Genomic DNA, 71,909 nt, shown 5'->3' with positions numbered 1-71,909 from the left:
CTTTTAAGTCCATGCCACATAGAGTTATTGGAAACATTAACGGCGTCAAGCTTTACCCCTCAGTCCCCGACTAGGCTAGAATCCTTCCCCCATTGGTCATTGGTAAGAACTCCTCGTGTGTTTACTACATGGCTCCCCCGGGTCTTTCGTTGCTCCACCATGAACCTCAATCCCATTTTCGGTCCAGGGGGCCACACTGCCCTGGGTCACTTTGCTGCAGCGAGCCAAGCTAGCCACCTGGCTGGAGGACAAGACGCGATCCCAGACACCCACCTGGGACAGCTCTCCGACCAGGGCCTGGGTTGAATCAAAACCTCCGGCCAAAGAATCCTAAAGAGAAAAGAAAACAGGAATCTTCAAATGGATTTCGGAGATAAAGCTTGAAAGGAGGTGATTGAGGAGAAAAAAAAACACTTTTATAAACAGACAGGCTTCGATTGTGTTGCCTTTGACAAAACTGAAGAATTTTTGAAGACGGAGACTTGATATAAAGCGGACATAATGAATGCAATTCTACAGAACAAAAAAAACCCATGGGGGTAGTTTATTTTGGCTCTGGATGAGGGTTCCTGGGGCTAAAAACCCTTGCTTTGACCATTGTGCATATATTTATCAACACAAGATAGAACAACACTTTAACATAATATACCAATTCAGCGTTTTATCTAGCTGAATTACTCATCGCCTACCATCTGACACTGATAGAGCCAACTCTTCATGGCTTTAGGTTTAGGCAGTGATTATTTAGTTAAGGAAAATGGCTCTTTAAAAAACAACATCCCCATTTCCCCCTGTTTTCAACCAAAGTTCAGTTCTCACTGGATTGAGTTGGAGTTGGAGTGGAGAGACAATTTCCACAGTCAGCTGTGTGTTAGCTGTACTCATAATGAAATATGCCTCTTTGATGCATTTTATTTACAATTCAGGCAAATTCATTGGTGGAAAAGACCAAGAGTTACAGTGTGTTAGGATACATTTTCCTGCAACACTATTGTCAGCAGTTGCCTGAAGGGCAAACTAAATTGGAATTCCGTTTTCAGGAACAGCCTTATGTTCCTCTAATCAGGTAAAACTTATTTAATTCTGTCTGTTGTGCCTTTACCTGCTCCTGTCCCAGTATGAGCACTCCTCCAGGTCTGATGTTATGTCCAGCAGCCAATGCATGACCTTGGCCCCTCAGCTTTCCCCCCTGGTACGCCTGCCAGGCTCCTCCCTTCTGGCTCCAGCTCACACAGATGTGCTGCCAGCTGCCTCTGGAGAGGTTCAGAGGCAACTGCGCCACCTAGGAATGGGAGCGTGAGAGGGCTTTTAGATTAACGTTGGAGGTAAAACATGTCTTCAGGCTGCATTTCTCTGACATCCCCTTTCTTCAAAAAAATTGCTCTTATGCACTAATTCCCAAGTACCAAAGTCACTGTGCTACCCACAAGGACACAGAACTTTTCCTCCAGACATGAATTACCATAATGAAGTCACTGAATTATACCTTAATCTACAGCACTGCACTACACCACATTGCAATGCTGTCAAGATGGTGCATTAGTTTGTCATTTCATCCCCCTGAATGACACCATTTAGCTTGTCTGCTAAATTGGCTTCTCAATTGATGTGTTCCGGTTCTTTGTATGCTAATGCTGCTCTGTATCTGCTGTAATAGACATTCCATAGCCCAATAAAGAATATAATGCCTTTGATATATAGTACAACAGTAGAATTTTAAGAAGGGATCAGACCTTGCAGAAAGATGAAGTGAAACTCTTGTAGAGTGATGCTACTGTCCATACTTAATTACCAAAAAATCAGACATTTAATCTAGTTACTTTAATCCTCACATACTATGTTCGTCCAGGAACTGTCAAGTTCCTTACAGTGAAGTTCATTCGGTCATCTTGTATTTATTCTGGAGAAATTATTGAGGGCAATTATTTACAATGATGTCCGGGAGGGCAGTTAAAACGAATAAATGACAAAAACCACAAGCAGATCACAGCAGACCGTCTGCACCCCCTCTGGTTGGAGTATGAACTCTTGACTTCAGGGCGCAGGTACAGAATGCCCAGGATGAGGACCAAAAGAGGCATTACATCCCTTGAACCACGCAGCATTCAGCTGCTTTATAAACTCTGATTATTCAGGGTGAACTTGGCACTCTGCACTTTATTTATCTTGCCACTAAAATCCCTCATTTAATCATGTGATGCTTTCATGTGTTTCATGAAGGTTTCATTCATAAGACAGCAGAGCAGACAACTACTGTTAGAAACATTTACACTTGTAAGTTTTTTAAATTGACCCATGGTAACTTTTATATTCAGTTTTGTAATGTGTTCCAGGTAAGCAGCACAAAGGTAACAGATGTTTTTCCCAATCTCAGTGGTTACTCGCAGCCCGCAGCATTAACCAGTCACTTGATCGAGTGTTAGACTGATACTGATAATCTGCCCAGATTTATAGAGAAGTGATGCATGCTGGTAGATTATCATTAAGTGCTTTATAAATAAATATCAGCCAATGTCTGTCACGCTGTTAATGAGGGCCAAGCAACTTTATCGAAAAGGATGCAGTGATAGGTGGAATATTTGTCACCAGTGATAAATCTGAAGGCGGAATGATAAACTGGGTCTGATGATTTTATATTGGAGTGGTGTTGTAGTACTCGAAATCAATCTCGGTCTCAAGACAGTTCTCGAGAGTTCTCTTGTCTTGGAATTGAAAGCATTTTTACTCTGTCTTGTCTCGGTCTCAGACTGGGTGGACTCTGGATTTTAAACCGAGAGCACCACCACTGATAGGCTATTTTTCCATGTCATTGCTGTGATAAGAAGGAAAATGTAAACAAAAAGGACTGATCCAGCCAGATACCAAGAGCTTTAAACTGGGGGACCCTTTCAATATTGTGACTTTCTAGAGTTGTTAAATATGTAAGTCATTTTCTGTGTTATTACTGGCTCTTTTAAAGAGCATGTATTTAGTTCAGCCATGACCCAGATCTCTGAAAACCCATTACACTCAGTAGCGTTTTGATTAATTCACTGATACAGGTGATCCTCAGCTTTTAACTTGAGTCTCCCAAAATAGTATGGGAGGCAGAGCCTTGAATTATCAGGCCCCTCTTCTTTGGGTTCATCTACCAGTTTAGAAACAATCCACTCCACTTGTAGGCACAGGCTTGAAATGTTTCTTTTTTTCCATCAAGCTTATAGTTAAGGCTTCATCATTCCTGACTAACTATTGGGTCTCTGTAGGTCTGCTCTAAATGTTTAGATGTCTTGAGATTACTTTTGTTGTGGTCTTGGGCTTTATACTTCACTGCCCTGCAGATTGACTGATTTGGTACCTTGTCGTTGATGAGCAGCTCAGCGGCCATGTGCAGGCCCTGCAGCAGCACGAGCTCGTTGGGTTGTTCAGGAACAGCGTAGGACAGAGGCGTACCGAATCCTCCCTCTGCGGGCCGCAGCCACAGGCACACGGTGAAGGCCCGGAGCTTGGGGACGGAGTGTTTCACCACAGCGTACATGTAGTTTGTCCTAGTGGGGAAGGACAGCCTGTATCCCTGTGGGAAGGAATGGCCTGAGGTACCTGACAGAGCAGACAGAGAACATTGAATAAGAAACAAAAAATGAGGATGAATCAGTCAAGTTATGCACAGTGATCAGGCTTTTTCTCATACAATGTTTCTCCACTGACTTCACTTGAAAACATCAGATCTTTTTTTCAAAGCAGTGCATTTATTTCATAGTCCTTCTGATCTTTCTTTTACATAAGCTCAATATAATTAATTCATCATAAAGACACCCCTTGGCTAGATTTGGTAAATAGTAATACAAAATGAAACATGAAGATTATTTTTCATCATTAGCGACTCATTTCTCAGGGTTGCATTTTAAGTCCTAGTTATTATATCTTCATTTAAACATCGAAGTCAACACACATATACATACAACCATTTTCTTATTCTTTCTTTTTCCACCCACCTTCCTCCAGCCCTGAAACACGATGTTTTAGTTTATTGATGCCCTGGTCAATTTCCTGTCTGTGGTTCTCTGTTTCCAGCCGCAGGGCTTTTCTCTCTTTATCCAGCAGCTCCACCTTCCTCTCCAGCTCCCCCTCCAAGGCGTCCATCCTCCAGGATCTGCCAGCTCCACCTCTGTGCCCTGGATCAGGGCCGCCCGACATCCCGTCTTCCCCCGGCACCCCTGAGGTGTTGCTGTCCGTCTGGTTGTGAGGAAAAGGGCCGATGTCTGACTGTTAGTTTATTAACAAAGTTAGTTTTTTTCCAAAGTCAAACGGAACACTTTTACTATGATGCTGAACTATATACACAGCTCACATCATTTCAGCTCGAACATTTTCAATGTAATGATATGATCCAGAATTTTGGAGCAATTCTCAACACATGTTGCCGACATCAGACATCAATTGTTGATCAGTTCAACATTGTAAAAGTTTATTTCTTGTCAATAACTGTGAGGCAATGAAACAGTCCTATGAACCCCAAATTAAACTTCAGATAGTTGTTTATCTCAACATCTAAACCCTATCAAGTTGTATTTTGTTTTAACTTTTTTGTACAAATGACTAAAATGTGATGCAACATATTAAGCACTAATATTTAGACGTGCTGGTAGAATGTGTCAGTCTTTTGAAAGAGCTTGGCTATCCCTTTATGCTAAGCTAAGTGTTGTATTGCTAACTTAAGAGATGAATACTGTATCTGACAGTGGTACCAATCTTCTTTTCTATTTTGTCAGCATGGAAGAGCATACTGCAAATTATATTGCATTAAGTGTCAAACTATTTAAAACCTAGGGATCATTTTACATCATTTCAAAGCCTAACTCATTAGCGACCACATAGAGAACAAGCAAGCTTTGTCTTGAGACCAAGACCGATTTCGAGTTGATTTCGAGTTGATTTCGAGTAGTACTGTAAGCCACACATCAAGAGAACACACAGAACAATCACACATTAGAAGCTTGTTTGAAAGTTGGGCCTTGAGTTAGGATTTGAATGTAGATGGTTCAGTGGAGTGTTGAATATGTGTGGGGAGTGAGTTGCAGAGAGAGGGGGCAGCTATGGAGAAGGCTCTGATACTTGTAGAAGTATCTCTGTAAGAGTAGAGTAGCTCGACTCACAGCAAGTTGTTTACTTTATAGGATTTATTTTGACATTTAAATTCAAAGACGAAAAAAACAAAAGTCTGAAACCAAATGTCACACATTATGTTTCAGGAATCAACAGATCTTAATTAAGCCGAGCCGAGCCGAGTCATTCCTAAGGGGATTTCTTTTCAATTAAGTACAGCACAACAAATAATTGCTATTCAGAAAGAGGCTGCCAAGAGAACAGACTATTTCAGTCAACACCAAATTACTCCAGGCCCTGCTGCATAATGGTTCTCTGAAATAAACACCAAGTCCTCAGGGGAAACAACGTGGGAAATACAGACTCTGCTGAATTAAAAGAAAATCTGCAGGGTCCATTGTCCATCGAGCATCGTGTTGTAGAAATATGTAATCACCACGAGGGAATCAATACGGAAAATACACAAAGAGTGCTCTGAAAAATACATAAAGACCATACAGTGAACAGTGTGCTTACCTGTATTGCACAAAATGAAACTAAGGCTGGAGAGAATACTTTTCGATAATGATCACTGCTGTATAAACACCATCAGACATAGTTGGATAGGATTCAGTATGGTGGAAGAAGCCCTGGTTTAAAAAAAGGTAAGGTTACATAACTGTATATTTAAAGATTGTAAAAGAGTTCAGGTATGGATTTTGGTCCCACAAGGGATACACAGTGGCTGGAAATTTTGACTTCGAAAGAGTCTTATAAGGAATATAGTTCAACTGTTGTTAACCATCACTCTGCATTATCATGCATGTTTTGTACATCTTTAGGAAGTTCTATAATGTCACTGTCTTCAAGCACAAACGTACGTCCTGCATGCTGTTTGTTAAGAAGTTGATGTTGTTTGAAACTGAGTAAAAGTATACTGTAGGTCGGCACTTTTCTATATAGACTTCACATTACTGTATGCTGCATCCGATCTGAGCTGAAATATGTTTGACAGTTCTGTTGCTGAGCCTTGAGTGAAGGAAGGTATTTACAGTACAGATTTCAAATTCAGCTAAATATCAATATCATCCAAGTGAATACAGGATTAGTGCGCCGGTAGCCTAGTGGTTAGTGCGCGTGCCCCATGTACAGAGGCTCTATAGTCCTCATAGTGGACGGCCTAGGTATGAATCCAAACTACTCCTTTCCTGCACATCATTCACCTCTCTCTCTCTCTCTCCCCGATTTCTTACTCTATCCACTATCCTGTCTCTAAATAAAGGCACAAAAGTGAGTGCAGTATTTCCAACAGGAAGCCAATAGTAGTGGATACACCTTAAGAAATCTCACATTCACTCCAAGTGGTAGTAATAATGTGATTGCTGAACAAACCAAACCCAACACATGTTATCTTTTATCTGCTTTTCTATCGATCATGGTCAGTAAAAACTAAACCGTTAAAACTGTACCAATCTGGAAGGAAAGGTGGCCATGTCAAGATAAAACAACAAATGTGGTTACGAAAAAAGACATCAGACAGTAGCTAGCATTAGCATTCAGACACTATATAATCTTACTGTTAGAGTTTTCAAATATGTTCTCTAACCTGAAGTAGGGCCTGATGTCCCGCTGGATATTTAACACCCACTGTCTTTCAGTTGCCAATAAAGTGAGACACTACATGTAACTTTTGAGCTTCCCACCCTGAGCCTGACGTCAGAGGTAGACTGAATGGCCGCTGTGTGGATATTTTGAGTGGTAGTAAATGAACTACATTGTCTGCACATTTTAAACCATTACAACCCAAGATTAGCTATCATGTAAGTTAAACGCTAAGGATGCTTGTTTCCTGTCATTTAGTAGGAAACTTCTACTTGTTTGAACTGTAAGAGGGGTTAGCAATATCTAATTGTTTGAAAGATTCATTTAGTGAGTTGTATTAAGTTGCTGGAATAAATGCAAGATTATGCAAAATCAATACAGACCACAATCTAGAAGGAAACTGGGATAAGAAATCTAACACAGTTATTTAACCTGAGTAGTATTCCCAAATGAGCGCTCGTGTTGTGTTTTCACCAGAACACAGGATGTGACGTAATCACCAGCCTTTGCCTCTGAAGTAGGCCAAGCACCTGCCTGGCTGGTAAAGCGTGACTGGGATGGTAAAAGAAACAGTGGGGGCGAGAAAGAACACATTGGCTCCTATGTTATGTTTGGCATTGAAGCACGTATCACACTCGAGACTTGTGAAATTCATTCATATCTTAAAGGTAAAGGGAGAGTGTGTTCCTGAAAAGTGAAACAGAAATTACATGTTTTTTTGCAATATGGAGGGGTTTGTTTTCCATTTGGGTGTGGGGACATCAACAACCAAACGAGTTATTCACATAGAAAACGACCTATAAAGACGTGTCCTACATATAATACCAGAAGTGAAGAGTACTATGGAGCATGTTGAGTCTGTGCTTTTCAACAAATATAGGCAACTCATGAATTATTGATGGTATTTCTTCAGCCAAGAATGAGGTTGTACATCATCGGATTCTGGTCAGATAAGGGCACGTTTCATGTTTCTGCAATTCTCCTCCCCCTTATTCTCCCTCCCCCAACTCATTATTTTCTTCATCCCCCATCTCCGCTCTCCCTCCTGTTTCTCTCTGCTTCCCCTGCCTCTCTCTTTTTAAAAAAAAATTCTGTCTTCATTTTCATTTTCAATCTCGGTCTGTTTTCTTGGCAGGAAAAATTTGCAACATCGCCAAAGCAATAAACTCATTTTGGATTTACAAAAAAAATAGTGCTAGATGACATGTTATGATAATGTAAAATCATTAAATGTGGAAGTAATCATCCATTACCATCAACATCTCTATCTTGATTTTGATTATATAGTAGGTATGTAGAGAAAGAAAGTCTCCTAAATTTCCTCTTCATAGATTTAGATTTATAGAGTTTATAGCTTTGATAGATTTCTCTTTGAGGTGAAAAGTATTTATTTTTGTACATACAGTAGCTTCACTTGATGTTGCTGTTTAAATAAAAGAGCCTCTGACTCTCGATATCTAATATCACCCACAATACCTTTTTGGATTACTCCCTTGTTCTCATTCAAAATTTAAACCCTTTGCTTTTAGAAACCACTCATGTCTGCCCAGGAATACTAAAAGAGACTAAGAAGAGACGCTTATAGCAATGGATTTCCACTCTGATAATCACCTTTTGCTGCAAAGTGAAGCTAGAGTTGGTTACTGCTAAAAGTAGCTGGAGTTTGAGGTATTACAGCTGAATGTACTTTTTACAGAAGAATATAGCCAGAGTTTTTTTTCAGACAAAATGTAGCTGGGGTCAAAGGTTTTATAGGAAATGATAGCTACTATAATGATAGATTTAAATGAAGCTACAGATTGATGTGTAACAGTTTAACATAGCCAGGTTCGAAGGTTTAGAACTAGTGTTAGAGTATTTAAAACAAAATGCAGTGAGAGTAAGAGGTTTAACAAAAATGTGGCTAGAGTCAGAGGGATTACAGCAAAATGTAGCTAGAGTTGGATGTATTAAAGCTAAATGATGCTGGAGTTGGATGTATTAAAGCTAAATATGTTGGAGTTGGACGTATTAAAGCTAAATGGAATTAGGCCATGACATTTTTTAAAGAAAATGTAAAAATTTAGAGATGGATATGTTACTACAAAATGTGTTTAGAGTTAAAAGTCTACCAGCAAAATGTATCCAGTTGGAAGTATAATTGCAAAAGTTTCCGTAGTTTTAAGGTTTTGTTGTACTGTAATGTACGAGAGTTTGAGGTATTACAGTGGGATGATGCATAGCTGAAGGCTTTACAGAGATGGTGTGGAAGTGTTGGAGCACGAACAAAATAAGTTTGGATTTATAATATAACCGTTACAAATAACTAAACTTTGGAGGTATTGCAGCATTTTGATGCTATAATTTAATATATGACAGAAAAATGTGGCTTGCAAGATACAACTAGAAATAGCTTTCTTTGCAATTCTTTATTCTTTTCAATGTGGCACATTTCCATGTGTAAGCACCATAGTGTTTATATAATATAAATATATACAGGAGAGTATATCTGGATATTCTTATTTGTAGTACAAGTAGATTAAATTAGTAACAATACAAAGGCTGTGTGTGTGTGTGTGCACTTTGGGCCTCCTCTGCATCCTCTGTGGATTTCCTCAACTTGCGTATTTGAGAGTTTCCTGCAGAGGATCAAACATGTGAAGCAGTGATTTTCTCCACTCTTAACCTACCTCCAGCTTCTCTATGCGGTCCTTGAGCTGTGTGATAGCCTGCTCCAGTTCATCCACAGCCCTGACGGTGAGCAGGTGGGCACTGTCGGGCGTCGAAACCGGACTGTCCCGAACCATGATCCGATCCAGGTGGGTCTCCTCTGGCGTACTTTTTCCCCACAACAGCCCCGCTGCGCTCCCGCGTCTGTCCGCGCTGCTGCTGCTACTGCCGTCCAGTCTCTTCTCGCACTCGGACAGTTTCACTGTCAGCTCTCTGATGGTCCGCTTGTCCGTTAATATCTGGTCATTTTGCTGTAAGACGATCTGCCGTAGCTCCTCCGCTTTGGTGCGAAGGTCTTCCCCCGCGTAATGCGCAGGGTCGTCCGCTTGTTGCTGAAAGTTTTTCAGGTTGCACTCACCGGCGGGGATCGGCGTGCAGATAAGTCGACTCACTTTTGGGTCGTGCCCCGTGAGTTCAGTGACCCCGTCCAGCCCGCCGAGCCCGATGTTAAAAGTCGGTGCTTCTGAATCCGGTGTTTCTGAACCGTGGAGAGCGCCCAGAGATCCGACCCGGGCCACAGAGCCCCCCGCAGCGGGGGTCTGCGCGTCCGTATACAGAGAGTGGTTGTCGGTTGCTGGTTGCTGTTGAGACGGCGCAGCCCTGGAGGATCCGGTGTGGACGGCTGCGATGATGCAGATAACCGCTCCGATGAAGGCCACCATCCCGGCGGCCAAGATAATAACAATGAACTTCAGGGTTGCGGCGGAGAGGATCGATTATTAGAAAAATCTAATAATAACACTCCGATTGCTTGAAACTAAAAGCGCAAAAAGATATCAAATTAAAAAAAAAAAAAAAATGCTATGTAGGCTTATGAAAGAGAAAGAAAAACCACACTTTTTCCCTCTTCCACAGTAACTAGCGATGAGAAAATGAGAGTTCCGCAACATAACTGAGTGATCATGGAGTCAAATCATGAGGAGAAGAAAGCAGCCTGTGTAACACCTCCTCCTCCTCCTGTGCAGCGCGCATGTCCTCGGGATTCAGGCGAAATCCAGCCTGTTAGGGCTGTTGCAGAATGAGGGGGTGAGAGACGAAGAAAAAGAGGAGGCGGAGGAGAGAGAGAGAGAGACACTCTTTCATGTAGCCTGAACACTTTTTAACCTTTTGTCTTCTTCCTGAAGCCTAAAAATAGTTTGCAAAGATATGTTTAGATGGTGATGTCTGATTTTGTAGCTCATCTCTCACTCAGATGAGAGATTTTTGCAGATTTGCAAAAATGCTGCAGAAGGAGTATAAATTATTGTCTTTTTAGTGACTTTTTTCTTTTTTTATTCTGCCAGCAATAAGCTATTTTTCTAAATAGGATCTCTGCCGCATGCATATGTAGCCAGAGAATTAGTTTCTTCCTCCCGTTGGCTGTAATATTTTCTTGCTCAGCAACATATTACTGTACAGGCTTGCTATAATGTGATGTGTACGGCCATAAGTCAGCCTCAAGGCTCCCTGTGGAAGAGCTTTACAGCCGCTGGGATGACAGACTGATTGTTCAATAGGGGGGCTGTGAGAGTGTGTTTCATTAAACCAGGCCTGCCAGTGGAAATGCATGTTAATCTCACAGCATTGCACATAACAATCTGAAAAACAAATTCATGAGTAAGCACTAGAGAGACTGACAGAGAGAAAACGAGACGCAGACAGGCGTCAGAAATACCTTCCCTGTGCGAGGGTGGAGTGAAATTAGTGTGCAAGGTGCGTTCTCACACGAGTATTTAGAGGGATTTAGGCTAAGACTTCTCAAAGTCACAGCCGCTGAATGCTCTAGTGTAGTATAATGTGTGAGGGAGTTAGTCTGGAGACTACTGTCTCAATTCCTAATATGAAATGTATCTTTTAATAAATGCTGTTCTGCATGCTGAGAAGAAGGATCACACTCCTCCTAATCATGATTTATAAGATTGTGACTTTTTGATGAACTTCCCCTTTATATTTCCCTTTTTTGCTGTTATGAGACTCAACTCAAGCTGAGGGGAGAATGAGTCCCCCTGTCCCAAAGTAACATTGGTTACAGAAATCCTCCCCGATAAGTCAAATACAGCAGGTTACAGCATGTGAAACATTTGGAAAAACTTAAACTCAATTTACAGATTCTGCTTCAAAATGTCGAGGTGTGGGTCCTGATTTTGTTCCTGGAAATTGTTGTAGATTTTGTTTGTAATTTTCAGTCATCGTCCACTAAGGTTTAGCAGTCTTAAATCATGGCCTGAAGTTCTTTGTCGTTAACCGCTGGCTACATGGGAAGTCGCTTGTCACTGACGTATAATGTCAATAGTTGCACATTCTGAGATTTGAGAAAACGGCACATTGGTTGGTCTGTTTGTCACAGTCGTCATTTTTTACAGTTGTCTGCAGAAGACTGTGAATACTAATGTATTTCTTTGTTTATTCATTTCATTAACGTGTCTGAGGACCATGATAACACAGCTTGGAAGAAAAAAAAACAGAATATACAACATTAACAGAAACAACAGCACACAGCATGGCTAGATTACAACAAATAACTTAAATACAGGAAGGACGAGCTTCAACATGGCACAGAGTTTTGGGGACAGGTTTGGCTCATTTGTTAGAGTGTGCCCTGTGTACAGAGGCAAGTAAACCAGAGGCCTTGACCTTTTCACAGTGTGCTGCAGTGACATTGGTGCTTTAAAGTTATCCTAAGTTGACAATTTTTCATTTAGTTGATGCACTTTTTCCCCCCCCCACAGGATTTGATCTTTAATCTATGCCGGGGATTTGTCCAGAGCTGCTTAGTTCCTAGAAACATCTAATAACAAGGTTTCTGCTGCACACAAAAAAATGTTCCTTATATATCTATGTGAGAAGTAAAAAAAAAAGAAGTATTACGACAGGGTACTCCAGGCTCCTCCCACAGTCCAAAGACGTGCTCGTTAGGTCTGTTGGTGACTCTAAATTGCCCGTTTGTTTCTATATGTCAGCCCTGTGACTGACTGGCTAACACAGTTCACCCCACCTCTCGCCCAATGATAGCTGGGATCAGCTCCAGCCCCCCTGTGACCCCTAACAGGGAAAAGATAATGGATGAATGTATGATCTTATTGTACTTTAATGATTTTCTCTGTGCTGCTTGTAGAAGTGTTGAATAAAAGCAGAATCACACTCAAGGTTGTGCTGTTTTAATGAATACTGGAGCAGCTGTGTGATTAGAGAGAGGAGAGAAAGAAAGACTGAGTTTGTGTGTGTGTGCATGTTAGTAGGCTGTTTAACAGTCACATCATGTCTCTGGTTAGTTTATGGTGCCATCTAGTGTAAAATTCTCTCTTTCTCTCTCCCTCTCTTTCTCCGACTCGCCCGCTCACTCCCTCTGTCAGGATCAGTTATCTATCAAACTGTGAACCATTAACCCAGGATCCAAAGGTTTCCTGTTTCACTTCTCTACTTCTTCTAAGGATCCTCCTCACACATACTGTAAGCTCTTTATAGATGAAAATACAAACTTTACTGTTACTACACCATCCTACAGACCTTCACAAAAGTACTTCATCACTGTCCATGTGGCATTTACACCTCTCCTTGTGGGAAGTTCACTAACTCTGTAATGTCAAAGAAAGAAAAAACTACACTTTTACTACATAACTGCATTCGAGCTTGTCAACAGCACTTTTCTACATTTAAAGTGATTAAAATATAAGGATTATGGGATGTTTAGCTTATATGATCACTTACATATGCAGTAAACCATCAAAAATCAGATGTATTAGTGATAGAAACGTGTTTGGGATTAAGTACATCACAAAATATGCTTGAATTAAAGGTGCAGTTTGTAACATTATCATGTGTGATCAAGTCAATGCAACTTTATTTCACTCACTTGAGGCTTTAGAGTGAATAATTATTTATTAAACAGTTTAGGAAAAGATAAATGTGCAAGTGCAATGTCTTTGGCGATTCGACTCCATCACGATGACTTCATGTAGGCCTACTGGGGGGGGTGGGAGGCCAACAGCAGGGTAGGATACTCCCACTGATGGAATCTAGACAGTTGTGGTGGTTTTGATAGTGGAATTATGTAGGATGTGATGAGGAGCGGACTTTAGAGGGGCTGCTCATGAACAGTGTCGAGATGGGGCGGAGGGGACTGGGGCGGAGGAGGGTCACAGCAGTCAAACTGAAACTACAATCTGATGGCGTGACAGCAGCAGGATGATTGGTTGGTAGAGGTCGTGGCAGAATCCGGTTGGTTTATTACCTAAGGGGAAAACGCCACCCAATCAGCTAATCAGCAAAGCAGGAAGACGGAGGCAGTGACAAAGTTGAATGAAGAATAATGAATCAATGTGTGAGAGAATATAAACTTTTGTTGAGCTCCATCCACAAATCTATGCATGACAATCTGTGTAGCAACCAAGATGCAACAATCCATCCAAGACAAATTCCCCTCAGAGCACAGATGGTTTCATTCCACTAGTAGAAGTTTTTTCTGTGCATCCAAAGCCTGATACCTTCTTCTTGTGGGCCAAAGTCTAAAACCCACTAATGAGCAGGTCACACTGCTGTTGTACAGGATGATACAGTACGCTCCTTAAGATAAGACAAATACTGTATTGTTACGCCCCGCCATAAAGCGACCTTATGGGGCTAACAACAAACCACACATTGACCCATTAAAAGACAGTTAACACCTTAACAAAAGTCAAAACAAAGGGATTTATTACAATTACTTACACTTAATGATAACAAAGATCAAATTAGAAAATAATTTAACAAAACACAGCAGACAATCCTCAACTGAGAGGCACAGCAGTCCCAACTCCAAATCCCAACTCCAAATCCCAACTCCAAATCCCAACTCCAAATGCCTCCTCCTAAATGCCTCTCTTTCGGCAGCCAGCACTGGCCTTTTAAGCTCTGAGGCCAGGTGTACCTCGTTGTGTAATTAGTGGCTTCACCTGGGCTGGAGACAACAGGAAGTGGAGAAGGAACACACAGCACATGGAAACATACAGCCGTAACAGTGTGTTCAGATGAATGTATCTTTGCATTTTGTTATCTTTCACCACAATCCTGCTGCCAAGACGTCACACACAAGTCCTCTAAATATGTATCGATCCGCACCTGAAAATAGACCCAAATAAAAACCATCTGAACTCTTAATTGTAGAATGAAAAAAAAAAAAAAAACATATTGGTAAATTAAAAAAAGTGAAAGTATACTCGACCCGTTTACAAAGACACACACACATATACTATAGAGAGACATTCTTATACTGTACACACTCTGTATGTAACATTCATCTACTCATTTCATACATGAAGGAATGAAAAATAATTTCTTTATTAAAACACCATGTAGCAAATAACACACACTCAAACACACACGCCCAGACAGTCAGGGTTTACAGCATATGTTGGTGTGTTTTATGGTTCAGCCATGTTTAATTATTTACTTCAGTCTATCTCAGGCCACAGCGGTGTCGATTACCAACACCCTCCTCTCCTCAGCTACACGTCCAGCTCAGTACGATTAAAACTCTCTCTTTCTCTTTTCTCAAACTCTCAGAGGCTTTGCTGCATTTTCCTGGATGATTTAAAAACTCGCCGACACACACTCAAGGCCTCGCTGACCTTTACACTGATATGGATATAAACATGTCGGAGATGAATAGTGGCCACCTGCACCGCCTCACCCTGGGGATTTACTCGGTGAGTAATGGGAGACTTTGTGTGGCTCGAATTAGACGACAAACAAACAAACAAACAAATAAACCTGTTTAGTTGTACTAGGGCTCAACGTCAACTCAAGGTGGAGGTCTTGGAGAGTTGTTGTTCCTGTGTTGTGATTTCCTTTTGAGAGACTGTTTAAGAAATAGAGACATGGAGATATTTCTGTTTTTTAAACCAAGTTAAACTTTTAAACTGTGATATAAGCCAAGAAAACATGACTTGAATTCACGACAAGTTGGTTTAGTATTCCAAAAGTATTGGCTTTGCTTTCTACCGCCGATTTGAGTCTTAGGCTGCCTGTGCTCTGGTACTCGGAGGCAGAATTGGCGCTCATGAATACATATTGAATCAAAGATAGATTTTTATTGATCCTCCTTTAATGTGGGTCTGAGAAGTTTTTTCTCTGAGTTCAAAAACTCGACTTAAATAGTGGCTTATACGTTTGTGTCTGTGTGTTTTTTTGTTGTTGTCCCAAACAGAACTTGATGGACGACTTCAACCCGAGCCTACAGAGACTGGTGTCACTGGGAAACAGCTACGTCCAAGCTTTTCAGGGTAAGGACCAAAAAAAACCAAAAAAAACAGATGGATAAACAATCTGCTGGTGAGAGTCTCTTCCTTTTAAGTCAGTCGTTTGTGAAATTCACATGCTTCCTTTATACGTTTCTACAAAGGAAACAAGCTGTAAAGGCGGTACACAGAAGGACAGAGCTGTCATGTGTGTTTTATTTCACTAGAACTGATTCCAAAGTCCACCTGCTTTTGGGAATATCCTGGTGATTAGCCATGGTTATGAGCCTGTAAATGAAGCCTACAGAGGGTGTTACGGGTACATTGTCAACAGACGCTGGGGTTATAAACGTAGACCTGCTTGTACTTCTTTTAAATGTATTTTTTTACGCTCCACACTCACTGTTCTTCCTTTAATTTATAAAAGAAGAAATAGTGTCAGAGCCAGGATCAAACTTTGAATTTGATTTTGAAGGTGTAATAAGTTTCTCTGTAGTGTATGTCCTAATGAGCCTCATCATTATTATCTCCAGTCCCTGTACTATTCATTAAATGTGAGAGGATGATTAAAACGCTGGAATGCAAATGAAGTCCACGAGCACAGTGATGGTTTTACATTTTCTGTTACATTTTATAGATTTTTGTTTTTACATTTCATCAAGATCTGATTCATACTGTAGGGACACTGCTGCAGTAAAAGCCCTGCAGACATAAACCACAGAAGACTGTCTTGGAGTTTATGGAAGCAGAAAAAATTCATATAGCTGGCTTGCTGTACAGACTTCCCTTTAATATTAAAGCATTATTACATACGATTCAATGAAGGAAATCCTTTTGTCTCCCAGCCTCAGAGAGTGTGTGTTTGATTTGTTTTCATCAGATAGAACCCCAAACGTCAGATAAACAAGGTGTGCTCTTCATTCGACTCCCATTTGTTCTACTGAAACTTTGAGAAGCCAGAAGGAAACATGAGACAACACTAGCTAAAGATTTAACGGGGGCTAAGCAGTCATTTGACCCCATTTGACGTAAAGGCTAGCAGCTCACCTTCAAATGAAGACAACAGCTGAAGTGATTATTACAAAGGGGAATTTTAATATCTCGAAGTTGCAACAATCAGACAGAGAAGAGGGGACAAGATGGAGAAGTAAAACAATACAACATAAAAATGCAGTATTATAATTGTAGTATCTTAAATGGAAACCTTGCGAAACCAGAATGAAACATGAGATAACATCAAGCTGAATTAAAGAGGGCATAACAGAGATTGACCCCATCTGACTAATAGGCTGATTTCCCTAAAAAGCAGACAGCATTAGGGGAGATCGAGGGCAAATATAGAAAGGAGAACGTGTAACATCTCAAGTTGCACCAATCAGCAACAAGACAGAACCTTGAACTCTGTATGGCTCTGCAGTGAGTTCTCTCTGCCTGCTAGCTGACAGACTGTATAATGCAAACCTTACACAAAGTGATTTCTCAAGAGACTGAGCTTTCACAGACTATTTACTCATGTTGGAATAAAATCTGACAAGTTCTGCTTGAGTTGAGACGCGCTCCTCTCATCATCATCATCGTTTGGTCTTAACAGCAGAAAAAAGGAGCTCACTCAAACAGACGAATCTAGGTCTTGTCTCTGACGTTTCAACAAATTCAACATGTGTAATAGTGACTGTTGATATTAAATTAACTGAACATTATTCGTGAATCATCGTGGTGCTTGGTACTTTTTTGCTAGGTATTAGATGTGTTTTGCTACTACATGCTGTAATAATGTCCCCTGCACTTGATAAAACTGTAAATTTAGATTTTCAGTGTCTCAGTCAATATTGTAACTCTAACATTGCTTGTATAAAAATTTGCCAACTGAAGAAAAGTGCAAGCTACTTTCCAAAATAAAGGTGTCCATTGGTCAAAGAGGTTTCTGGAGAAATATCATCTTAACAAAAATCGTTACAATTTCCTCGGTCTCTCCTAACGTAAAACGGGCGAACACATTTATTTTTAGCTTTCAGCTACGAATAGCCTGCTCGCTTGCTAAAAATCTAATTTCGATTAGCAGGTTTAGCTTGAGCTAAGGCTGGTCGTGGCTAACGCAATTAGTTAATTAGCTAACTGCGGTTAGTAAAGCTTTAGCAGGACTAGTTCAGCTTTCTGTTTTAGCATTAACCCTATTCACGTGTGTCAATATCTTTGTTTAAAAGAGGTCAAAATGCTCCAGCAACACTTGTAGTACGAAGATCAACCTTATTAACAAATCACACTGACACGTTTCGGCTTCATCATCTAATTTGTTAATAAAGTTGATCTTTGTACTACAAGAGTTGCTGGACCATTTTGACCTCTTCTAAGCCTTTCACTCTTCATGCACCTTGGTAGTTGGTGAAGTGCCAGAAAATCATCTGCTTCGTCAATATCTTTGTTTAACAAATGAATTTCAATGACAAGGCTAGTTGTTGCTATCCAACCCTCACCTGTGGTCACGAGCTCTGGGAAGTGACTGAAAGAATGAGACTTGGATACAAGCGGCAAAAAACGAGTTTCCTCCAAAGGGTTGCTAGGCTCAGCCTTATAAAGGGAGCTCAGAGTAGAGGTGCCTCTCCTTCACATTAAAGGAGCCAGTAGAGGTGGTTCAGGCAGGAGGCTATCACGTCCAACTGGAAAGGGACGCCGGTATAGAGCCAGTGCCGTGGAATCCCACAGGAGGAGCTGGAAAATGTGCTGGGAGAGACATCTGGGTCAACTCCAAGTCCTGGCCTGGATAAGCGAAAGACAGTTGATGGATTGATGGATTGTACAAGTGGACCTTTATAAATAAATGATGTAGAGAGCAATGGGTTTTGTACATGTACATTTCTTTAAATGAATTCAAAATATTTTCACATCAGTTCACCGCTCTGTTTCCTTTTCACTTTACATTTTGAATGACTCATCTTGTGTTTTTGTTTGTGTTTTTCAGCTCTTACTGTTACAAGCGAGGCCTACTTCAGTGCTCTTTCAAAGATCGGAGAGACGGCTTTCCACAGCATGTCCTCGCGCTCTCTCGGTATGTGTGAACACTCTCTTGTCCACACCTGACTTCTGCTATCTCCTGATCCCTTCTTGGAAAAACAACAATAGGTTATTTTCTGCGACAACAATTCAAGATGTGAGGCTTTTTTGTCATTGCTTTGTTTGTGGATATTTAATTGAACTGAGCGTTCTCAGCGTATCAAAGAGAGCTGAAGTTTACACCCAGACATCACGCTTCTCTCATTTCTGTGCCAGAATAAGTGCTCACTGGAAGTGTGAGACGGTATCTGTGAACTTGGTTTTCCAGTACAGCTACAGTGTTTGTTTAAGTTTGTTTTCTGTGAGTTCAAGCAAAATGAGCAGCAGAGTCGGTATCAGATGCCAGCAGGAATCATGAATAATAGAGAAGGACAGGCAGCAAGCCATGCACCTCTGAACAACTCTGTGGGGGAGTCATTTTAGTGTAGTGGTCGGGGGTTGAAGCTCTTGTCCATACTGGATCACTTCACTTTCTTCAGTAGGTAAAAAAATCCCAGCATGCTTTATTACAAGATCAACATTTATACAATATGATGTTATGGTGAGGTAAACCCTGATTTTTAGACTGCTTTGTAAGCAGTGTTGACCTTTAATCAAGTCTGCTTTATAATTGAAGGCACACAACAGGTGGATGCAGTTATGTAAGTGTCCATCTTCTATTTGGTAAATGATGACTCATCATAAACCTACGAGCTTACACAATCATCGACACTAAATGAAAGTGTTACGAAATAACCGAGCGCAGAAACAATTACCCCAGATACATTCAATTAGCTGTAAAGTGTGTTTAAATCACCCTGAGTCTGGACGACATGATGCATCAGCAGTAAGAGATTACCATGAGGTCCCTACAGCAAGAGGAGCACAGTAATGGTTTTACATAAACATTCTGGTGGAGTCGAACAGCTGCAATGCCTGAGACTGAAGCGCCTGATTTCGATTGGAGGACATCCGTACATAGCGCACAACTCAACCGCCACTTCATGACGGTTTTAAAACATTTTTGGAGGTTTGATGAGTGTCCATTACTTACGCTTTCTTGTCCAGCCCTCTTTCTCTCCACTACTCTACAAACACAGGACAGGAACATTACTGCCATCATTTTTATTTTTATTTTATTGCTTCTAGGTTGCTTAAAGGTTGTGAATTTCAAAAAAGAAAAGGCATCAGTTTGAATTATTCTTACCCAATTTAGTTTCCTAAATGATTCAAAGTCCTTGGCCATGCACCTTGTCCACAGACATTGCACTGCATAGTAGCAAGAGGGGATGGAGTTATGGAGCAAAAGCTTCACTTATAATCATAGTAGAGAGAGAGAACACAGCATATATACGCTATATTGATATAAGACACTGGTCAGATGTAACATGTGAAGCTGTTGTCTTTCAGGTGAAGTCTTGATCCAGATCTCGGAGAACCAGAGAAAAATCAGCTTGGAGCTGGAGGGAGTCGTACGTTTACACTAACAATACAATAATCTGTCCATCACAGCTTTTTTTCCAACACCAAATTCTTGATCGCTCCTTTTTTTCCCCTCACATGTGTTTATTATGAACTTTTTTTTGTGTTTAAAGTTCCGCTGGTTCAGTGTGGAGGTTCTTCAAGAGATGGACATGAACATCAGACTGGACAAGGATTACATATCAGTACGTGTGCAAAGCTTATCGAGCTCTGCTGTGTGGTATCCAACAGATACATGTATTTTTAAGATTATATTAGATCTCCTTTCATACTTTTGAAGACCTTTTTTTTTTTTATCCAAACGCTTACTTGAAATTTTTAATTCAGCATTAGCTAGTTTCACTAAGTGCTATGCCTCTAAACTTCATTATCATGATCGCGCCATTTATTAGAGAGATAATGGCACAATCTTCATTATAGCTGCACTGATTTCACGTAGATGTTGTGTGCATGTCTGTGATGCAGGGCAGCAGGAAACACTATGAGATGGAAGTCCACAACCAGACCACAGCTCTGGAGAGACAGATGAAGAGAGGAGCCAAGTCGGTTCGTGTTGTTTCTCTATATCTGGACCCTGGAGCAACATTCCTCCCTGTGATATATGAACCAGACCCTGCACTGTGTATAAATGTGTTTGTGTCTTATGTGTGCTTCCTCAGGATTATGGTGAGCATGTGCACTTCCTCAGAGAGAGCTACAGCGAGGCTCTGAAGGAGGAGGAGAGACGACACCGCTTCCTGGCTGAGAAACACTGTGGCCTGATACAATCCATCGCACAACTCATGAATAAGGTATGAAAACGTACCTTGAATCGGGTTTTTGTAGTCAATATTTAATGGTTTGTTTTGGCTTATTCACTGCGGTTGCCAAATGGCTCAGGTGAGTCACAAGAAAGACGTTACCAGGAAGATAATTCACACTGACTGTGGTGTCATTTCATTGGTCTGTTGGGAAATATCCCTCCCTTGTAGAGAGGTTCAATCACAGAAGAGCAGCTTTTGATGTTTGGATGCAGACTTCTGTCACACTATCAGGATGTCTGTGTGAACTCTGGACTCCCTGCTTACTTCTTATCACATCTTTCGTCTGACCCAAATAACCAACCAGCTTCTGCTCATGAACTCAAACCCAGTTCAATCAGGAGAGACAAGTAAATGATTGAAAGATGAAAGGTTTATTTTTACATATGTGACATAGAATGATTGTAAGAGAATCTTTGACACTTGAACTCTCCAGGGAGACAGGGTGATTGAAGATGTCTGCCCTGAGCAGCAACAAGATCTATCCCCCCCCCCCAGAGTCCAGACACTGGTGGTGGGAGGTGTTAGCGGATGATGTCGTCTGGGTTGATGCGGTGAAGAAGTTGATTGAACTGTGAAGACTAGAGTTGATGAGGAGATGGTTAATGATGTCATCTGAGGCAAACTGCGAAGGCTGGGGTCGACTGGACGATGGCTGATGACGTCATCTGAGGCTGATGGGATGAAGGATGTGATGAAACTGCGAAGGCTCGGTGGCGATGGGGAGGTGGAGGGTCGCTCGTAACGATGGCATGAATGAACTAGTGGAAGAGAAAGCCATTTTTTAAGAGACAGCAGCAATGTGATAGGCTAACAATGAGGGAGTGGAGCAGTGCTATTGGATAGATGTGACCAGGTGATGATTACGAGAAGTTATGAGTGAGGAGTGATTTGACATGGTATGATAATAAACAATAAAACGAGTGTGCAAAATATCAAGACAAAGTCTTCCTGTCTGAACTTTTGCTAGAGCTACATTTTTCACATTGAGGTTGTAATAAAGTCCTCTGAGTCTGAACCATCGTGTCAGGACTAACCCTAACCCTAACAATACATGTGAAAGGGAGGCTTAATCACAGCCTCTGACATCGACGTTTGTCCTGACCATAACTTGACCTTTTTTAATCTTATGAAACTATAAGAAATATAAGTTAAATAACGTTTTGTTTATGTCTCAAAATCATTGTCTGGTTGAATACTTGAGTTTGATTGGCTGCAGGTTGTACATAAATTCCTGTAATCAATCTTATGTGTATCGAGCCAATTCATAACAAATGTTATCTCTCGACACTTAACAGAAGATCAGTTAAAAGACCTTACTCATGGTTTTATTGTGACATGGCTGTGTCAAAGACTTGATTCTGATTGGCCAATTACGCATAGCAACAGTCTGCTATCCCTCCATAGATCACCGTTTATTAAGAAGAACAAATTGTTGCAGCAAACACATGGCAGGTTGTACACTGCAGAGTGTAACGCTGCCCTCCACTGTCTAGACTGTGTACTTCATTCATGTCTTATGATACCTCTGAACATCAGGCAGGCTCGTTCTGTTGAGGTTTTTAATTAAAGACCCATCTGTTTACTGTTGAGTATGGGCCATGATTTCTCTGTATGTTTTTCCTGAGAGTCTAAGTGTGTTTTTAATTGTGTTTAGTTTTTGTAATGTTTTTTTAAACTGTATTGCTTTGTACAGCCCTTTGATTTAAAGCGCTTTATAAATAAATGTATTATTATTATAAATGTATTATTACAGGCCAGCAGCATGCACGTATCTAAGAACTTCACCCCCAACAGACCTTATTAATCGTAACATTGTTATGAATCCAAAATGCAGTTTATTATAACCTTTTACTCTCTTTATGCTAACTTTAAGTAAGTTTCACATCTATGTTTTTCACACATGTTTCTCTGTGTGGCGTGGCAGATTGGAAGTTCTCTCCAGCACAGAGCTGACGCCTGGACGGACGAGGTGAACTCCACCAGAGGACCAGAGGCCAGACGACCTGCCTCTGAGTACAACGCTGTGAGTTCAGGAGAAGTGTTTACGGAAACCTTTATTTCTCTAAAGCAGAGTCTGAGCTTTATGCATTAGAATATTTCACTCGACTCAAGAATGCGCTGTTGGTGTGAGATGGTGAAAGTGTACAAAAATCTGTTTGGGGAAGTATCTTGTAAAATGGAACAGAATTTGACCAGTGGAAATATTTAGGATTATGTTTTTAAAATAAGCTGTAGGGGCACGGGATAGCCTAGCGGTTTATGTTGTCCGTCCTATGTACAGAGGTTATAGTCTTCATCGCTGCGTCCGTGGGCTTGAGTCCGACCTCTGCCCTTCGCTGCATGTCATCCCCTCTCTCTCTCCTCCCATCATTTCCTCTCTATTCAGCTTTCATATCAAATAAAGGAAAAAATGTCCTAAAAATAACTTTAAAAAATCTATGTTAAAGACATACTGAAAAAGGAGCTGGGACTTACTGTATTTACTCTAAGAACTGTCAAATATTTCAGAATAGAAAGTCGGTTTAAGAGAATTATTGCAGTTGTATTTTTGTAACAAGGGCGCCATCTGCTGGTTGGAACCTATCACACCTTTGGTATGAGGGAATATTTATTCAACCATGTATTATTTAAATGAAAGGAAAGAGGTTACACATTTTAAGAGATGAACAAACACTAACTTTAATCCAAACTGTAGTATATGCTCAGGTCTTTAAATCTGACTGCAGAAGTGGGATTACAACGCAGGTAATTCAGAAGCTTAAATCATCTGCTCTTTTTTTATTTTTTATTAAAGCAGCAATTAGGATTCAAGAGTGCAACAAAGACCCCCTGAGATAAACGCTGTCAGATTCAGTCTGCTCCTCATTGGATGATTCAAGCATGCTACTGTGATAACAATCAGAGGATTATGTGTTTGCTTTGGTTTGAGGAGGTTTTTTTTCTTTTAATGTATTGAAGCCTGTGAGCCACTTTAGAGAAATGTGTCGAGTTAGGCTTTTGCAGTCCTGGTGCATAAATCATTGCATCATCACACCCTGCACAAAAAGCCTGTTTTTAATATTTACATATGATATCAGTACTCCCTACAGTGTGTGTCTGTGTATGAGAGGACGAGATAACTTGTATGTGATGTTCTGCATGTTGTTTTCTTCACAGATGGGGATGAAGGAGGACATCCGGCCGAGCAGACAGGAGCAGAGCCTCGGCAAAATGCCATCAAGAGGTAACAAGTATAAGGTGTAACTGTCATATGAGGTTAATGCAAAAAGCTCTATGCTTAATATTTGTGACGCTTTCACCTCAGGCTACATATTGACAAAAATCTCAAATTGCAATGTTTGAGTTTGGGGGTTCATTGAAACCATTGGTGAGAAAACAGGTCGATAAATGACAATTCTGACTCCCTTCAACCAGCACAAATAAATGTATGACAAACACTGAATGAAACAAGCCAAGTATTTACAGCTCAGAAATCCAGCTACTTTATGAAATGATACGAGAATTTCACTCACAGCAAAAGCTTTGAAGAAATACCTTTTTGGAGTCCAGTTAGCAGAAAATCAACACACAGATGGACAAATAATCTTTCAGATATTTGCACAAAAAAAATATCTCAAAATGCAACACCACAACAAAATGGCCCAAGATTAAGTTCAGTGATGGAATTAGCTTGGGTGACATCTAAAACTACCACACTCCTAGTAATGGTTAACCCTTCATATAAGTAAAATAAATGAGTTATTTTCTAATTCCCCTGATGGAAAATTGTCATGATTATAAAATGTTAGTGAAACAGGTCAAAACAGTTGTTCATAGCAGACTGTAAATATGTTGGACTCTGCTGTAAAGACTGGAATTTTAATACAATTTCTAATGAGACTCACTTTTGGAGCCGGCCTCAAGTGGCCACTGGAGGAATTGCAGTTCCATATTTGCTTTATTCCCCTAATTCTGGAGGTTGCTCTCTCTCTCTCTCTCTCTCTCTCTCTCTCTCTCTCTGCACCTTCATATCAGTTAATTTGTCTTTAGGACACTAAATAGGAGTCCTGCTTTTGCATGAAACATTGCATGCTGCACAGTATTGTCCGCGGCACTACACTGACTCCTCTGATGATTTGAGGAGAGAAAAACAATGTTGACCTCTTCAGTTTAATTTAATGAAAGGAAATATTTTGATTATGCTCTGAGACATTGTTTTTTTTTTAAATATTCACAAGGGCAGTAACGAATAAAGAAATAAATCCTGGCCTTTTATCATTTTTAATTAATCATTTCACAAGAGATTTGAGCTATTACGGAGGGTTTATTGGCAAACGTCGGGGCTCCAACAAGCCATTTCCTCTTTTTGTTTTCATCTCTCCAGCCCCGTCCCCCCAGGGAAGCGTTTATGGCTCCAGAGCAGAGTCATTTGGAGGTGGCGGCGCTGGCGGTGGAGGAGGAGGAATAGCCATGAGGGCGTTGGTGGACCACCAGCCTGGTGGCTCCAGCCCCACCGTGCTGCCCTTCACCAGAGGAGAGACGATCACCGTGCTGGTCCAACAGCCCAGAAACGGCTGGTTGTACGGACGTGCTGACAGCAGTTCACGGTGTGTAGTGTTCCCTTGGGAGTGTTTGTGGTTTTGTAAAGGTGAATGCATCTGTCTGTTCTGCCCAACCATCTGCACCGCTTGTAAAAATGTCCTTGTAGCTTTAAAGCCCAATGTGGCCCACCTTTTTCTGTTGCTGATCTCTCTGCACGCTGATGCTATAGGTCAAGGTATTCACATAGTTTATGGTTTCAAGTCTTTTACATACAAAGAAAGAAAAGTATTTAAAAAATCAAGCTTCATGCATTAATTCATTCTTTAAAACAGAATTTTAAGAATGTCAACCACAAACCACTCTTAACGACTACAACATCTTGACCCTTGTACTGAATGTTTTTTATTTTTTTAACTTTTTGCTCTTCTGTTGTCAGGCAGGGATGGTTTCCAGCCTCCTATGTGGAAGCGGTGGATTTTATTAGCTCTCGGTAAATATAAAACATAACATTTCATCAATAAGGTAAAATAACATCATGTCATGCTTAAATGAATTGCCTTATGTAACAAATCACACTATGCTTGACACCATGGTGATGTCCAAGAATATAATACAATTAAGGTCTACTGTTAGTGTTCAGCTTCATTCAAGAGCTGGCTAGCTTAGCTTAGCATAAAGACTGGAAGCAGTGGAAAGTACAACTGTAACTGGCATAAAAGTTACTAAATTAACTTATGAGCACTTTTAAAGCTACATAGTCGACACAGTTCAATTTCAATGAGCTTAAAAACATTGTTTTGGTGTTTACACGACTGTACCATTCAAAGTTTATAGAATATTATTATCAGTCTGACATTTGACTAAGGATGTTTCTAATTAAAGATAGAACTTTATTTATCCAGAAGGAAATTATTTTTCTCTTGTAAAGGTTATGACTGTTTACTCTGCTTCACTAGCGGCCATATTGTAGGTAATCCTAGCTAAGACTACATGGCAGGTGGACCTCAAGTTTACATCTCTTAGACATTATTTTGATTCCTTTTAAACTCTGCTGCTTTCTCTCAGAGAAAGTAGATATTGAACTGGTCTTTGCTCAAAGACTTAATAGAAGTTCTGCCTCGTGTTTAGATGTCTCCTCTCTCACGGTCCAAAGAACTAGAAGTCCGAGTGCATTGGAAAAATTATGAATTTTTTATATTTGCTGCCATTAAAAATGGATGGAGAGATTCCTAACTAAAGACAAAACCTTTTGCATGATGTTTGCCTTTCGTTCTTGATACAGAAAAAGATTTTTGAAGCTCCCCGCAGGCTGTCCCTTTAGTTTTATGGGCCCAACATTTCAAAAAGAGGGTCAGCATGAATCTTTAGCCTGGAATAATAACATGAACTATTTATGAAATTTGGGTGACCCATCGCTTTGAGGAAAACCAGTAGCAGGTTGTTAACTAAAACTTTGCCTAGTCACTTTGGGCACATGCTACACCTGAAATCCTAAAATGTAGATCAGATCCACTTACCATGCATCAAGAGACACATGTTTCTGTATGTGGATCTTATATCACTGAAGTATGAAGCACAATGAGCATTTCAAACATAGGGAGTCATACACAGTTTTGACTTCTCCATAGCTCATCCCTCCGAAGTAGCAGCAGCATGAGCAACCTGCTCGACCAACCAGGGAGCAGCAGCCAAAGAGGAGGAGCCCCGCCCCCTCCGCCTCCACCACCAGCATCATATACGTCGTCACAGCCTGACACACAACAATACAAACAGACTGCCGACAAGAGGGCCGAGTCGTCCTCAGAAAACAAGGTACGGCTGTCATTCACACTGTCGTGATTATCCATCTGTGTAGTTGTTATCAGTCAAGTCTCTCTTCTCTGTCACACCATCATCAATCTCTTTTTAAGTACACAAATGGACACTGAAATATAGTCTATGAAGAGCTTTTTGTTTTTCCCCTTTTAGAGCATGTTTACCAAAGCTTTAGCAATGCTTAACAGAGCTTATCAGTTTATTTTAGATCAGTTTATTATCCATTGTTAGAAGATGGTTTACCAGGTTTTGGACAATCATATTAGTTTGTGTCTACCTTTTTGGGGGATCATGACACACACATGTTTGTTTTTTATCAATGCATAAATACTCTGAGGTTGCTGAGTGTCTAATTAACTAGCTGACAGTCGAAATGTAATTAAGCATTAATAAAGAGCATTAGTACTGAATGGATTTTTGTCCCATAGTCTTTTCAAAGTAATAAGTCAGATAACAAACATCCTGACAGTATAAAAGTATCTTTTAAAATTGCCTTTAAAGTCATTCAAAAGCCATTACTAATAGTTTATTATAAGCCAGTAACTTAACATTTGATTTTTAGTTGCTGCTGATATATGGCGTTCACCTCATGTGTCAATATTTCAATAACACTTGTACATTATTAAAGCTCTGGTGCTTAATCTTCAATGGTATTTCCCCCAGTCCCTCCAACAGGAGCACTGTGGCAAGGTGCTGTTCTCAATGGCGCCACATCCGTCCTTCTGGTGGATTCAGGGAGGAAGTTCAAGTTGCTGATGGTTTAAAAACAAAAAGAGGTGGACTGCATGTGTTTGGTTGTTGTGAATTGGTATGAAAAATATCAAGAAAACCAAAAGCCTGACATCTCACGTTCTGTTGAGATTATTTCCCCCCCCCCAAGAAAACAGTAAAAGAATGGTGCAGCTTTTGGCCACAGCTTACTTTGTGTGTGCAGTGATTTGAATTATAAAATGCTGAGTCATGCGTCGTGACAGCATGTGCAGCCACCACCATTACCCACTGCACGCAAACTGACACGATAGATAATAGTATCAGCTTTAGTGGAAAGACTCCTCCATTAAAGACAACAAGTGTTCATTGCAGAATGGCAGTGAACTCTTGGCTAATTGGTTGCGGCCTGTGGGTCAACCTTCACCTCTATTAACATTACTTTAGCTGAGAGCTGAACTAGTGTACTGATCCCTGTGTTTAACTTTGAGACTGGCACATTTGGGTTCACCTCTAATGTATTACCAACCTCACCTCTAAATTTGATGTTACTTATCTTTCACAACACAGCGGTTGTTTGTTTGGAAGCTGATATGTCACTGACAGAACAACTCGTTTTTTAATAATGTCTCTCCAAGGTTGCGTTTGTTGTTGCTCTCTTGTCCACTTTGCTGTTACAACATGATTTTGCAGTTTCTGTCATAGTGACGCCCTCTGAAGCGTGTAGTTCAGTGTGGGCGGACTGACTGAAAGCAGAAAGGGCGAGGGTTCAACGGCTGCGGCATGCTGGGGAGCTCCATAAGTGCATGTCTATAAGTTTTGTACTTTGGATTCACCTTCCCTCACCTTTCCTTTGTCTCATACCTTTTCTGCAGAGATCAAAACCAAAGGGATCCCAGCCAGAACTCTTCCCGAGGTAAGATTAACGTAACATTTTCTCTCCTGTGAAAGGACAGACCGGCTGTGAAATGTTTTAGAGAGAACAACAGAGGAGAGCAGCAATCTAGGGGAGCAGTATTTCTCTCCTTCCATTTCAGTTACAGTCATTTCTGGAAGCATTGCCATCACTCTGACTCGTGCTTTGACTTCAGGTGAACAGTTTGCTAGATGGTGCTTGAACAAGTTGAAAAGTACAATCTCTCTAGAGTTACAACTTTAACTGGAAGGCTTAAAGACGGAGAGAATTTTCAGATATTGTTTTTTTTTCCCACTCGGTTTCTCTTTTTGACGTCCTTCAACATTCATTAACTTTCTCCTTACCTGTGTGTTTTATTTTGAAGGGGCACCAACCCATTTGCTACAGTGAAGCTGAAGCCCACATCCACCAATGACAGATCGTCTCCACGCTTATATCGATGATGAGTTCTTTTTTTTAAAGGCTTTGATTCGAGTTCAATCTGGACCTTGGAAAAAAAATCAGTTAATCAGATGTAAAGTTAGTAACTGGGCCTTGAGGGGAAGCTATTTTATCAGGTCTTACTTCATCTGTACTCAACCATTTACTTTGCCAAAGAGTCAGTTAAGAGCATTTATTAATCATGAGTTGTTGTGTTTGCATACGTACTGTAAATATATCGTTTTGGATTTTTGCAAACCCTAGAAAACTAATTCGGTTTCCAGAGTCAAGTTAATTCTGCTGTTTTCCTTGTTTGACTTTTTCATGACTGAAAACTTGCCTACTTTCTTTATTTGGTGAGAAGGAATCACTGAGATACAAATATATTATTGTAACTTCAACTAATACATGTTTAGATTTCAGCTGGTCTTAATACATCATTATTATTTATCTGTCATTTTTGAATGTGAACATGTGAATGACTTCAAAATGGTCCATCTGCAACAAAATATGTATTACGTGTGATGTGATTACAATGCAGCTTATCGTAGCTGAGATGCCTTTATTTGAGATAGGACAGTGGATAGAGTCAGAAATCAGAGAGAGAGAGAGAGGGAGTGGGGAACCACATTCGGAAAGGGAGCAACAGGCCAGATATGAACCCAGGCTGCCCACTTGGAGGACTGTAGCCTCTGTACATGGGGCGCGCACACTAACCACTAGGCTAATGGCGCCCCCCATAGAAAAGAAAGCTCTCTATATGAACCATGATTTATTTGTAGCCGTCTTTAATAATCTTTTAACATGACTGATTTACCCTCCTCTGTAAAATGTGACCCTTGAAATAAAATGAAATGTCTTCTAACAAATGGTCTTCAAACTCCACACTTGACAACAGTTTCAAAATGTTTTGTATTTAGAAAAAAAAGGTTGTAGAATCAAATATCTACTAATGCGTCTCACTTTAGTTACTGGTGGCATCATTACATTGAGTTATGATTTACAGAGGTAAGATCTACTGTTCATCCAGTAAGGCAACATAAGTCCCATCAGATTATCGCTCAAGTGTTCCTTTAATCCTATTGGTGCACTGAGATAATTTGTGTGACATCATCCTTTTCCAATGGAGCCCCGCCCACTTTAAACTAGTCAAAAGAGCTGAGACCAAAGCAACAATACACTAAACCAATAATGTTCCAACTTAGGTTAATGACGTCCAAGAGCCTTTCAACTGAACATCACTCTCCTCCTAACCGTCATACGAGGCTCATTAAAGGGACAATTTATAGCATCTTCAAGTTTCCTGACTTTTAAGAAGCAGTATATATATATATATATATATATATATATATATATATATGCTGAAGAAGATGCATATCCACTTCAAAAAAAGACTCTATTTCCTCTTGTCTTTGTTTTGAAACGCTCTGTTGGGACCGGTGGAGAGGAACACGTCTCATCCTCGCCTTTCATGTGATCGCCCCTTAGCTTCAGATCTGTGTTTATTTGCTCAGGCAGTAAAATGGCCTACTAAAGGAGCTCAGGATTCCCGTGTCGCCTGTTTTGAGTCCTCTGCGGGGGATACTTAACCTAAATTGAACCTCAGTGTGAATCCAATTGTGCTAATGGCTTGACGGCGTGGTTCTGTAACACTAGCACGGCCCTCTTTGAGCGAAGGCTCTCTGGCAGGTGGAAGAATGCAGCCAACGCTTCCCTTTTTTTTCCTCTCTCTCTTCCACTGAATTTACATTCATAATGCAGTGTGGACGCTGCTGTGAGCAGAAGCTCCCCGGCTGTCTGCAGTAGCTTTTTTTTTTTTTTTTTTCGTCACGTATGTTTTAATCGCCTGTCATCGCTTTGATGCCGTAGTCAGTGCTAATGAATGCTAATAAGTGACACTGAGGGCTAATTTTGACCTTCCTGAAGAACAAAGCATTTTAAAATACACCTCTAATACATTATTAGGTTGCTGTAAAGATATGCTTCAGTCGTCCTCTTGATAAGAATAAAAGTGACAGTGAATTAGAGAGGGGGGGGGCAGCACTGAGTGTAAAATCAGATAGAAGAATCACATCAAAGGAAGGCATTAACAGAAGAGTCTTAGTGAGTCACAGTTCTCAAGGCTTTTTTTTTTTTTTTTTTAACTTTCATTTTATTTTATTCTTTCACAGCTTGACCTCTTTCTTCTTTTGGTATGTTTTACAACATCTCGTTACCAGAGGAGAAAGGGATGAAAGATAGTTCAATGGATAGATGATGAGGATGGGGTGGGAGGGACAGAGTCGGGGGGGGGGGGGGGTTGGCAAATGCAAGAAGGGAACAGTGCCAGAGGTGTGATTGACACAGAGAAAAAAGGAGACGGAAAGTGAGATGAAGTGTTGGCTTAAGGAAAGAGAGTAATATTCCAAACACATAGGGGGGAAAAAAATGAGGGTCTTTCTCTTATAATCGGTTTCCTTAAAATATCTACTTCATGTCTTAAAATGTGAGGTTTATTCCTGCAGGCATGTTTATCTATACATGAAAGGAAAAATCACAGCTTGTATAAAAAGGGAAAAATAAATAGTATGAATATAGCTTCGGGGGGGTATTGTATTGCACCGCACTCAGTGAAAACAGCAGTGTGGGAGAAGGTGAGGAGAAAAGAGTGCATGTGGCAGGAATCAGTGGCAGTCGGGGTGTCGGGGTGGTGAAGTGTGGGTGCTGGGGGGAGTGGGGGGGGGAGAGAGAGAGGGGAACTAGCAGGTGTCAGGATGTAGCGGCGGTTAGGAGGTGATCTTGGTGTGCTAGTCAGTCACACCAGGTAGCTTCTCATTCTTTCACCAGGGTGGCAAATTCTGTGAGAAAGGGAACAGGAAGAAAGAAGGTTTCTTTATTAGGATTTATTGGTTAAAATATGTCACGACTACAAAAGTCAGAATATGATTCGTAGTGTGATGAATTTGTAGTAAGGGACCGTATGAAAATTCTAATATAGGGTAAGAGAGAGAGAAAGTGCAGAGCAGGTTCTTCCCAGGCTTGGACCATATAGTGTATGAAAAATTAGGGCCATGAGCAAAAGAACTACATTCATTTATTCATTTTTTTTTACTTCTTCTGAATTTCCACCCAACTACACAAAATGCTTTCCACATTTGTGTTGCTTTTTTTTCTCCTCTGCCTGTGTGACACCGTAACACCCAAACTGATAGAATTTGACGTTTACCATCGACTCCAATCTTGCCGTCTCCATCCTTGTCGGCTGCTCTTAAAAATTCTTTGGTTTCTGCGTCTGTCAGGTCCCTGCCATCTTTGGCGAAACCCTTCAAGACGTATCTATATGAGAACAGAAAAGCAAAAGGGAACGCCCGTCAAAGAACACTAATGTTTTGTGTGCAGCAAGATCTTACGGTTTATGTGAGTGTGTGTGTGTGTGTGTGTGTGTGTGTGTGTGTGTGTGTGTGTGTGTTTATGTCTGTGTATCTCTTGCTCACTTGAGTTCCTCCTCCTCTATGAAGCCACTGTTGTCAGCGTCCAGCACCAAGAAGACCTTCTTAACATCGTCAGAAGACTTGGCCTTCAGACCGACCATCTCGAAAAACTTCTTATGGTCAAAAGTTTCAGGAGCTGGAAACACACACACACACACACACACACACACACACACACACACACACACACACACACACACACACAACAAGCATGCAAACACAATAATGCAATTTGTTAGAAGTTTGCAGTCACTTCTAAACTCCTCATACTCGTTCTCCAAAGCGTAAGTCGTTTATGGATGGATGTTATAAAACTCTTCTAAAAGTTACTTTAAATGACTCGTCCTGTGTGAAGCCAGTGATGACGCCCAAAGGCAAAAATCTATCTGTAATGAGGCAGCCTTCTAACACTGTGGCAGATGAATATTGAGAACATGTGTTTGCCAGAGGCCCCATCAGTTCTGGGTCACGGAGCTCTTATTATCTCTTCTGTCTGTCTTTGCAAAAAAAAAAACATGTAAATTACATTAGGTAACGCCATGCATGTATGGAAAAAGAACATCTTCATAATACAGTGAAGCAAAGTTGTTGATGTTTGAGGTGTTATATCTGGAGCCTTGTTGTTTTTCCCATATGCAACATCACCTCTCTAGCAGTTATACTTCTAAATCTTAAGTTAATTGTAGTTCTTATTCTTAAGGTTCCCAATCAAACTACAGAAGTGCTCCAGGTCTGCAGGGGGCGCCACGTTAGTCTCACAGAGGTTGTTTTTTAGCCCTGTGAGACCAAGAGCCAAACCCTACTAAAATAACTTCTGATAACCTCTGTTTTTTCTGTATAAAAACTAGAATTGAGTTCCACTTAGTGCCCCCTGCAGGCCTGGAGCACTTCTGTAGTGATGCAGTGAGTTGGTGTTTTCTTTGCTGTATTTTCTCTTTGTCTTTCCATTTTTGACTTTGCATGGTGTATGTTTTTGCAGCGGCTTCTATTGTGGTTGTTTCAGATTTTAGAGGCATCTCTAAACCCCTCCCCCCACTTTTTCTTAATCAAAGATAAGCTCTTTACCTGCGAATGCCCCCAGAGCTTTCTTGATGTCATCAGCGTTGAGGATGCTGCTCATTGTCATCGTGGCTGTTGGGAGAAAAGGAAAAAAAAAAAGATAGGCGAGAGGGATGGAGAGATGGTAGAGAAGGACAGAAAGAAGGCAAGGTTAGAAACAAGGTCGCTAGAGAGCACAGAAAGAACACGGAGACATTCTCGTATTACACTGGTGACACTCTGGAAATGGAGCAGGAAACCGGGACATGTGAGCAGGTGATGACTGACAGAATGTATTAGTGACAGTCAGGGAGCAGTGACAAAGAAAGGGAGGGGAAAGAGATGTGATGTAGTTGGAGAAAGATAGCAGGAGGGAAGGGAAGTTCAGTTGCGGTGTTGAGACGTAGAACGAGATTCATCAAACTTCAAATAAAGAAAATCTTACAATAAAAAAAAACAGGACGGGAGGTAAAGAGGGACAAGACACCCAGCATGGTGTCTATATCTGTTTTCTATTTTATCCTTGAGCTGTTATAGATGAAAGAAGGGCACGGGGCTTTAACAGGTCATACGAGTCTCAGCTGTGTCTGAAATACCGCTGAAGAATTCAGTTTGTCAGCCGAGGACAGATCAGAGCATCATCTTCTTCCTCACACTATGAAAGCTGAGCTCAGCACTTCACAGCGCTTTGGCTTTTTGTGTTCCTGAAACTGATCGCTGCTTCAAAAGTCGCCCTCGCTTGGCCTTGACTGCTTCCCTTTGTTCGTTTTTTTTTTTTTTTTTTTTGACACGTCAGTATCACCATGAATTTGCAGGATTCTTGTGGATTGTTGCTACCTAGAATGCCTAAATTCTTGGCAGCGGTTTAAAAAGATTTCCTGCTGTGTTAACACCTGATGTCAGAAATTATAGGGAGCTTGCAGGACAAAGTCTGGATAAAGCCAGGGTGAAAAAAAATGGCTGTTTGCATTGACACATGCAGCTCACCCTGAAGATTTCTGGGAATTTTTCAGGAGTTTTGTACCTGTGTGAAAGCAGCTTCACTATACACCATCTAAAATAGCCTTCTAAATAATGTTGACGCCATGCAGGAAAAAGAAAAACGTACAGACACTTAGGTGTGTCAGTGCAGCACACAGTCCGAGTGTCCCGTTCATTTCTCCCTGTTACAAACCACAACAACCTGCTGTTGTATCGTGCCTCAAGCTGTTGAATATTGTTCGTTTAACCGTCCACCATCAGATGGTTTTGAGACGGCATTAAAGACCAATAAAAACAAAACAAAACAAAAATATCAAAAAGTAATTATCTGGGATCCACTTGAAGTCAGAGTGAAATATTAACCACAGTGTAGGGAAATCATCTCTTAATGACTTGAGAGGGCTCTGTGCATAAAAAATGAATATCATTTCAGAGACTACAAACCCAATTAATACAAATGAAGACATATCTCAGAAGATGTGAACACAGTAATATTTATTCATGCTTGTCTGTTTGTATTCTATTTTATTTATTTCGTTCCAGCAGCATCACACACAGTGTCAGTGATGTATGAGCTTTTTTTTCTGGTATGGTGTTATCTACTTAGGTAACATAATGCCTCACACACTTAACACCGATCAATACTTAACACCGCTGAAGGTGTGTGGCCACACAGCCAATCTTTTATCATTATAAACTCACAACCTGACCTTTACCTCAAAGGGGTCTGTGGGGAAAAGAAACAATTCAGTGTGAAATGAGGAGGATAAGATTAATTTACTGAGATATCTCTGTCCGTGTGCTGCCAGTAGAACTGTATTAATCATTCCACATCAATTTATTTAAAGGCTTTATATGAGATTTTTTTGATCCAGCAGATATCGTCCTTGAGCACCAGCATGAAACCAAAACAACTTGCGCTGCATTGTTGTGTTAGCATGCTAATGCTAGTGATCTTTATTATGCTCGTATCGTCACACTGCATGTAAATTTACCTGAAATGAGCGTGATCTAGAAACACAGTTAAGCAGTGAGTACAGTATGTTATTCTTCTTTTCTCTAGTCCCTCAATTAAAAAACTTTTATTCACGAGGGGAGGAGTCAGCCGGCCGTCCTGGCGATGTAAACAAACTGAAGATAGGACTCGGAAAACTCGGAAAAACATCACAGACAGTGGGACTCGGGTGTTACACCCATTGTAAACAGTCATGACTCAGAGTTATTTTCAGAGGATATACTTGATTTCTATTATATTTAAGTGTGAAAAATATATAATATAAAGCCTTTGAAAGCGTAAAGACTGAGAATTGTTGTGTTTATTTGCCGTCTCTCTGCAGAATGTTGATCTCAGTGGATTATTATCACTGTATGAAAGTGAAACCTGCACTTCTATAGCGGTGCAATGGGTCACTGTTGATCCGTGCGTCGTACTGTACGTTCCCCAGGTTCAGAATGTGCTCGGTGCACGCTCTCAGTCACACAACAGGCGCTGCAGGAGCCAATCCAAAGGTACACAAACATTCACTTAATGAACTTTGTGTACATGTCACATGTTCAACATTGTCAAAATTCGAAAAACAGTGTTTCTCATCACTGATATGATGATGACACACAGCTGTATGTTTCTCTTTTTTCTATTTACCGTTGAAGTTTAAATCATTTACTCACTGTAGATGCCTTAGAAAACATAAAATGCTACACATCCCGGAAATTCCTAAAACATCATGAAGACAAAGCTATTATCAAGATACTTTGCCAGACTAATTCCTCGCCCTATCTCTGATTCATGGCTCATGTGAGAAATAATGTCCAGTCTTGATTCGTTCTTGTTGAACCTAGATCACTATATCATTTAAGAGTAATAACAACGTTTAAAAAAAAAAAAAAAAAGTAAGCTACTCAGGACAAAAGGCTTTCTACTTACAAATTGAAAGGCTTATTTTAACAAAGATTATTTCTTTAAACTAATGAAGATGTAATCCACACATTCAGAAGAGGAATTGTTAGTATAGAAAAAAAGATTTAAGGTTTCTGCAGGATAACGACTGCATCTCCTCCTCCATGTGATCACCCTGTAAGCCCTTTAAATTGAGGAATAAAGTATGTGAGACTAGGGTATCCTTTGTGGGAAGTCCCCCATCACCCTAATGATCTCTCTATGTGTGGGAAACCTAACCATGCTCCCCAGTCTCCTGTAACAGCTGCATGAACGTGTGAATATGTGTTCTTTTCTCTATGAGCTACAGAGGGTGCCAAGCAGGCGAGGGTAAGAAGGTGGCAGGCTTAAAGAAGTATGCACTTACATTTCAAGAAACATGAGCCTTCCCAGTTCTTTTGAGCGCAGTGTGTCTGTTTATAGTGGCGTCTGTGTTGTGATGTGTTAGACTTGGAGTGAAAAAAAAAGGGGGGTTGGGGTGGGGGGGAGCATACTGCAGAAAAATATTCCTCTTGGGTGCCAGAGCATGCAGTTTGTGAACTGGAAGTGAACTCTTATCCTCTGCAGAAACAGCCTTTGAGGGTATTATGTACAGTATTGACTTCCTCCCCTTCATGCTGCTGTGTTGGTGTATTATTTATTTCTATATAACAATGTGCATTGTTTTTTTAAAACTCATACAAACTTACTTTTATAACCAAGTTGCTCCCCAGTCTATTCTTTCTACACTCATTCGCTGATAATGTGAATCACTACTACACAATCAGCTGCCATTCCAGTGCAGTAAAGTTTCATCCCCTAAGCTGGAGTCATGTCTCGCCCCCCTGAGACCCCCCCCCCCCCCCCCCCCCCCCCCCACCACCACCCCTTTCCTTCAGAAAGGTAAGACTTCAAGCTGTGAGGCACATATGTGAATAAACAACTCTGGAAGATTTCAGGGGCAGGCTGTCCTGAATTGTTGTAGACATTTTCAGGAGCTATATCATGCATGTATTTATCTTCATAAAGATTAGTCACATTGCTGTCCAGTTTCTATAGAGAGCCAATAATAGCCTCTCTATAAGCTCTTAATCTAAATTACTGATCGGTAGAGTTGATCTTCAATTAATCTTGATGGGTGAACGTAGCTAGAGCAATTTAGTGTGTTTTATAGTCTCTATTGATTTTACTGAGCTGCTTATAGAGAAGGTACAATTGTGTTTAATCAAAAAAAACATGCTTGCAGTCATGTTACACACACCCACACACACACACCCCCCCCCCCCACACACACACACAGTAGTGGGGGAATGGATTTGATAAAAGTAGTGTAGAGGCCTGGGGATCAGCTTGCTGTTATCACCAATGTCCACTGTCTAATCCTGGCAGGTACAGCTCAGGCTTAACCACACAGTTACAGCTTGGCAACAAGAGTTCTGAGTGTGTGTGTGTGTGTGTGTGTGTGTGTGTGTGTGTGTGTGTGTGTGTGTGTGTGTGTGTGTGTGTGTGTGTGTGTGTGTGTGTGTGTGTGTGTGTGTTTTCATAACTGAACAGTTTTATAGACATATTTTGCCTTGAGCTTCATTCTCCGTTCAGCATGCTTCTTTGTTCTAAATGACAAAAAAACAAAATGCAAATTTTACATTGAGTTCAAGATTAGCATGTAGGAATGCACAAAATGAAACCCCTCTTCAGATGTCATAAATAGGGAAATAGTAAATAGGAAATTAATCAGGCTGTAAACCTGTTTCATTGTGCTGTTAAGTTGGGTATTTTAACTTTGGGCCTTAACCACTTGAGCAAGCATCAAGTGGTCACTGGAGGAACTGCAGTTGCCGAGGAGATAACTCGATGATGGTACTACAGCAAAGGTCCAAAAGTTAAAACAAATACTTGAATGATCAAACTCAAGGTAGATTCAAATTAAGAGTTCATCAAAGTACTAAGGGTTTAAACGAGTGTTTGTTTGAATTTCAAGTTCATCCACAAGTTGTTGAAATACTTTACATGCAGGGTTGGAGCTACAGGGCTAGTATGAATTAACAGTATTAACGTAAGTGAATGAAGCCCACTTATCAACCTGTAGGCAAAACAAGTACACGTTGTCCAATAAGCTCATCAAGTGTAATGACTTTATTTGTTACACACGTGTGATGAAAGCAATCTTGAGCATGCAGAGACTATTCCTATTTGCAAAACATATTACGGAACCAATTAAAAATGTAAATTTCCATTGAAAGGAACAGCATGAAGAGTGGTGAGAAGCAGCCTTTTTTCATTGTGCCACACAAACAAAATATCACATGTCCTTTAACTGAGACAGCATCTCCCTCAACACCGCTCCGTCTATGAATATTCATCGCTATTCTTCATTTACTTTACAAGCACGTTCAACATTTAAAAAAAAAAAAAAAACTCTGTGATCAGCTATTGAATCAGAGGAAATTAATTCTCAAGAGGAACTTCACGCCTTTCACTGTATCAGCATTTTGACAAAGTTACGCTTCCCTGGAGCTCGTAGGGAGACTGTATTTTATCTCCGAGGTGTAATTAAAATATGACCTTGAAAGATACCACAACTAAGCACTGCAATAAAATTTACACCTGTGCCCTGTTTTGTTTTGGCAGCAAACCATTTCTGTCAGAAGGTAATTGTCTTGTTGATATACAGTCGGCGTATCTTAATCCAATCTCTCTTTCGACGGAGGAGCCTGTAAAATACGGTAAATTACACTTCTACAAGCGCTCCCCTATCTATAACCCCCTTCTATTGGTTTAATCCATCACCCATTTGATTACAAAGAAACATCAAGAACTGTAGAAGAACCACAACGTCGGTTGTTTTCTGTAGCAAGCGATAACTGGGGAAAAAGGACTTTTACATATACATTACAAAGCTTGAAGTAATATCTTACCTGATTATTTTCTGATGGATAATACGGTCTGAGATGAGATGGCAAGATGAGTTCAAGAAGGAAGCCCAGTAAAAGATCAGAGCCTCTCCTCTTTCTGTTTTATACATGCTCTCCTCTACTATTTTTGGATCAAAAATGGGTGTCCACTTCAGGATGGGGTCAGTGATGTTTCGCTGCTAGACTCATCCATATCGCTTTCCTTTCTGCACTCAAACAACACTAAAAATAATCATCTATTCCCACCTCTCAAAGCAGCTGGACTTCTTTTCTTCGACTCGTCTTCACTTTGCCCCTCCCTCCCTCTTTCTTTCACTCCCTCACTCTTTCTTTGTAGCACATTGATTTCACCTCTCTGTTTCTCACACTTCAAACCCAGCTGACCTCCTCAGTCCTCTGACGCCCATCTGATCCAAACTCTCCCCTTCACTTTCTTATTGCCTCACTCTGCCTCTCCTTTCCTAAACTTTTGTTACTTATCATGAAACGTTGTACCACATTAAAACAGATATTTTTCTCATCCCCTGATTCAGTGGTTCACAACCTTTTTCCTTAGAGCCCCACCCCTACTTGTATGAAGAAAAGCTGACCCACATTAAAAAATATAAGGGGTACATTGCTGTCAAAGGTGAACACATATTTTAATTGATTTCATTACAACCTGAATGACAAGTGTGGCTGATGAAGTGGCCTGACATGTGTTCATAACTGTCTTATTATGAAGTTAACTAGACAAGCTAACCCTTTGGTTTTATGGCTTAACACACTGTTTTATGTGTTTGTCTAGTCTTTTACTATTGTTTGGTGGTTGAGTATCACACTTTGATGACTAATAAGGGCATCTGAGATGATTGACTGTTACTGTTCAGTTTGGTTTACTGAGTGGTGCAATAAAGATGACATTCTTTAAGCTTATTTTCCAATTGCACCAGGAATTGAGTTAAACAAAAGTTGGGTTTTGTCTCATGATGTCAGAGCAATAGTCAGACAACGTTGTGCAGAGATGAAGAACACCTTGATGTTCAACTCTGCAGGCTTTCTTTGAAGAGCAAGAATCAGCAAGTTTCCCCGATTGCTCTTCATCGCCAACCCCAACAATAAAGTCCCGAGCTACACTCCCGTCTTAGACAGTGCAGCACTTCCTGCACAGGAGTCCTCCCTCTGGGGTTACATGATTATATATCACAGCAAAAAATCCGCTGTTTCCACCAGGGCCATTACTGAAGAACGTCTCGCACTGACCTTTAGGAAGAGTTGGTTGGTAGAGGTCGATGAGACTTAAGGGCAACTGTCAGTACGTGGAAGTAAATGTGTGTGATGGTGACTTAGAAGACAGCGTTGTGTGCTGTGGTGGGACTATCAACAAACGCTGGTATGATCTCGCTTACTGTCAACGTTCTGTATTTATAAGACAGCTATGAAACTGATGATCAACGCTTGATTGATGTGGAGTTTTAATCTAGCTTCAATCATTTTGAAAGTGGCAGAGGTTTATTATGTATCACTATACTGCAAAATAAGTTCACAACATTTTGATGAGTCATGTAGAAATAAATAAGGACAGAGAGGATTTCATTAAGTCATTAGGCCATTACTGGAAAACTCTAGCCTATATTGATTCTATATTGATTTATCATTATAAATGATTATGATTATGATTTGGTCATTCATTATGAACTCAGCACAAAACACTAAACGGCTAAAAGAAAACTAGTAATTGCTCATTTACATGTCTACAATTCTTCTTATTTAGTATTTAAAAACATGGTAAGTTGTTTGTTCATATTTTTTAGGTTATGGTAAAATAAAAACAAACTTGTGCCGTCATGACAGTTATCACACCTGCCATCCATCATACTATCACAACAATCATGTGGTGAACAGTGGACACATAACATTCAAGCTGTAAACGGGATCTACCAGGAATACTGGGTTAAGTGTCTTTCCCAAGGACTCATCGGACATGTGGCTGCAGCAGCTGGAGATCAAACCCCAGACCGTCTGATTTTTTAAAATCGGCCTTTTCTTAATTGCTGTCGTCTGCCCTTTGCGGCCTCTGATCTGTATTTCCTTCAGGAGAACTGCTTGCTCATCTGAACCCCAGACCAATTCACAAACCTCACACTCCAAAGTTCTAAATCTTTGGAACCTTTCCTACCGTTTCATCTTTCATCTCACTCCACCATCTTTATCTTAGTTTGATGTAACCTTGTGACAACTCATTTTCTTCCTCCCTCAACCCATTTGCTGGTGCATTCCTCTGAATTTATCACCTCTTCTCTAACCCTGTTTACATCAGCCAAATAGGCTCAAAGGGTTGCCTTGATCCCATGGTGTGCCAGGTGCTTCTAACAGTTCAACAGACAAAAGGCTCAGAAAGGGGGAAAGTAGAAAAGAGGGAAAGAGAGAAGAAAGTGATCGAGTGGTGACAAGCTAAGCTGGGAGGGAGATAGAGGAGGATGATGAAAGACGCTAAATTAAAAGAGGGATGGCAGGAGAGGAATTCTGACAGAGCAGAAGGGAAAAGTTGAAAGGAAAGAGTGACGCTATAGTGAGGTGATAGAGGGCTCGAGGTCAACAATGGATCTCAGCAGGGTATGTGGAATTCAGACGATAAATGGACCGGGTGAAGGTTAAGGGATGAGAAAGCAAAGTAATGGAAATTAAGAAAGAGGAAACTCAAACCAAGGGTAAAGTTTAAGCAACCCAAGGCAAACTTTGAGCCATACCCATGACAAGAAAAACCATTAGAAAGTGTGACAGGGAACAAAATGGAAACCTCTCGTTGGCTATTTCTTCCATAACATATTTGGCATATATGGTAACAGGAAACACTTTTCAGGGTGAGCTGTTTGTGTAAACATTCAAACACAAATGACAAATGTTTCTCCCGACTCTACCTACTTTTTCCTGCCAGCCGTCGAGCATAAAGTAAAGTGAGGGAACGCAAGCAAGTGGGCCGAGTTGATGTAGTTGATAACATGCGAGCAGTGAGCGGCTGGTGGGAATCTTTCGCATGTTAATTGCATTGCACGTTCATTTTACATCTGTTGGGTTTTTATTTTACGTTTCTTCCATACAGCCACCAGTTTGCCTGTGTCGCCTCTCACTGTCTGCCCCTCTTCACCCTGCTCCACCTCACTCCCTCTCTGAGTCAAACCCAAAAACCACCTGCAAAGAGAAATCCACAGCTGGGTGTATTTATCTGTGAATGCAAGTAAAATGGAAAAACATTTTTTTTTAAACTAGCAAGGGGATGGGATAAAAGATGGATCAATAAACGAATAAATAGATGGATAACGAGTGTGTGTGTGTGTGTGTGTGTGTGGGGGGGATTGTTCTTGACAGCAAAACAAATGAGAAGTAGACAGGAGAGAAGAGTAATGATTTGTCTGTTAATTGGAAGTCCAGTCCAATCTCATCAACTGTTTTTGTGTGCATGTCCATGTACCGTGTGTGTTTTCTGCACACAAACGTAATAATTGCTCTTCCTGTTTAAACATGAAGGCACTCACAAAATGCCTCCCTCTTCCACTATATAGTCAGATCCTTTGGATGCAAGGGGAACAATCCTCGCTGCAGATATTGACAACTCGCCCTCCGTCAAAATTACAGAGACACCAAGAGACTGAAAGAATAATTGACCTGTCTATATACACACACAGAGGAAGCCTTGACAGTGGAGAGGAGAGGATGATGGAGAGCAAAAGGACCAGGCGAACGGCTGCAGAGTAAAAATTCATTCGTTGGATGTGATTTAGGGAGGAAGATGTATTACTCTGGTGACAACAGATTGTCAGGCTTTTTTTTCTGCGTGTCCGTCCGAGGCCCTAGCAAGTCTGGAAAATTAGATTCCTCAGGTCAGCGTTGGAACTATCAAAGGCATTAAGTGTCAAGGTTATTGCCATCAACAGCATCTTAATCACCTTCATCAATATTTCTCCACTGTTGTCATCAGTCAGCATCAATAAGGTTGTCATCCTGCTCGCTCAGTAGACCTCCGCTGATTTTGAAAACCCACTTGAGCACAAATATAATAAGATATATTCACAGCAGCTAATGTCACTTCAAAAGCTTTATATACAAAGGAATGGTTTCTCAATCCATTTTGTTTCTCAGTCTTTTACAGCCATACTAATGGGATGGTGTACACAATACAGCAGACTAAGCAGCAGATTATAGCAATGAAACAAGTTTCTGTTTCAGTTTAAAAAGGCTCATTATTGCCTATAACAAGCTAGAAATGACAAGTGGGATTCTTCTTCAAAGCTATTCTTAAAACGTCAAAATAAATATAGATTTAGTAAGATTAGTCCAGTGTAAGCATTATGGAGATACAGCTTTTTGATTTTACCGACAAATCACAGTGTAACCTTGAGTTCAGCACAGGACCAAAATACTGAAAGTCTTCTTTGGTTTAAATTGGCTGTTAGAAAAGTGTGAACTCTGACAACATGTGTGAAGGAGAAGTAGAAGAAATATGAGCACTGTAATGTGAGAACATGTGAATATTCAGAGACAGTGAATCAGAGGGGAGGGAAAGAAAACGTTAAAGTTCTGTTTGAGAAAAGTTCATATTTCAACCAAAGTGGTATGGGTTAGGGTTTGTGAAAAATGGAGAGGTGACTCAAGAGTACGACTTTGTGGGACAACAAAGTAGTTGATTGATATTTCTTCTAACTGGAGGAAATTGAAAATGCTTCTCAAAGACAATCTACACAAAGTGAAGACTTCATTAGGGTCGTTTGAGAAATGTTTTTAACTCTAAGATTGAAAATAAGTACATTTATAATTTTAAGTTAGCAGCATTTTAATGCTACACAAAAACTTTGCAATGTTTTTAAATAATAACAAAATATATTCAAGATTTTATACTGTTAACATTTGTTTATTTTTAAAACAATATTTGTATTTTTACATACTGTACATTTAAAGCTTGTGCATATAACACATGAGTGCATGGATGATTCAAAAGTCAGATTATAGATACTACGTACCGGGACTCCTAAACGGTTAGATAATGTGTAGGCTATACTAAGTTAGTGTTAAAATGTCCTTTTCAGTATGCTGCATATAAGTCAAATGAAGAACGTTACTATCATAGCTACTGCAAAAATGAATCCTGTGGCGTCTGTCAGACAGGTGGGAGGAAACAGAGCTGAAAACAGTTCACCTTTAACGTCTGAGTTATAGCTGATAGAGCTATCTGATAAACACATACATACTACACATACGAGGCGTCCACCGTGGCTTCACTGAAACATTTTAGTGTTACATAACTTAAACATACCAACAACTGTCCAGTGGAAGGATTTACAGCTATTACAGAATAATGGCAGATGGGGAGATAAAATTAATGAGACAGTTACTTAACCTACATGCACACATTCATTAACACAAACACATACACACACACACAATTTATATATTTCCTTACACACACAAACACACACTTGGGCATACATGCTATATGTTACTTATTACTCACAGTTGCATTCATCCACACTAATTTCCCCATATACATGTGAGTTGTGAGTATGTAAACAGGCACATATGCAGTGAATGTAAACATATGCTACACACATGCTGCAAGCATGTGACCTTGAATCAAGTGTGTACAGGGTGTTTGCGAAAGTATGTGTGGTGTGTGAGCTCTTATGGATATCGGATTCCGACAAATCGCGAGTGTCAGGCAATAAAAAAGAGAGAATCTGAGAAGATGATTCCACCCTTAAATCCTCTCCGGCTTAAATTACACAAGCAGCATATGGACACATCTGCACGATATTAAAATAACCAGCAACGACTGTCTGTCACAGACGGCTTGATCCGTCCGTCTGGCATGCATGTGTTCCTTTTGTTAATCCAAGGGCAACTTGGTATCCCCACACAGCTAAATGCTTCACTTTATAAAAAAATAAAACAAACACTAGAATAAAAAAGCTGGTATTCATGGATGAATCAGCTCCACTTCTGCCCTCTCATCCTGCAGATGTCTAACTCGATTTTCTCTTTATGGACAGTATAAGTTTAAGAGTCATCCTAAGTGGATGGTCCATTAACACACATTATTCCAAGTGGCTAGTAGTGTGCTGTGCACTGCAAGCCAGCCGCATTGCAGTTAAAATCTAATTTCAGTCAAGGACTCATGCAGATAAAGGAGTCTCTGGACATGACTCTGCCACTTTCCAAGGAAGAAGGAGGGACCTATATCACTTTAGCCATCAATCAATTAAACATTAAATTGATGCTATTAGTAAAGCCCACATTAAATAAGGATCATTTATCTTTAAAGCTGAGTATGCACAGGCATGTAGAAAGTAGACAGGAAGGGGCCCACCAATCAGACAGACTTTTCACAGCCTTGCAAGAGCCACACAATATGGATATAGTTCCTTCTTTTGTTAGAACATGTTATTTATTGCATTGATTGTAACTGGGATATTGAGAGTATTTTATAAAAAATAAATAAATTGCCTTCCCTTGATTTTTGTGTGTTAATTCAGTTCAACAAACCAAGCGAGCTTACTAGCTAGGCAGGGTTTTCAGAGTTGAGAGACAGTTTTAGCAACCAAGCAAACTCATTTAGTGATATATCACAAGAAAAGATTTCCAGCAAAGTCATACCACTTGTTAGTCTCTCTAGCAAACATTAATGAGCTGACACTGTTTGGCAAAGGTTCAGGGAGTGATTATGTTATATTCTCATTGATATGAATGAGGTGAACTTAGACTCTTCACAATCGACACTGAAAGGAGGCTTAAGCTGTTATAATGTCAGGCTGGTGTCTTCCAAGAATAAGTCATAAACATTGAGAATCTATTTATTTTTAGAACATGTTTATCAAGACATTTCCCACAATCAGCTTACGTTCACTTACTAGATAATACTAACGTTAGCCAGAGGGTCTCAAAGCCAAAATTACCATTTCTTAGTTTTAACATAATGCAAAGAAAAGGCTTAAACTTGCTTAAATAAATTACATTTTAATTAAAAAAATAAAGGCCTAGAGACTTTTTTTTTTGGCCTGGAGGTCGTTCTGCCAAGACTCTAGAGGACAAAAGATTTATATCTGCTCTGTTGTCTTACAGGTCACAACATTTGTTTCAGCATGACACACCTGAGTGTTCAGTGTGTTTCCACATATGTTCCATGGAGGGAGGAAAGAGAGGTTTGATATAGAGAGAGCCACTATAATTAAGTCAAGATAATGCACTGGTGTCTCATGTGCATCGATCCAATGCCTGCTAATGTCCCATGGTGACATTGTTAGACTTATTAAGTGCACACCTACAGCCATAGCATGAGCTGATTAGATAAGAGAGCATCCATTCAAACTTGCACACTGAGCTACTACTGCTGTCATTGAACGCACCAGACAGTAAAAATGGTTTAATGATGTCTGGAAACTTTTTTTTTTTTTAGTCTTCTTGTTGGAGTGGAACAAGAAAATGTCAACCTTGTGTTTCATTTAATGTCCTACAAAAAAGAGAAATTAGTTTTATTTAAATTTCTTGATTGAAAAGATTTTGCCCTAAAGTAGCCTCGCTTCAGTGCTTTTTTTATTTTATTTGAGTAGATAATATCAGAGTGCAGTTATAATAACAGTTTTGAAAAGGTTGCACCAAGCTTTCAAAAATCCAATTAGAAGAAAATTATGTAGGATTTAAGGGGATCTGTTGGCAGAAGTACTTCATTAGTTACCTTTAAAAGATTATTATCATTTCTTAAACCGAGGGAGCGGGTCTGCTCATATTAACCGTTGTATAAAAGCCTCGTTTGTCATAATGCTTTCATTACCTGTGGCTCTAAAGTGTAGAATAGTATAGGTAGCCAGAATGGGAAGGTTTAATGTTGCTGGCGTTTAACAGCTGAAGGTCAGTTTTTCTTTTAAATATTCAGAAAACTATTTGGCAAAAGAAAAATGAAGTAACAAGTTCTGTTTTGATTGCAAAAGTTATGTCATGTGTATGTAATGAAAGAGAGGGGAAGTACAGAGTTGTTATAGAAAACTGTTTTGTAGAGAGCTCCTCTGTGGAAAAAGAAAGAGCACCCAGCAGCCCCGGGAGTCAATTTCATCTTCAGTTTCTATTCTCACGCTTTCATGCTAAGCTAGCTTTGGATCAAACAGACTCTGCAGCCCCTGGCTTACCCTTTGGCCTGTTCATCCTTCTTCTCACACACACACACACACACACACACACTCTTCACTCCCATCCTCTGACACTTGTCACAATAGGTTCATGACTCAGTTATCATACCTTTCCTTAAACCACTCGGCCCTTTTTTTACCTGCCACACCACAAACGCTGCACAAAGCGACACACAGGAATAATCAACACAAACCGAGCGAGCGTCCAGTGAGTGTTACATTTCATGTAATGTGGTTTCAGTCAGCTGTGGTGAAGCAGTACATAAAGTACACTACATATGAGCAACGTGTGGGTGCAAATAAATGAACATGCGTGCACTTATGCATAAACATTTGAGTTTATGCACGTGTGTGGGATTTGTTGGTGCTTTAGTTCAACAAACATTTTCTCCCATTGCGTTCAATCTTTTTGTATGTAGGCTGAAGATTGAACATAATCACTATCAGATTCCTCTACTGTTTAGCCTGAAACAATAATGTAGGCGTGTGTGTAACTCAGAAGCCACATTGCAGTCCTTCCCCTGACCATCACGCTAGGAACGGTGTGAGTGTATGTGTGTGTTTTTGTGTGTGTGTGTGTGTGTGGCTGTTTCTTTTTTATGAAGGCTGGAGATTGACCATTATCAGTTTTGGATCGCTTTATTGTATTACCTCAAAGGATAATGTAGGAGTGAGTGTTATTTGAACGCCACATTAAAGTCCTTCCCCTGACAACCACTCTAAAGGAAGAATGTGTTTGTGTCCGTGTGTCCGTGTGTGTGTGTGTGTGTGTGTGTGTGTGTGTGTGTGTGTGTGAGAGAGAGAGAGAGAGAGAGAAAGAATGAAAATACAATGATTCACTAACTCACACAGCCGGTGAGAGAGTAAATAATGATCAATAGTTTGACCTTTGTTGTTGCCACTTGAACAGTAGCCGGTACACCCAAGGGAGTCAGCGCTCACTAGTCAGCATCAAAATTTGAACAGCGTTTGTACTCTTTTTTTTTTTTTTTTCGTGTGTGTGTGTTTGTGTAAATGCTGGCTGCATGGCAAACTGTGCAGTACTCCAAAGTTTTCCCACTTCTGTAATGTTGCAGAACAAAAAGAGAAGAAGGGAACGTAACCCAAAAACACAATGGGGGTGCAGTGTTTCCCCTAGGTTTACAGCTTTGGGGGGGGGGGGGGGTAGAGGGGGGGACACACGCTGACACAAACACGTGAAGGAATCTTGGTGTTCATGTGTTACTTTTAATGACAGCTGTCCTTTTCTATCGGAAAGGTATCCTTGAATGACTTCTTTCCCTGATTTCTGACTCTATTCACTATCCTATCTCTACAATAAAGACACAAAAAACCCCAAAATAAATAATAATAAAAAATAAAAAAAATGTTTAATGGTAATATAATGATAGGGGAAACACTGGGGGTGGGTAAAAAAAACAAATTGCTTAAAGCCCGACTCAGACTACAGGAGTAAACTCCGGACGTTGCGCTTAAAACTGGATTTCTCTCTTTAGAAAGTAAGGAATTGAACTTTTCCATGGTGACCCATCTCACCTGTGCTTGCAGAATGTCCCTACTGAATCCTAAAGAAATATAAATCACAGTTTTTATCGCCAGTAGAGAGGCAACAATTAACCTGAGGGTAGCTGAAAACTAGCTGAAGCTTCATGTGAATTCATCGATGGTGAAGGCGGTATGGCCATTATACCCGGGCCTCCATCCAACAGTTAAAAATGTAAGCATGCTGAGGAGGGGGGTCATATTTCTTTCTTAATGTAAAATATGTTTTTTGTGCCATAAATTAAGGATGAATTTGGGATGTGTTTCTATATTACAGCACTAACTTGGTGAGAAGGATCCGCTTATTTTTGACAAACGGTAAGAATGAAGCCACTTTGTTACACTGGTTTCTTATTCACTATAAGAAATAGAGAAAAGCAAAACAATATGATGGACAACTTTAGTGTAAAACTCAGAAAGGCTGAAATGTGACGTACATAGTTTTTTTTCAGTTATGACTTGTAATATTAAGTCTCTCAAAGTGAGTGCTTTAGCTTTTCCTACAGCTTGGGGTTAAGAAAACAAACAAAAGCTGAAATAAATCACAAATCCAACAGCAGCACTTTGTCACAATACTTAAGACTTGTGATTCATATTAAATCCGCAGCCTGGTATCGTGATAGTGTCAAATGTATCAAGAGAGAGCAGCAAAAACAAGTGGACTGCAGAGAGAGGAGAAGCAGAAGGAGTGTTTGACTAAGACTGATTCTCTCTGATCCCCTCATCCCCTCTGTAGGCTCTAGTTTATCATTCAGGCGCCGTTTTCTGTCTTCTCTGCCTGCATTGATAGCGGTTAGCTTGAGTTTGGACGTACACTCATCGGGTCACGCACGCTTTCACTTCTTGCTCAAATCACAAATCACACAGAGAACCGACACAAACCCTGCACACCGAGGGTTTTGGTTGTAGTAGCTGTTGAACCGGACCTGCCAATGAAACCTCCAGAAGCAGAATTGGAGGTGACAGATGAGGCAGGTGAGGAGGGGATCGGGGAGAGAGAGGGAGACAAGGAGACAGACGGGAGGAGTAATCAGGAGAGGCAAGTGATGCTGGAGAGGGGGGATAAGGGAACGAGAAGATAGAGGCTGGAAAGGTGTGGTGAAAGAGAAAATACAACAGGACTGATTACCTTTCATTCAGAGGCGGTTCAACTGCTGTGATGACACGCCTTGTCTTCATTTAAGACAATCTGTTTTTGGTTTTTTCTATACTTAAAGACATTCTAGCAACTTGGCTCTGTGGCAGTACTGGTGTGTTGGAAAAAAACTCAAAAACTATTGTAAAAAAATACAAAAATAACCGACTTTGAAGTTCCCTTCATATAATGTTTGAGGTTCAGACTCAAATGCCTCAAGAATTTTTAGATGGTTTGCCAGAGATTCATGTTCCTCTGAGGTTGATTTGTCATTATTTTGCTGATCTCTTAGCTTTACATCCAATGCTTTCATCAAGTTATCATCAATTAGTATGCAGTATTGCATTTAAAGTTATAGACACAGAAACAGCCTGTTCTGAGCAGGGCTGACATAGAGGGGTTTACATGCATGATCAAAAACAGGATCAGAGTGGAAACCTAACAGGCATGTTTTAAGGACCTTTGAGACGTATTTAAACTGGTTGAAAAAGAGTGTAAAATGTGACCTTAAACTGTAACTCTCTGACACAGTCATTTGTTCCAGTAAAGTAAAAAAGAATCAATCTAAAGACAAACTTTCTACAGAGACTGTTCATGGCCTCCAGATTACAGAGTGATTACACACTGTGTCGCTCCGTCTCTGCCAGCTACACAATCTGAAAGATGCTTTCTGGGCTGAGTAAGTTTGAGAAGAAGGGGGAGGTATAGGTGTGTCCTTGGATCTAACTTTTATCCATTTCATGCCAGACTGATTTTAGAACACCTCCTAAGTAGTGTGCTTATATCATAGATTGGGACGAGAGCCAGACTGGGCAACTGCACAATAAGGCTTCCCTGGATTTTTTTTTTTTTTGGCGTTTGCAAATTTATGTTTAGAGTCTTTATACACTTACGGCTTAGCTTCACCCTCTTCTCGATTCTTAGTTTCTGATTTGTTTCTCTGTTTCCTTTTTGTCTTCTCTTCATCCCCGAGAAGCTGCAGAGACAATGTGTCCCTGCAACCCAAATGAACATCCTCATCTATCCGGCCGCCTCTCCATCTATCTACTCCCTCTGATTTGGCTGTCTTTTCCCAGAGCCTCTTTCCATTTTTTTCTCCCTTCTCCCTATCTTCCACACTAGCTTAATCAAATTTCACCCTTTTTATTTTCGCAAAGCAACACACACCCATGTGGTTGCATCAACCTACTCTCCTGGCACTTTTTTTTTTTTCCAACCACCCATTCTCTCATCCCTTAATTCCCTTTCCCCCCTACCTTTTACGTCCCTTTGTTCATTCATGAATCCTTCCACCCCTCTGGCAGGATCATTTGGCCTGAGCACAGGGGCTCTCATACTCCAAGTGTGGTGCATTGAGTTATGACCCCCGAGTGGACCAAAAATGTTGCTCACACACAGACTGAGACACACTCCTTCACATTGCCAGTCTTCATCTCCTACAAAAACCTGATTCATTCAACACTGTCTTCATATTGAGGCTCAAATAAATAAATTAGATTTAAACACACAAATACAAACCCACACCCAGAAACACACAAAGAAGCGCTGTGTAGTCCTTGTGAAGACAGACATGACTAATGTGTATTTTATGCCATCTTTTTGTCCCCTCTTTCTCCTGTGAAGTCATTACTGCCTCCTCCCCCCGCCTCTTCTCTCTCCTCTTCTCTTTCCAAACAGATTAATTCATCTAACCGATTAAATAGACAGCAGCATCAATAGTCTTCAAGCCTGTGCCATCATAATTTTGCCTCAAGGCTCAATGAGGTGTAAAAATGCCTATTATAACTTATCTGGAAAGACAGAGGAATCACTGTATCTGACTGGGAGTTTATAAATGTAAATCATCTTTTATGATAAAATCAGTGTGACCGCCGAGGAGAATTTCTGAATTAATTACTTTTGTGTCCATGTTTATGTGAGTTAGATTGAGGTTTAGAATTATGTTGTTTCTGCTTTTATCAAGAAATGCAAATTGCTCCATTTCTAATCATTTCAATGTATGGAAACAATGTTTGAATAAAAAGAAACGTTTAAACTTCACCAGGCAAAAACGATGATTTAGGATGTACTGTGGGTCAACATTTTGTGAACTAGGGAGTTATAATTGAAACTCACCACTTTACAGAATGAGGGATTCCAATCATGGAAACTAATAACACTAATATATTCCTCTGAAAACCTCCCAGTAGAAATAACATCAATTAAGTGTAAAGTGTCTACTCTGAACAGATTACATCTGGATAATTTGTAGCACCTTATGGCTTATGTGTTTATAAAATGGCATCAATTGGCCTTCTAAGCATGTTTTGATTGAGTGATAGAAAATGTAGAAACATGTCTTGATGATACAATTAACCTGTTTTGACATTTGAAGGTTTGCAGGTGGGGCAGAAACCCATCGTAAGTCTTTCACGATCTTTCACGCGGAACAAAAGTGTTGCATGTTGATTTCCACAACTTGTTCTCCAGTTTTGCTCAAAGTTTCTGTTTGTTAAAAGGTCGTTTTTCCACCGTCATTAGTTACTTATTGGCAGATTTTCTGTTGAGTCTTCGTAAAACATAATACAAAGAGTACGATCTAGAACTGTTCAATGTGTCAGGTGTGATGAAAAAAAACTTTTTGTTACTTTATGGTGCAATACTTACATAAATGTATAGGTTGATGACTGATAAATCCAAAAGCAAACCTGTGACTGCTCTATAGGAAAACATTCCTGCTGTGTTACAAGCTCAATATGCAACTTTCTTGCTATACCAGTGCTGTATAGTGTCTTCAAAAAGCAATAGGGTCATTGTGTGTATGTGTGTGTGTATGAGGTTGTGTGTCCCAAGCAGAAAAATACTGCAGTCTTCGTCACGCTCGGCTGGTTCACAGCAGTGTGATGTAAGGGGTTTGTCCTCAACTGCTTTTCAGAGTTCAGATTGGCTGGGCATTGTTTAAGCAAAACACTTAATCATTGAGACAGACGTCGATCGAACTTAAATGTGTGTGTGTGTGTGTGTGTGTGTGTGTGTGTGTGTGTGTGTGTGTGTGTGTGTGTGTGTGTGTGTGCATGGCAGCTGCTGTGGCACTTACGGCAATGCAAAGCAGCAAACCGTTTGAGCTGCAAGTAAAAGGGGGTCAAAGAGAATCATTAGTTACAGGGTTTTTTTGCTTTTTTTTACTCACACAGACAAACACCTCCTCGGGCCAGTGGTCTACACACACATGCAAATAAAATGTGAAAAGAAGGCCCTCGCACACAAACACCCCTGTATTTTTTGGTGCTGGTCTTTTCCTCCCTCTTATCATGTCCTCCTGCACTGGCTTGTTTCCTAGAATACCGACACTCTGTCCTGCTCTTTGCCCGCCAACAATCGGAGCTGACCTGTTTGAGTGAAGTGTTGACAGAGTTCATCCTTCCATCCAGCGGACAAAGCGATGGATCCATTTGGGGTGATTGGCAGACAGGTCTGTTTGAGTTGATTTTAATAAGGGCTTATGGACTCTGAGGGCTGACTCATTGTGTCCTGTCTGTGAGGGGGGGATAGGGACACTAGTTTAGGGAAACTGCTTTCTTTGTCAGTTCCACATTTTAGTCACATCCTAAGATCTCCTTCTTGCCAGGAAGGAACTCCCTTTGAGTGTCCTACTCACGGGCACTTCAGGCAGATTCTTGTTGATGCGAAAATCACAAAGAACGTATGGAGTGCTCTGAAAGCATCATTTGTCACGCACAACTGCAATCTTTGTCAGTCGGTTTTCAAGGTCTGACACATTAGAGCGACAGCCTTCTTGATATAACTGCACAAACATCATCTGAGCGGAAATAGTCTTTGTTATGTTTCTCATCGCAATCATCCATGTGGCACCAAGTGGAAGGGTCTAGGGAAAAAAGGCACCTCTATTGCATTATGAAGAATGTGAGATACAACGGTTGGGTTCCTGGTGGATCTATTGCATCAAATATACTGTAGATCTTGGCCTAACTAATGGACGAACTCGACACCTTGGCTTTTTTCCTAAACACAACATGACACTGAGATCAGTGACTGAGGTCTGGCAAATTAAGAAGAGATGCTTTGTTGTGTCTGATCTGTTCATTCCTTTATAACAACTACTAAAGGGAAAAGTTTAGTTTGGATTTCTCACCAAACATTGCTTCTTGTTACCCTTTGTGTCGAAGTAAAAAGAGTGTCAGATGTTCCCCATGAAAGAGGACACGGCGAATCACGCAGGGGCTTGTTTGTCGTATTATCTTACAGCGAAAAGTCAAAGCTCCACTGATCAATAGTTTTGATCTGAACTTGGAATGACTCAGGATAATGCGAAAGGGTCTCTCGATCCTCTGTGGATCTCACTGATGATCAACACCCCACAATGCAGCACAATGAAGCTTTTGGGCACTAATGAGGAAGAAGTTCTTTATATTACGGTTACTTGGAACACATAAATGAAGCACATCTTTGAAGACTATTAAGCAGACCTTTTTTATTGAAATGTCTGAAGTGTATCCTCTGTAATCACCAAACACCTTTTGTCTTCAGATCTTTTGTCCCTGCCTCTACCTAATCCATTATCTTCAGTTCATCTCTGCATATTTCGACCTTATCATACAGTCTCCATTTCTACCTCTCTTTGTCTACTTGAGCAGCCGCACACTCCATTGTTGCCTCCCTTTCCTTTTGGGAGGAACAAATTCACTCCTGTTTCCCATTCTCCTCCAGCCTGACGCATTATAGGCTACCCAAATAAAGGAGGGAAAACACAATTTGTATGCTGGACCACGTCTGTGATGTGAGAGAGAGAAAGAAGAGCGGTAGAAAGGAAGGGGGGGGGGGGGCAGTAAAGAAAAAAGAGGCAGTGAGCAGAAGAGGAAAGTCACAGTTGGACGACTTGGTAAATTCAATGGACATAAAGTCAGGTGTCTGGGGACATTTGCCGACATTGTTCAAAGATTTGTTTCTCCTCAATGAAGGAGGTTTGACCTTGGGTCTACAAGGTCAGAAAAGGCACCGTAATCTTGTAATAATGATGTGATTCTCAATACTGCTCCTACGTATATATGCATTTGTCTTATAGAGTATTGTTCATGCGTCTCATTTTGTGCACCATTAGGAGTGGTTTGTATTGACACATGACTTATCTGTACTGCTCGTGCATCCTCTGGAGGATGAGGTTTTCTAATTATAGACTCTCAGTTGGATAATGATGTGTTTAGTGGAGTACGGGTTTCACAGAGTGGATATTCACACATCACAGCTCAAGCACTCATTGATACATGTGTGTCAGCGCTGGTGGCACGATGTGCATACATGCGTTTGATATGTTCACATTGGCGCACGCATGACTGTGCACATGGATGGATGTGTGCATTGCCCTTTATCCGTTATCCCTTAACCCCAGAAGTGATGCCTGGTCAGCAGCAGTAGCTCACACCCTCTTGTCACTGACAGCAACTCCTGCAGTTCTTACAGAGGAGGAGAATGCCCTGTTGACCTTGCAGCATAAAACCCCCCCTAACATTTACAGCACTATAAGCACACTCTCAACATCTCATACACAAAAGACACCCACTCAGAGCGGGGCATGCACAACTCACACACTCTCCCTCTCAGCCTCTCATGTTCATTCTCACACTCGGTCCACGTACACACGCTTGCTCGAGTGCTAAGAGCTCGCCTCAGGCCTGTTTGTTGGGGCAAACCTTCGCACAAAGTGAGAGAGATAGAGAGAGAGAGAGAGAGAGAGAGAGAGAGAGAGAGAGCGAGAGCAGGATGGAAAATGGGTGAACAGGGAAGGGTCTTGAGGATGGAATATGCACATTCATATAAATGAAAGAAATGGGCAGTCATTCATAAAGCCAAAGAGACAGAAACAGTGTAATGGAGTTATAGCTTCAGGGGGGAAAAGTGAATGGAAACACACACACACACACACACACGCACAGACACACACGCAGACAGTCCTGCACACTTCTATGACTTCACACACACGTACAGAAAAGAAGAGACATCCTAACATCTCGAAGGAAATGCAAACAAAAACACTTGTAAAACACTTATGTGTCCACACTCTAATACATCATGTTGATTATAACACAGGCGCTCACCTTAATATGACACTGAAGTCAACGTTGTCTTAAGAATTGGCTCTGCTGTTAACTTTCTTCTAGAGAGCCTGATCAGATATGAATTCTAAATGAAAACATCAAAGCAATTCTATTCCTTGAAGCCCACAGAGGAATGCTACTTCAATATTTCTTACACACAGCTAGTGCACCTGCTGCTGTATATTGATCCGGGAGATTCAAACAAATGTGAGTGTTTCCACTCCACAGTCCTTTTGCCAGGGTCTGTTTTGTCACATATGTGTCCTGTGAATCAACCTCTCTACATACATGTTGGTCAACATCAATTGGAAACCAGGACGGATAAGGCAAACCCTGCCATTGACAATGAAAGTGAGTTTGTAAAACAGACTTTACAGAAAGTAAAAGCATTTAATGCCTCTGCTGATAAACTGTTAATCTAAACTAGTTTAGAAAAAAAAATGTGGTGATTGGATTGTAATCATAAGTTATTAAAGTTGTGTCACATCTTAAGGTTAAGTACGTTGAAAGTATGAAAATGAATCTGGAGGTTCTTGAAGCTATATGAGCTGATTTTTTTTTTTTTTTTATCAAACAATTTGCGGTTTGTTGCATTGTGGGTAGTGTAGGCCAGAAAAGTAATCTGTGCAATGCAATGCTAAATCAGTTTATTTCCCTTCAGACTGTTTTCCCTTTTTTCGCACTTCCATGTTCATGAAGTCGTACAAAATAGCATTTGCACAAATAATCTGAACTCTCCCTTTGTCTGGTCTTCTGTACGACCTTTACACCCTCAAGTAATAATGTGAACAAGAGAGCTGGCATGAAAACGGGGAAAGGGCAAGATGTTTTGCCGTTTGAAACACTGGCTTTGGGTTAAGGTCAGTTCCAGGTCAGATTGAACATTTTTAAGGCCCTGTGAGGCTCTAGCCTGCATGAATCAGCGTAGTTTTGTTTCTGCATAAAAACGTAGCAGCAAAGCAGGAAAGAAAGAGAGCATGGGTGATGGGATAAGGATTGTGAATTCAATTAAATGTAGAGTCAGGGAATTGGAAATGAAGGTCAGACTAAAGGGGAGTACTATAAGAGGAAGCAGCGATAGATGGAAAGAGAACTTCCCTGCAGCAGTCCTGCTCTTTGTTTCCTGAGGGGCAGGATGTGTTTCAGGATATATTACAGTCAATGATGATTGATGGATATTGTTCACAATGAATGCTTCTTTAGGAGGCCACACATCTTATCCCCGCTATTGAAATGAGCCGTCGATCACTTCGTGGGTTGATAATGCGATTCCACCTGACCATTGACAGTTCGTTGCTCAACATTAGTTGTAGTTGTGTTGATATGACTGCTCTGTGCATGTACTGTAGGGGACCGTGACAAGTGGAGTTTTTTTGAGAACTATTTCTCTTCTGTTCTGCTGGGAGCTACACACTTTTCATTACTCTGAATAATTCAACTTTGAAAACAGAATCCTTGCAACAGGGATAGAATTTAAAGTTGTGCTCCAATTCTAGGAAAGTTCTTTTGTGGATTTAAATTGTGAAGAATACGACTCAAGAGCATGAGTTTAAAATCTGGGAAGGGGGATGCAGATGTATTGAGTTGGCTCTGTATGAAAGTAACAAAATCCTTCTACAGATCCCCAAATCAAAAGACAGGATGAATATAGAGTGCATATATTAAAGAGCTTTTAAGCTAGTACCTTTTTAACCCATTGCTGCGTCATCCTGTACTTGTGTAAGTATTGAAACAAAGAATTATCATCCTGCTGTCTTTTAACAGGTAAATGTATGACTCGTTGAGTTTCCTACGACACCTACCCAGTGGCAGCAGATTCAGGCATTAGAAATAACTACATAGAAATGATTAGTCTTCATGCTGATGGCCAATTTAGCTTTTGTAGGTCATTAGTTATAGAAAGTAATTTTGGTCTGTTTCATTACCAAAAATAAAAAACTTGTTGCTGGAGCTTTAAAGTTACTGATCTATGCAACTCTGTTTAGCTGCATCATTTTCCAGGCGAGCTGTTTCCCAATGCTTCCAGTCTTTATGCAAGGCTAAGCTAACCGGCTGCTGGCTCAAAGTTATCTAACATACATGAGCGGTATCAATAGTCTTTTCAGGCTCCTGAAGTGAGGAAGAGAGTCAGCCTGAAACATCTGAATATTCTGTTAGAAATGTAAACCCAATCCTGTGCTATGTTTCCAGTTTGATTGGAAGCTGAATCACAAAGATAATCTTCAGTATCGTTTATGATAAGAAGCTGCTGTTTTGTTCATCTTCAGTTTTAAGGATTTTTGTGAGTAATTGCTTGACTACTGTCAATATTTTATAAGATTATATAAAGCTATATAGTTTGAATAACAAAAGTTTTTATTTTTTTAAAACCAGATTGAAGTAACGTCAGCGGAAAGATTTGGTGGATGACAAAAAGAAGGAGCAAACTTTGTTCAATATGGTAATAGTTGTCTGATATTGCACAACCCCTCTCAGAACAAAATGATATTTATTGACAAGTAAACATTCAACCTTGGCATTGATGCTATTCACTATCTAAGAAAACAATGTTAGTCTATATATAGGTCTCTTCTCTGGCCTTTGTTCCCCAAAGATGGGGGCTTTAAGTGGCTTTGATAATTAGGTCACATCATCATCCTCTTTAATTTTTCCTTTCTAAAAAAAAAAAGACCAAGCACTAAAATAAGAAAAGTCTCAATCCGTTTTTGCTCGCTCTCCGTCCCTTCTGACCATGAGCTTGTTAATGATCTCATTAAAGAGGTCGTGAGTTTTCTAATTGGAAGTGGGCTGACTCCTGTTGCATTGCGTTGACCTCTGTGACAGCCTAAAGTTAGAGTGGACTTTTTTCACCTGGCTAAAAATATTCAAACGTTAACGTCAATGCTGCCCTGAGAAAAGACGGCCAACCTTTCAAATAGCTCCAACAACCTTTGGACCCAAGTTCTCCCTTAAGGAGAGAAGTGCTACGCTGGAAGAACATTTGAGAAAAAAGTTAAGTCGCTAATTAGTGTGCACGTATGTGTGCGTGGAGAGAGAAAGTGTGGAAAGCTGCAGAGAGAAAACTCGAAAGAGGAGGAAGCAAAATGAGCCGCAACACCTTTCAACTAAACGCAGAGGAAGGTTGTTCTGACAGTTTTGATACTTTTAAATATCCCATGCTTTCAAACGATACAATCTCAGTTTCTTTAATGAGGAATTCATCTCACAAAGTACAACAACTTAATAAAAAAAGTAGTGGAGGTCCATTCAAATTCACAGGTTAGGAAACACTGAACATTTTCAAATCCTTTTGGTGTCTCATAAAGATTCCAAAGTTAGGTTGTTGTCTTTTACAAATAGAGCAGAGAAGATGACACTGTCTAAATTGCACATATACATTGGCAACGTTTGGTACTGAAGCGTTGCCAGTGTATTTGACATTTTTGATAATAAAAAGCAACAAACTGCCCGACATTGGGTACCTATAGGGTTTCCATTTTTGTTGCCGTGGTATCGAAACAGGTGTTGGCATCATTCCATTTTTACTAGTATCATAATGGTTTTCCTGACTACCCTCATTTAGAGCAATGCAGGTATTGCAATAAATCCATTTAGAAGTAGAATAACACTTTTCTTTTCGATCGTGTACAACAGCTTCACATCTTCTCACAAATTCAAGCTGACTGCACTATCAAATAATTGTATCCAACTTTTAGCTAAATTCCATATGCGTAAATAAATGATGTCTCATGTTCAAAACTACTCCTTAGCAGGTTGCTCCATTGCAGCACTAATGCCACACACGCAAACAACGTCGGACCAATGTTGGCACACATACACACACTTATGCAAACATCGCTAAGCCCCTAACAGGCAGCATCAGGCACGTTTTTTTCACGGATCGCTCTCCAGGTGCCGCCTGCTTCACACAACATCTGTCCTTGACCTTGGCGATGAAGTCTTGTCAGGGCTGCCTATCCAAGCCTTCTGTTTACGCATATTAGGATATCGAGGGCATCTTAAACGTTTGTTGTAGAGATGTGATTGCCTGGCAGGTGGGGGGAGCAAAAGGGGAGAAATTGATTTAATCTGTGCCCTGCTTCAGTACGCAGATTGTCTGCGAGTGTACCTGGACAAGAACATTTCCATCAGTTAGTATCAGCATACCTTAAATTGTGTGTTATATTTTCTTTAATTACTTTGCGTGCAGCCACATAAGCATAGAAAAGAACCCTTTTTGCATTTCGGGACGCACAAGCTGAATTTTTTGGATCTCTCCGATTGTGACCGAACCTGCCTTTTTTTTATAAACCTGTCCCCTCAGCAGACAATTACCAAACTTCTCTTCTACACTGCTCTTATCAAGCTCTACTTTTTAATTAACTTCTTCTAACTAGAGCCCAGAACACTGGGTGCTGTTCGTGACAAAATCAGAGCAAATGCAAATGTCTCTAAGCAGCCTTTGTGACATGGGTGGGAACAGTGTTTTAATTATCCAGACAACCTCATAAGTGGTGGAGAAAACCGCAGTGACCATATGCTCAGCAGTCGTAACTTATCTAACAGTTACAAATCAGTGCACAGGTGGTGGAGTCTGTGAAGAAAACAGGGATAAAGATTAACGCTGACAGCAGACTTGGACTATGATTAAACGTAAAGGGAAGCGAGAGTCAAGAGGAGAAAAAAAAAGAAGAAGATGGTGATGTAAAATATTGAAAAGATGAAGGTCAAGAAGAAAAGGAAGATCAAAAGAAAAAGCGTGATTTCACTTTCCAAGGGTGCAACTTTCCATTGATGTTTGGAGTGTGCTTAACTCTCACAGCTCAACTTCAACTTTTTTTTGGCCCCGATGGACGATTGGCAGAACAAGATAGAAAAAAGACAAAAGTACATACAAAAAGCCAACACGGCAAAATGCAAAAGGTACTTACAATTTACTCACCCCTTCCTCGCAACTAGGAGAACAAGCCCACGCAAACTTCCAGCCTTCTGCCTTTCCCAGTAAAATGACATGTCCATATTCCAGTCCACCCACTGGCAGGCTTCCATCCTACTCCCATCAACTATAACATCCCCACTCAACAAAAAGACTAAAAAGCAACATCTCCACTCAACAATGATCAGCAGAGTAGAGAAACAAATAGACAACCAGAAGGCAACTGTCCTTATATGACAAAGAATAGGCTCCCCAAAAAGATAGAGGAAAACACACAACAAATACAGGAATGCATATTGTAGCCAAAATGAGTAACAGATGAATTAACGAGACATAAAAGAAGTCAGCATTGACTTTTGTCTTCAACTCCTACAACTCCTGCCTCCTGTCACATTTTTGTCTGCCCCATTCATTGCACAGACCATTTAGCTATTTTTGCTCAGTAAACTACATCCTGTAACCCTGCTTTTTCTATTCATCATGCTCACAATTGCGACCATAAGTCACTTTAAACACACTAAAACCTTGAATTTGAGTTGAAATAACCTATTACAAGGCTGACCCATATGGTTCTGCTTTTGGTGTGGACGGTCTTACCAATGGATTTCCATTAATACTTCACAAAGATCATTTAAGCCCCATCTTTAAACCTTGTGTTTCACCGCTCATTAGCGAATGTGATTTAACATGGCAAATAAATAACGAATAATGGACATGGTAAAAAAAAAGTCTGCCTCCTAAATATCAACGGACTAGCTCAGTCATTGTGAGTATGTCAGCAGTTAGCTAAAAGCAGCGTGAGTTAGCCTCACAGGGATGCTGGCATCGCTCGAGATTCTTACACTGAGGCTATTAGACAAATTAAAAAATGAATGAAGTCGATATTTGACAATTGAAATGATCTACAGTAAACCTAATTAAATCTAAAGTGATTCTAACATTTCAAATTAATTTTTAATTGATAGTAGCATTAAGGCAGCATGCCCCATTAACGCTAATCATTAAGTGTCAGGACTATTTAGCAGTCTTTATGATAAAACAATGACGCAAGCTTATTCTGGATCATTCACTTAATAATAGGCTAAAGCCATAAAAAAGTCATGAACACAGAAGAATATTTACTACCCCTACATTTAGTAGAAGAAAACATTATTGAAAAGGCCCATTATAGTAGACAGACCTCATTGAGCATAAAAACATGAAAATGAGTTTCGTAAAACAACTCCCATTTATTGTTGTTGATGTGAATCTTTGCACCTCATCTTAAAAACCTGAATGTCAGCTTTTTCCAGAAGATACATTTTTTAATTTGTTTTGAAAAAAAATATATACATGAAGATATCAATTAAGTTCAGCAGACGTGTTGGCAGTAATGTTGGTCGGCCGCCTCTAAACAGAAGCAAGTCGGGTAAACAAGAGTGGATAATGTGCCAGTGTGGAAAGGAGTGTTTTGGCTCATGAATTGTGATGGCAGAGTTGCACACAGAGATACACACATCTCAAATCAAAGGCCGCAAGAGCCATCGCAATCCAGCATTTAGAGGTACTTGGCATTTCTCATGTAGTACACCAGTGCGTACTAGGACAACCTACACCACAAAAGGCCAAAACAAAGTAGGATTGAGTCTTTCTGTTTTGGTACTTTAACATCTTTTCCTAGTCCATTTCTGTCTGGATTTTTCATAAACAGATGTCCAGAGCTTCCCTAAACACATCAGCATCAGTACTGCACAGCTCCCCACACACACACACATTCAATTTCTGCCCTCGCTTCCTTTGCCCTTCTCACGTTCACTCGTCAGCTTCTCCTCCTTTTTCTTGTCTTCCATTGCAGCAACTTGATACAAAGAAACACAAAACCTCCTTTTCACCCTCACTGTGAGGTCTTGTCCTCGAGGAGCAGTCCATCACACGTGGGTATTTCACACTCCACAGACTTCCTTGCTCATTAAATCTCGAAATTCCCATGAAATCAGGTAAAGATGTGCTGCCATGCATCACGCCTGACTTTTATATCTAATGGGAAAGTGGTGATAACGTTTATGGGAATGGATTATATAGGGGTTTGAGAGGCGAGAGAGAGTGCAAGGGGCAGCAGGAAAGGTCCAATAAGGTGAGTAGATGGTTTCATAAAAGCCAATGTAGAATAGGTTTTATTTGAACCATTATGTCAGTGCTCTTCTTTTGAATGAGGCTAACTGATGCAGGTCTTCTTCTCTCTCTCTCTCTCTCTCTCTCTCTCTCTCTCTCTTTCTCTCTATCTTCTTTAGTCTTTTAAGGTTTTAAGGTTTAACCCACTTTTTCAAAGTTATCTTTTAAAGTCTATTTCTCAGACCCTACTCTTTCCTTAATTTTTGTGCTACCTACTTCTGAACATGATAATGTTTCATGTATACGCAGACGATATACAACTATATCTTCCTTTCAACCACACTGTTTCCTATAGTGTTTCTGCCCTCAAGGACTGATTTTAAGAAGTTTAATTTTCTCAAGCTGAGTGAGGACAGGATGGACATGATGATTATTTACCTCACGCACCCCAACATCTTAACATTATGCCACATAGTAGCAAGTAATACTCTTAACATTTTGAGAATTTTCCCTTTTCTCCTTCTCAATCTAACTTTTGTAATCTTGTAGACTCTACTCTTCTCTGAATGAAATGCTGCTTAGGCTAGGTCAGTTTTTTTGTTTGATTGTAAATGCACATTATATGCAATTATATCCATTAATGTGGCTGCCCTTAAGAACTGCTTGGAGGATTTTTAGTGTTGGATATTGTGTAATTTCTCCAGCTTAATGAGGTCAAGCTTGACTTCATTATATTTTCCTCACGTTGCCTGACAAGCTGTTGTCCTGCTTCACTTTACAAAGCCAACCCCCCAGACACGTGGAACCATCTTGATTCACAAAGGGAAATGGACTGCTATACAATACCTTTCAAGTTTTCCAAATACAAAAACCACTTAATAATACATGCTATATTTAACCATTCAAACACAAACTTCCAGCACAGACTTAAGAGGCTAATATGAACTTCAGATCTACTTTCCCATTCAGATCTAATCTCATTACGACACTCTCTCACAGGCGGATATGCTTTCAAAGGTCTTTAGGGGGTCAGTTTTCTTGCCTAAGAACATTTCAACTTGAAGACTGGCAGAGCCGAGGGGTTGAACATCCAATGTTCAGGCTACTGAACAGCCCACTCTGCCTTTAGAGCCATGACACATTAGGTCTTTACTTTATCAGTTGAGAAAAAACACTTACGTATAACTATTTCCATCTTCCACTAGTCTTGGATTTTGCACACTTGCATTCAGTAACTGATTCTACAGTGTGGTATATTCTTCAAAACAACAGTTATAAAACATATTTTTTATGTAATTTATTTCATCGATTGTTTAATCCATTTCCTCAGGGTTTACTGTGCAAGGGGAATGGTTCTAGGGATAGAAATGTCAGTCATTTGATACACAGTTCAAAGATAGAATAAAATATCGCAAAAGCTTTTCGAGAGGTTTTTAGTTCCATTTACAAGGTTTCATGTCCAACCTTTTTACATTTTTCCTCTTGCGGCATCAGCAGGTTCAGATTTCCCTTTCTGGAAATAATAGCTCAGAATCTGCTCCCTGAAAGTCAGGGAGGGCATCATTTTCCCATCTCTTTTTTTGGTCTCTACATTTGAACCTCGGGAAAAAGGAATTGAACAATTTCTCCTTCCCCCTTCCTCCCTTTCATACCTCTCTCTCTCCTCCTTTTCCATCACCTCCCTTCCCTCAAATTCCAAAGCCCTAACTACTCCCCCCTCCTGCCCCAAACAAATGTCCCTTTCTAATTGGACAGCACGGCGAGCCAGGGGAGCATCACTGTTTTGGACAGCTGTTAATCTAGGCGGTGGCAGCGGGATTGTGACAGTGGCAGTCGGGAACAGCACTGAGAATGACGCAATGAAGGAGAAAGAGTTAGGGGGTAGAAAAAAAAAGAGTTTGAGTTCGGTGCGGTGAGCGAGTGCACATCTGTCTGTCATTGTAACAATGGGTCATGTCAATGACAAAATGGATTAACAAATTAAAATGGAGCACCACTTTTCATCACCTACCGTCTCCACATTCCTGTATAGTACAGACCAGGTAATATAGATAATGTACAGACATGTACCCTGCAGTTTCATTCAAGCCTCAGCATCACCTGCACAGGAATATAATGGCTTTCCCCCCCTCCTCCCTCGCTCCATCGTTCCCTCTTTTTCTTTCACGCACACATTCACACACAATAAAGTACTGGCACGCACACAGTGCTCTGGGAACCAATCACCATCTCCTGTTTTCAGGTCCTGTTTGTGAATGGGATTCTTTTACGGGAGAGGAGGAGGAGGAGAAGGAAGGCACCGCTGCATTTGTAAGCATGCGAGCTGCCACACCAGTGAAACATCACCATCCTGTTCTTGTTTTAAATATCTCTCTCTCTCTCTTTCCTCTGGCTGTTCTGATTCATTTTTAATGTTCTGGATTGTTTACTCTCAAGTACTTATTTCCATTTTAGCTTTCCTTTTCATCTCGCTGAACTCTCTCTGGCTCTTTATGGATGCTGCAGAGGAGTGTGACTGCTCCATTTCTTTTTTTTTTTCCCAAGCTTTTTCTTTTAACTTTCCGCTGACATGCCATCATTGTTAATACCATCCTTATCCCCATCCAGTACTGTTTGCCTCTTTCACATCTTTTAACTCTCCAGTCACGTCACTCGTCACAAATACTGCAGAACAAGCTGTTTCTTCACCGCCACATCTTTTTGTCTCTTCCATTATTCTTTTCTTTTCACCAGTCATCTTAACTGCTTTTAAAAACACACACACTCCATCACTCTGTGGACACTTACCTCCAGTGACAGTCTTCGTCCCGAGTGCTTCTGGATCCTCAGTGGTCGAGGGAACAGCGCCGATGCTTGCAAGCTTCTGGCTGCCGGAGAAAAGTGGAGGACAGGAAAGAGGGAAAGAGACTGAAAGAGAGAGAAAGAGAGATAAAAGACAAGACAGCAGAGAGAGTGAGAGGTATAGATAAGAGAGGGAGAGAGAGAGAGAGAGAGAGAGAGAGAAAGTGGACGAGAGCAGGCGGGCTGTTTCGAAGAGTAGGAGGAGGGTGCTCTCACTGGCTGGAGGTGAGATGAAGGGGAGAAAGAGAGAGGGAGGGTGAGATGAAGGAAGAGGGAGGGAGGGAGGGTGCACAGGATTGGGATAGGACGGGATTGTGTGATGTTAAAGGGGAGGAATAGAGGGAGAGGAGGGATTGCAGGACATAGAGGGAGAGGAAAGTTGTAGAGGGGAGGGGGGAGGAAGGGTGAGGCTGCAGAGATGGAGAAGAAAGAGAAGAAGCAAAATGATTAAAAGACGGATAAAGGGGTGAAGGAATTGCGTGGCCTTGATTTGTTAGTGGGGGGGAGGATAAACAATCAGATTTTACAACCTCCTACAACTGTAACCTTTTACAGACTCCAAAAAAATACAATCAGAACTCGTGTCTGGCCGTCACATGCTGGACACAATCAATTTCGGAGTGGAGAAAATGTCCTTCCATCCATTAAATCACACTGTAATCCATTCCTGTTCTGGTGCGTTACAGTAGAGATGCTGCAATTAACTTTGGAGCAATAACTTACCGTCAGACGAGGGGACGGGAGAGACAAAGCACGATAGAGGCAAGTGAAGATGAAGAGTAGATGGTGGTAAAAAAAAAACAAAAGGAGGAAAGATGAAAGACCAAAGAAGAAGTTTTAATGACAGATCGTGTCAGACAGGACATGTGTGTAGAGAGTCGAGGAGGAGTGGATGCCCTCAGGTTAAATGCACTCAGTTGGTGTAGAAGAAAGATGGACAGTAAGTGAGGGAAGAAAAAAGAAGGTTGAATGGAGGATGATGATATTGTGAAAATCCACTGATTTGTCATAAGCCTTTCATATATTTGATGCATGGCACAGACGCAAGTGAACATAAATGTAAGGCGCAACATTGCTGACTGTATACAACACCCCCATCACCATCTCACAGCCCCCCCCCCCCCAAAAAAAAAATACACTTAAGTCATACACGGATTATAAAACAACATGCCCTCTAGGTAGAGACTAGAAACAGCCCCCCCCCCCCTTCACTGCGTAGGAGCAAAAATGGCATCATCATTTATTGTTGTTATTTTGCATCTTTCTGTAGCTGCTTTGCTTCTCTTTGAAGGTGTTCACGGTTATATGCTTCAAATTGTGACTCTTTGGAGATTTTTGTTTTGGGTTTATTTGTAATCCTCTTTCATCATTTGTGGTTGTTTGTTTTAATTTTTGTTTCATTTGAACATTTGGTGCTCTCTTTAAAGTTTTTCTATTTGAGTGATTCCCTTCTTTTTGTCATCATGTTGACTGTTGTTTTAGTTGATTGTTTCTATCTGTGGCTGTACATTTGAGCTTTCTGATGTCATCATCATCTCTTTTAAGTTCTTCTGTTTCATTTGTTGTAGTTGTTTTTATGCTCGTCATGTCTTTTATGGTCTTTTTGGTCATTCCAGCTCTCTTTGAGGTTGTTTGGCTATTTGTAATGTTGTTGTTTTTAAAGCTGTTGTTAACGCTCCTTTATCTTTTATGTCGTTATGTGTATCTCTTTATTGTCGTTAACTGGATCTTCTGTTAATGTCAACATTTTGTATCTTTTGAAGTTGTTTGTTTTTCAGTGTTTCTTTGTTGTCTCTTCTGTTCATTAAACATTTTTTGTTGCCTTTTGTAATAATTTTTGTGTCTGTAGATTTTTTTTTCATATTAAGTTTGTTTTGTAACTTTTGTTTTTTGCTTCTTTTTATGAATGTTTCTGTCATTTTTCCTCGGAGTTGTTTATAACTTTTCTTTGAAGTGTATGAATTATGTGTTTGTCCTATTTTTTTTAATTTTATAACTCCTTTAATGGGGGGTTTTCACACTTTTTCTTTGCATTTGTGGTTGACTTCCATCTCTTCTTGCATCTCTGTAGGCATTTTTTTTCTCTCCATGCCTTTGTAAACATTTGATTGGATTTACTACTAGATGTTTATTCTAACAGTCACTTCACCAGAGGCTTTGTCAATTTTAAGCCTTAATGTTGTCTATTTTGTGCACGCGTGCAGCCATGTCTGTGACTGTTTTACCTTTGCAGGCGAATGAATCCCTCGCTGAGTGCACTGATTAGGAGCAGCATGCTAAAATACCTTCCGGACATGGTTTTGGAATAAGGTTTCGGATTTCAAATTACGGGTCAAGTCTTATTCATCATATTAGGACCCTGGGGGCCAAAAAAGGACCTGTGATAATACAGATGAGATGCATTTGAAAATCTCTTTTGTCCTCAGTGTTTCAGGTCTGGGTCAGCTCGGGTTCTCTGGAGTCGATGAGGGGAGGATTCATTATCTCAAGGACACTTCAATAGAGTGAATGCTTGCCAACACAAAGCTTAATCCTGTTTCCTTTTCCAAAGAAATGCCTTTACTTAGCTGTTTGGAGAAACAACAGAGGCAATCATATTTTATAACCTTAAGCTAAAACCCAAGATTTGGGTTGATTTTTTTTTTTTAAATCTAAAATGCCCCCAAAGATTTCTTGTAATGGGTTTTCTTCACACAAATGTGAATGTGTGAGATTCACCCCTGTGAGACTCTTAGGCAAATAACCCACTGCATGTGTTGTTATCCTCCAACAGTTTGAATTTATTTATTTAATAGGGACAATGCAATTCAACATAGTTTCAATACATACATAAAAACTGATGTGCTGCACGAAGAGTATATATAGCTGCTGCTAATTTTCAACTCGTGTCCCTAGTTGGACCTTTGGGTAAACAAACAAGAGTAAAAATGTGCATGGATTTGTGTTGGTGAAATGGATGGACAACAAGTAAGAGATAGATGGCCTGAGAGAGAGTGAGACATGTGGGCAGGGTTCCAGCTTTGAGGGATTTTTGCCTTACAAGCTGCTACGTTTCTGTCAACTCCAGAGCTGCAGATCAGAGCGTGGCTGCCAGTATCCTGCACAAGCACCACGGGCAATCAAACAGAAAGTGAGTGCACTTTTTCTCGCTCTGAAGTAAAACATCAGAAATCATCTTTAGAGATTAGACTTGATTTGAAACTTTTCTTAATGCTATTTGGAGGAGATACTGAGGAAAGAGAGGGAAGAGGTCGTTGCATGCGTTGCTGGCTGAATGCTTTTGAGAGCTCGTGTCATTTCAGCGGCTGCATGCGCAACTGCTGACACAAGCGTGCACTTTAATGTGATATCTCGTCTTGCTTTCACTTTCATTGTTTTCAAATGATGTTGGGAAACAGACAGTGACAAAATGCTACTGTGGTGTGACAGAAATAACATCGCAGTGGGTGTGTCTCTTATCTCTGTGGTTGTGGTTGTGTGTGTGTGTGCGTGTGCGTGTGCGCGTGTGTGCGTGTGCGTGTGCGCGTGTGTGCGTGTGTGTGTGTGTGTGTGTGTGTGTGTGTGTGTGTGCGTGTGGTAGCGTGTGCCACTAAATTAATGAGACAGGAGAAAAGAGAACAAGATGTGTCTCCTCCAGCTGTTTATCAGCCCCGAGCACTCTGCTCAGATTAAACTACAACTACTTTATAATTACTATAATGTATTCTTATTGGACAAGTGTGCCTTTCCTAATAAAGAGTCCAATAATTGACTCCCTGCCTTTTTTCCTCCTGCTCTGCTTCCTCCACTCGCTTTCTCTCACACACACTCACTATTGATCTCAATTGCATTACTTTCTCATTAGCCTCAGAGAGTATTTAATTTTACACCAGCAGGATGGCGGCAGTGTTTTTTGTTTTTTTTTAAAAGCAGCACTATAAGTTGAAAGAAAAAGACTGGACCAATCATTGTCCTTAGCACTAATTTGTCAGTTTGTTTGTTTTTCAATTAATTTTAGTTAAAAGTTATTTGACATATTCCTTTATTTAATTCAAACATATTTTTGGTTTAACCACATTTTTTATTTCCGGTGCTTGTTTATGCTGCAAGAACTACAAGTCTTCATAAATAAAGTTCTTACCCTGAGCGGATATTAACATTGCATCCCGAAAACATCATTTTTACAGGTTACGCAATGATTCATGATTTGTTAATCAATATAAATCTTTTAAATGACAATTACTTTGACTCAAACAATGCCATGAGGATGAATATTTCTTTGAACAAACAACATTGGACCTGAAATGAGACTGTAAATTTCTTCTCCTGTTCACTGTCAAAGCTACACGAGGCAGGATTTACAACGTCACACTGTTCCTGTCGGTATAAATCACTAAATGGAACAGCAATTGCTTAAACATTGATTGATTTATCTTTAGTAGAATAAAATGTCATACTGACACATGAACGGATAAAACATTTTTTAAACAAGCTCGCAACATTTGTCTTGTCTATTTGTCAACCAGGATGAACAGAACTGTGTTTCAGCTGTTTGTGGAGAAAAGAAGTTGCCTGTTGGTTTGGACTCATATCTACACCATGTTAGTATGATAATGTGCAATATTTGTTATTTATGGTGCGCTAATCGTTGTTTACATGTTGATTGTTGGGTACTTTTGTGGAGACGGCAGCATTTGTTTATCATATTGTTTTCTATAGTGTTGTTTGTATCATATCTTGTCGTACAGTGTTGTGTGGTGTCATATCGTATACTATCATATCGTGTCATAGCTTATGGTATTATATTGTAATGTATCGTGTCGAATTGTTTCATATCTTAGCGTATCATATCATGCAGTGGCATATCCTATTATTGTAATGTAAGGCTGCTGGAAGAAAAATTGAATATAATTCAAATGTTAAAAATACTAACAATATTCAAATGCTTAATTACTATTCAAATATGTAATTTTGTTAAAAGTAAATAATTGGTTACAATGTTTTCATGAAACAAATATTAATTGTATTTCTGCATTGAAACGATATAAATGACAGAAGTGGATTTGCAGGTTGCTGTGTGTAGTTAGTACATTTATTTGTTTGTTTAATTGATGAGGAAACTCTACATGGCTGTTGATTTAATCATTTTCTCTGGGAGAGTTTGTAACAACAGAGAGATAAAACCCTTCCAAGAGAAAACCATTTATAAACCCAGTTATAATATAATCCAAACTTCATGTTTCTGCTGTCCCATCCCAAAAAAAAATTCAAAGGCTTATTTTCCTTTGTTACAAAACCACTTTTGAACAATTGTCTTTTTCTTCCTTGTTATCATGCATCCATTCAGCTGCAGCGAGGAGGTCTAATAATACTAAACAGCAGTGTTGGTTGGCGGTCACTAGGTGGCAGTATTGAGGTTGTAATTACATTGCTGAGCTGCTTGGAAAAATCCAAAGTGAAGTAATAACAGTGTTGAATAGTCTGATTGTTGCAATATTGCATTACTATGGACAGAAAAGGAAAACTACTCTGAAGAGGAAAGTTTAAAGATAAAGACAAGCCGTGTGCAGTGACTGCAGAC

At 40.3% G+C, this 71,909-nt stretch overlaps 3 protein-coding genes across 4 annotated transcripts in view; 1 reads left to right on the top strand and 2 right to left on the bottom strand.

Moving 5' to 3' along the window:
- The window catches only part of cbx6b (chromobox homolog 6b), a 12,504-nt gene extending 2,146 nt beyond the window's left edge, over positions 1–10,358 (bottom strand). Inside the window, exons 1-5 of the mRNA XM_020651312.2 lie at positions 9,336–10,358; positions 3,975–4,215; positions 3,338–3,579; positions 1,103–1,282; positions 1–330 (exon numbers count right to left, since the gene is read on the bottom strand). The exon at positions 1–330 is cut by the window's left edge and continues 2,146 nt beyond it. Coding sequence (XP_020506968.1) covers positions 97–330; positions 1,103–1,282; positions 3,338–3,579; positions 3,975–4,215; positions 9,336–10,037 — 1,599 coding nt within the window. The 5' untranslated portion in view covers positions 10,038–10,358 and the 3' untranslated portion in view covers positions 1–96. The remainder of the gene's footprint in view (positions 331–1,102; positions 1,283–3,337; positions 3,580–3,974; positions 4,216–9,335) is intronic.
- Positions 10,359–14,784: 4,426 nt separating this feature from the next.
- baiap2l2a (BAR/IMD domain containing adaptor protein 2 like 2a) lies at positions 14,785–30,133 on the top strand. Its single transcript, XM_020651331.3, has 14 exons — positions 14,785–15,038; positions 15,539–15,614; positions 18,529–18,615; positions 20,010–20,071; positions 20,195–20,266; positions 20,547–20,627; positions 20,741–20,872; positions 22,809–22,907; positions 24,041–24,107; positions 25,248–25,470; positions 25,842–25,895; positions 27,034–27,217; positions 28,804–28,844; positions 29,209–30,133. The coding sequence occupies exons 1-14, from the start codon at positions 14,973–14,975 to the stop codon at positions 29,285–29,287; spliced, it is 1,323 nt and encodes a 440-aa protein (XP_020506987.1). The 5' UTR covers positions 14,785–14,972; the 3' UTR covers positions 29,288–30,133.
- A 1,249-nt stretch (positions 30,134–31,382) lies between these two features.
- pvalb6 (parvalbumin 6) lies at positions 31,383–66,566 on the bottom strand. 2 transcript variants are annotated; one of them, XM_020651315.3, is made up of 5 exons: positions 66,296–66,566; positions 33,800–33,865; positions 32,738–32,870; positions 32,470–32,579; positions 31,383–32,101 (listed from the first exon to the last, which is right to left on the bottom strand). In XM_020651315.3, exons 2-5 carry the CDS (start codon positions 33,858–33,860, stop codon positions 32,076–32,078), a joined length of 330 nt encoding a protein of 109 aa, XP_020506971.1. In that variant the 5' UTR covers positions 33,861–33,865; positions 66,296–66,566; the 3' UTR covers positions 31,383–32,075. The 2 variants fall into 2 exon arrangements, with proteins under 2 accessions (XP_020506971.1, XP_020506972.1); XM_020651316.3 differs by lacking the exon at positions 66,296–66,566 and adding an exon at positions 39,584–39,730.
- Between the last annotated feature and the right edge of the window lie 5,343 nt (positions 66,567–71,909).

The sequence above is a fragment of the Labrus bergylta genome, chromosome 16, assembly GCF_963930695.1.
Source record: "Labrus bergylta chromosome 16, fLabBer1.1, whole genome shotgun sequence".
NCBI lineage: Eukaryota > Metazoa > Chordata > Actinopteri > Labriformes > Labridae > Labrus > Labrus bergylta.
This window is presented reverse-complemented; position numbering and strand designations above follow the sequence as displayed.

Excerpts from the sequence above, each read along its gene's own strand:
- pvalb6 (XM_020651315.3), bottom strand. The coding sequence starts at position 33,860 with ATGACAATGAGCAGCATCCTCAACGCTGATGACATCAAGAAAGCTCTG. Across the intron at positions 32,871-33,799 it reads AGCTCTGGGGGCATTCGCAG|CTCCTGAAACTTTTGACCAT; the intron begins GTAAAGAGCTTA and ends GTGTGTTTCCAG. Across the intron at positions 32,580-32,737 it reads ATAGAGGAGGAGGAACTCAA|ATACGTCTTGAAGGGTTTCG; the intron begins GTGAGCAAGAGA and ends GTTCTCATATAG.
- baiap2l2a (XM_020651331.3), top strand. The coding sequence starts at position 14,973 with ATGGATATAAACATGTCGGAGATGAATAGTGGCCACCTGCACCGCCTC. Across the intron at positions 15,615-18,528 it reads CTACGTCCAAGCTTTTCAGG|CTCTTACTGTTACAAGCGAG; the intron begins GTAAGGACCAAA and ends TGTGTTTTTCAG. Across the intron at positions 27,218-28,803 it reads AGTCGTCCTCAGAAAACAAG|AGATCAAAACCAAAGGGATC; the intron begins GTACGGCTGTCA and ends CCTTTTCTGCAG.